The sequence below is a fragment of the Lolium rigidum genome, chromosome 3 (genome assembly GCF_022539505.1).
Source record: "Lolium rigidum isolate FL_2022 chromosome 3, APGP_CSIRO_Lrig_0.1, whole genome shotgun sequence".
In the NCBI taxonomy this organism is placed as follows: domain Eukaryota; kingdom Viridiplantae; phylum Streptophyta; class Magnoliopsida; order Poales; family Poaceae; genus Lolium; species Lolium rigidum.
Genome location: NC_061510.1, coordinates 234,344,510 through 234,416,598, shown reverse-complemented (window position 1 = coordinate 234,416,598; position 72,089 = coordinate 234,344,510). Strand labels below are relative to the sequence as shown.

General features: G+C 45.2%; 2 protein-coding genes and 1 long non-coding RNA gene across 5 annotated transcripts; all 3 read right to left on the bottom strand.

The window, feature by feature from the left end:
• Window positions 1–505: 505 nt before the first annotated feature.
• Window positions 506–3,811, bottom strand: LOC124699124 (nuclear transport factor 2-like). Its single transcript, XM_047231481.1, has 10 exons — window positions 3,772–3,811; window positions 3,103–3,140; window positions 2,882–3,019; window positions 2,508–2,787; window positions 2,125–2,429; window positions 1,813–1,975; window positions 1,617–1,738; window positions 1,477–1,542; window positions 1,337–1,400; window positions 506–1,059 (listed from the first exon to the last, which is right to left on the bottom strand). The coding sequence occupies exons 2-10, from the start codon at window positions 3,136–3,138 to the stop codon at window positions 596–598; spliced, it is 1,638 nt and encodes a 545-aa protein (XP_047087437.1). The 5' UTR covers window positions 3,139–3,140; window positions 3,772–3,811; the 3' UTR covers window positions 506–595.
• A 34,908-nt stretch (window positions 3,812–38,719) lies between these two features.
• On the bottom strand, window positions 38,720–43,343 carry LOC124696189 (protein LONGIFOLIA 1-like). Its single transcript, XM_047228952.1, has 5 exons — window positions 43,175–43,343; window positions 42,334–42,401; window positions 40,557–42,191; window positions 40,317–40,458; window positions 38,720–39,474 (listed from the first exon to the last, which is right to left on the bottom strand). Exons 1-5 carry the CDS (start codon window positions 43,341–43,343, stop codon window positions 38,720–38,722), a joined length of 2,769 nt encoding a protein of 922 aa, XP_047084908.1.
• A 6,368-nt stretch (window positions 43,344–49,711) lies between these two features.
• On the bottom strand, window positions 49,712–60,134 carry LOC124703145. 3 transcript variants are annotated; one of them, XR_007002964.1, is made up of 6 exons: window positions 59,693–60,134; window positions 58,527–58,593; window positions 57,983–58,390; window positions 50,927–51,040; window positions 50,167–50,260; window positions 49,712–49,990 (listed from the first exon to the last, which is right to left on the bottom strand). It is a non-coding gene; the product is annotated as an uncharacterized LOC124703145 (long non-coding RNA). The 3 variants fall into 3 exon arrangements; XR_007002965.1 differs by lacking the exon at window positions 58,527–58,593 and having other exon boundaries at window positions 49,714–49,990; window positions 57,983–58,077; window positions 58,176–58,390; window positions 59,693–60,133; XR_007002963.1 differs by lacking the exon at window positions 58,527–58,593 and having other exon boundaries at window positions 49,713–49,990; window positions 59,693–60,133.
• Between the last annotated feature and the right edge of the window lie 11,955 nt (window positions 60,135–72,089).

Here is a 72,089-nt window from a genome sequence, read left to right as displayed (position 1 = left end):
TTCTAATGGAAAATTTGTACATCAATTTACGCATGCTGATAATTGTTGCACACTTTTTGTTGCAACACAATTATAATGGAAAATTTGATACTCCCTCCGGACCCGCACGTAGTTCAAAAAATTACTTTGACCATTATTTTGGTCAATAAAATATAGAATATATGTTACAAAAATTATATCATTGGAAACCTTGTTTAAATACGAATCTGATGGTATAAATTTTATAGATATATAATTTATATTTCATTGACCAATTCAACGGTCAAACTTTACCTTAAATTGCGTGCGCGCCTGTTAAACCGATCCGGAGGAAGTACTTCCATTTGCGCATGCTGATAATTGCACACTTTTTGTTGCAACACAATTGACAGCAGAGCGACGGCTTTGCGGACTGCTGTTGCGACACAATTAAGTGACACAGATAACGTGGTGACACACCTCGGAAACATCAAAAGATATGTGATGCATTTTCGCAGTTCCGATTGACGCATTTAATTTCCACATCACCACCAACCAATTGACACTAACAAAACACACTTGCACAGCAAAAAAAAAAACTCTCCTATTCCTAAGCTACCCTGGAAACTGGATTTCCCTACTTTTCAGCAACCGGTGTTTGCTTAGGACCAGCGTTGACAGGGGCAGGTTCCTTGGGACCGTTGTTGCCGCGGGCAGCAACTGGTGCTTCCTTGGGAACGTTGTTGACGCAGGCAGCAGCCGGTGCTTCCTTGGGACCGTTGTTGACGCGGGCAGCAGCCGGTGCTTCCTTGGGACCGTTGTTGACGCGGGCAGCAACCGGTGCTTCCTTGGGACCGTTGTTGACGCGGACATATTTCTCGTTCCCTTTCTGATGGAAGCCATTCCCATATTGGTGATAACCATTCCCATGGGGCGACCCTCTCCCACGACCTGAGAACTCGTTCTGATGTCGGTAGCCCTCATCGTTCTCCCACCTGCGATAGTTTGCATCGTTGGCATAGCCGCCGCCCTGTCCTCTGAAATTTTGTGCACCACGAGCATACTGAAAGCGGCCACCATTCATGACGACACCATTCACAACTGAAGAAAGAATTCATGTTAGATATCGCATAATAAATGCTCAGCAAACAAACCTCCAGAGAGGATCTGGAGAATGAATAAATAAATCTCTTAAGCAGTGAAGCAACCAATGAGTGTAAGTGAGACTAAAATTGCAAGAGTAAACATAGATGAGCACCAGAATACTCCAACCTCATGCCATAAGCCACTATTACAGAGGGAAATCCAAGATTCCTATAGCATAGTACCAAAACAGAATAACCCACACATCAACAAGGGCAAAAATCAGGAAGGTTACCTCGCGTAGTGGTTCGCTTCTTCTCAATGATTACCTCTTTCTCAGCAATAAAAATCGGAGATGCCTATATCACAATAAAACGTAAGGATTAAATCTTCTCTATCAACAACCTAGGAAGATAACCTTAAGAAAGGGCAAACCTCAATTGCTGCTTGCATAGATTGCTGAGATTCAAACTCAACAAAGCCAAAACAGAATTCATCAAACTGCAGCAGCAAGGTAAAGAGTTTCAGAAAAAATAGCACAGCTGGAACAAAAAAAACAACTGTTACTAACTAACCTTATTGTTCCTAACTTGGATGCCACCTGCTTTGATAGCACCAAATTTCTTAAAATCTTCTGCAACCATTTTAACAGTTGAACGTGAAGGCAAACCTCTTACGAAAACCGAAAAGCCTTGCTCTGCAGTGTAAAACAATGTTACCAGAGCTATTTAATGTCAATAAGGGACTGCATATACTAAATCAATAACCAACCATCATGAGGAGAGTTGCTTTTGGTAGCACTCGTGCTAGCTGGAGTGGTTTCAGCAGCCTGAGGAGGTTTTGCACTTTCTTGAACAACCTTTGTCGGAGGCTTGGACACAGGTTTAGCAATCTTAGGCTTGACAGCTGGTGAGACCTCCTTATTGTCCTTCACCTACACGTCAGTAATGAGTAAGAACCAACTACGAAATTTACAAAAGTATGGTTAAGCTCACAAAGCTATAAGCCAATCACTTAGATTAGAATTGAATTAAGAGCCTGGCATCAAGAAACTACATCAAAAAAAAAAAACAGAGAACTTACAATTGATGCATAGGTTTTCTTCACGGCATCATTCTGAGCAGGAGGAGCGGGAGAAGCAGTAACAGGATGCTTTTTGGGAACATCTTTCTGAGCTGGAGGAGGAGAAGCAGCAACAGGGGTCTTTTTAACATCCCCTTTGGTAACTTCTACAGGTGACTTGACATTGTTTTCAACAGTTGTGCCATTAGCAGTGGGGTTATTTTCAACAGTTGTACTGTCAACAGTGGGGTTCAGAAGTTCCCCGGAAGCAACAGTAACCACAGGGTCAGTGGTCAGAGGCTCCTCCACCGCAGCCGGAGTAGTATCTGCTACAGTTGAAAAAGTCAGCGCACATAAGATTACAGATATATTTTATATAATAACAAATACAAAAGATAATCAACCTGATAGAGCAGCAGGCTCATCCTTGTGATTTTCTCCATCTTCTTGGTTACTTTCTGACAAGAACCTTAATATATCATTGAGAACAAAATAGCCACCAGTTTCTTGTGGCGCAAGGAGGAAGGTCTGCGTAAATCTTTGGCAGACATCATCAGATACGGACGTGAAGGATCCAGTAACGACAACGAGGGCACTGCCATTGATAGACAGCACTGAATCTGCATTGTCTATCTTGGTCAAGTAGTTGGTGAAGTCCATGGACATGATTTTCTTGTTGATCTCCTGTTCAAACACACAAGAGGTGGAAATAAGGACATGTAGCCGAGGTTAAAGCTGGACGAGTTGCAGCAACCAATTGCCGTGGTAGAGAACTTACAGGCATTGTGGTTGCATATTCCATGACCCCATCAGAACCTGCCCAGCCAATCGTGCTGGCGTCCTGATAAAACTTGTGCACCTGATCTGGCGACCCGTTCAGAAGATTGTAATATTGGTTGACAAATACAGAGCCGACCTGCACGAGAAAATATGTCAATCGACACTGGTATTGTTATTGTTACGTGTGATATAGACTGTTTGCAGGAGAGAGAGAAATACCACTTGGGCACTGTGTGCTGTTGCCTGCATCGCCATTGCTGCAAGGAAATCTATATATGTTAATAATGGATAAATTGAAAGGAATATTAGATGAACATGAAAGGTAGCAATTTATTTTTATTGGTAAAGGCAGACGAGGAAAACCTAAAAGTGTAATGACTGAAAATTCGATCTGGCATAAATCTGACTCCTCACAAGAAGTAGAAATCCAAATGCAGCTTTCAGAAATTATACAGTGTCCATGGCAATAACAAAGAAAAGGAGAAGTAGAATTTCAATCCAGTCTAAGAATCGTAGCCAAAAAGGCCGGTGGCATGAAACAGGCATCTAAATCTAAACGATTGTAATAGTGCAAATCCATGACACGCCGAGGCAGGTAAGTTTTCGACAGTAATAGGAAACTCCCCAAATTACGGCTGGCCTGGGCTCTAGAGGAGTAGAGGTCTAGAAGTGAGTATCGAAATCTTGCAGCAACAGAAAACCTAAAATCCGTGCAGAGGCAGCAACCCGCGCCGCCGCAAGGAGAGGCGGCGAATCCCAAGACAAATCTACCCGCTGTACGGATCAGCAGCGAAACCAGTACCGGAGGAGATCGACGCCGCAATCGCGCACGAAGATATATAGATTGAAGGGAGGAGACAGAAAAAGGACGGCGGGGGGCGACGGTACCTTGCGATCGGGAATCTAGATTCGCCGGCGCCGCCGCGAGACGACGTCACCGGCGGGGGGCGGAAACCGAGGCGGCGGCGAAATAGTTTAGTTTAGTTTCTGCGAGGAACAGGGGATCGATTTGTGTGCGGGACAGGGGACGGCCTCCCTGGAGGGGTTTAAATTGGCCCACGCCCACGCCCGCCAGGGTTTTGTTGTATCCGACCTCTGCTCTGTTTTCTCTTCGCTTTCCGTCCGTCGTGTTCAGCCACGTGCCGCTGACGGGCGGGCCCGCCCGTGGGCCCTACCGGACGTGTGGGTGACTTGGGATGTGTTTGGTTAGGTGCCTATCCCTCAAGTGGCTATGGGTAGTCATTTTTTATGTGGCTAGCACCTGTTTGCTTAGTGGTGTAGGGTGGTTGAGGGTAGCCAAATTTTCCTCAAAAGCTGGTTGAGGCCAACGCAGCGAAAGTGGTGGTTGAGGCTAACCACCCGTGGGCGAGCCACTCGAGTAACCCGCGAAACGTTTTCTCCTTGCTCACCTCCCCCTCCCCTACCACGAAGTTCTTCGTGGCGGCGACCAGATCAAACTCAATCTCACCGTGCGAGACGGGTTTTGAGAACTTCGGCGGCCGGTGAAGACCTGACCGAGGTAATCCCACACCCTCCCTTTTCTGGTGGTCATCCTCGTCTCTATCGTCGTGCTCGTGGCGGAAGGTCGCGTGCAGTGCCGGGCGGCTGGGTACGCGGCGGCAAGTCACACGCGGCCGTGAGCAGCAGGGCGCGTGGGGGCAGGTCGCACGTGGCCATGAGCGGCAGTGCGCGTGGGAGCAGGCGACAAGGGGCTAATCGATTGGTTACCCACAGAGCTAGCTAGGTAGTCATACTCATTGTTGTGCGCTGCTGGTCAGATGCTAATGGATTGGTTACCCACAGAGCTAGCTAGCTGGATTATGTACGTAATCTTGTACTACATACAAATCTGCTAGTTGTTGTTATGATTAGAAGTTATATATTGTGGAATTTTGCATTGTAGATGGATAACAAGACAAAGTTTTAAATTTATACTGTAAACATGGTGATGAGTGTGATTGCTTATGTTTTGTTTGACTCATGGTTATGATGTCAACCAAAACATTGAACTCATATTATGAGGTATTCTCACCATCTTAAATAAGAGGTGATCATATCATCCCAGCCATGTTTCACACCCGAAACCAAACACAAATATAGTTGTGGTTAACCACTTTCCCAACCAACTCAACCAAACATAAAAAGTGGTTAACCCTAGCCACGTGGTTGGGGGTACCCATAGCCACTTTTTTATGCCCACAAACCAAACACATCCTTGGACTCGGCGGAGGGCCGGGTTGGAGTCCATCTCTGTGTACGAGGAAAGACTTTTCTAGTACGGCTGTGTGGTGGGTCCTAGCCGTGTGGTTGACTGCTGGGCGGAGCCTCGCTTGGTAACTTGGGGTTGGGTTGGGCTTTGGGCCCTGCCGGGCTGGTGGTATTGCTGGCGATGAGTCACCCGGAAACCGGACAGGTAATTAAAATTCCTACAAATTTGCATTGCGCACAGGATCCGCCTCCCACAAAAACCGGAACTTCGTTCGCCAAAACCATCTCAATTGGAAAGTTCAGAAATACTGCTTCTACCTCCGTTCCGAATTGCCAACTAAAGCCTTCACCAAATTTATTTCTGAATTTTTCTTTGCCGCCCCAATTACCTTTTGGACTATGAATATGTGAAACTTGTCTAAACGCCAAATTTTTCTAGATCCCACCTTTTTCCCTTTGCAAGTAGTGAAGTCCTATATATTATTTTGCTTACCACAGAAGGTCTCCCACAGTACAGTCCGCGAGACCCTTGAAAAGTTTGAGTATGACTTTAGTCACAATTTTGACTACTAATGAATTTTAGCAAAGAGTAAATTACATGGTAGATCACTGAACTTGACCGGATACTTCAGTTTGATCCCTGTATTCATTGAAGTGAGATTTACGGTCACCGAAGACGCACAACTGTGTCACGTACGGTCACCACATACTCTACAGCTACGTATTGGCTGCCGTGACGGTGTGGGCCCCCTCTAGCAGTGGGTGCATGCTGGAGTTTTTACAGAAAAGTACCTTAAAGCTTATTTGTTTCATTAGTCGGAAATCAGTCTGCGTGCTAAACTCGTGCAATAACCGCGCTATCAGTGGACGCTGATGCGAGGCTGCCGCGCTTTGTGACCACCGCCTATTGGGCTCCTGGCCTTCGCGGAGCTGGCCGCCGCGACGGAGCTCGTCGAGCAGCCTGGTGTGCACAGGACGAGCTCACCGGATCCCGTGTACGCAACGTTAGATCCATACACACGACAGGATCAACATTGCAACCCAGTACGTGAAGCTGGATGGGTTCTTGAGGCTGATCGATCTGGTACTAGTACAATACGAACGAGCCACATGAACGTAACTGTCTTCTTCTCACATTCGTGTGTCTCAAGTGCCCGTATAGCGGTGTGCAGTGACCGTGTCCGTGTGCACGATCCGCCACACTTAGGTCCTTGCCGGCGGGCATGCTCGGGTGCCGCCGGCGTGTGTGCCGAAGGCATCGAGAAAGACGGGCTCCCCCGGTACAACTGCACGTTCCAGGAGAACGAGGACGGTGAGCGCGGCGGGATAGTGGCGAGGCGGCGCTCCTCCCCTTCCGCGACGACTTCCCCAAGTCGCCGCCATCCAGAGCCATGTCCAGCGCGAGAACGCGCGCCGGGTGGGCGCTGGCCCGTCGTGCGACTACACCATCAGCGACGACATCGCCAAGAAGTAGCTAATCGACAATGTGCCGGCGTACGGAAAGGTGCTCACAGGGCGGTGGTGGACACCACATTCACCACACCTGCAGACGATGAACCTGAGGCGGATATACCTCGTGCACGGCGCCGCATCGAGGCTTCTGAGGCTAGGTGCGCGAGCTCGACGGCCATGCCCCGGTGGCCAGAGGCGCTCGCTTGGCGCCGAGGAAGAAGACGCCCACCACGCTGAGAACATGGCCAACGCGGCGGGGTGGCTTGGAGAGGTGCAGGTGCTCGAGGAGGCCTTCGGCTCACTCCTTTGAACTCCTCAGAACAGAGGAAGACGAGCAAGCGATCGGGGATGGAGCATTACGGGAGATCGATATGTCGGCGGCGAACATCGGAGACGGGAACATGGATTAAGCAACGACAACATAGGGCCTCCCTCATCGATTAATTTGGTAGGAAGGACCACCGGCACAAGATAGAGCTAAATGGCAAGGTCTACTGCGGCCATACTCGGCCAACCTGCGGGGCCTGTTCTTTGAGCCGTGTGACAACGGCGGCACTAACATGAACAGACGAGGAACGTTCAAGAAAAGAAAAAAAAAAAGAAACATAGGAGGAGGAGACGAATGAATGAATGAATAGATATTCTCTATGTGTTTATCTGTAAAAACTTCAGCTGGTTGGCGCGTAGCCACTAGCCACTGCCAAGAGGTCCCATGCTGCCACGTCAACAAATACGTAGCTGCAATGTCTGCGGTGACCGTACGTGATACAACTGCGCGTCTTCGATGACCGTAAATGCCACTTCTCTGAATATAGTGATCAAAGCGAAGTCTACGGACAATATTAGTGACCTACCATGCATTTTACTCTTTAGCAAATGTGGCGCATAAAAGTTTCAGAGCCACAAAGTGTGGCAAAAGTTTGTAAAGATTTCACTCTCTGACAAATGCAACATATGGATAGTAAAGTGTAGCAGACACATACCAAGCTATCAAACTTTGCCTTGCCAATTTGACGAATACTCTGTATAGCGGTAGCTTGTGTCCACAGCTGGGCGTTGGGGTGAACCTCGGCCTCGGAGGGCGCCATGGGAGGGAGAGGAGAAGTCGGTGGCTAGGGTTTAGGTTGGTGAAAGGATCGTATGCCGCACCTAGAGGGGGGGGTGAATAGGTGCTAACCAATTTTTAGTTCTTTTTTAATTTAGGCTTGACACAAAGGTAAATTCTTTAGATATGCAACTAAGTGAATTTACCTATATGACAAGGTTATCAACTAAGCAAGATATAGTTGCGCAATATATAGGCGATAGAATGGGATAGAGGTAACCGAGAGTGGAGCACGCGATGACACGGAGATGATTCCCGTAGTTCCCTTCCTTTGCAAGAAGGTACGTCTACGTTTGGAGGAGTGTGGTTGCTACGCAAGCCAAACCAACGACCACGAAGGCTTCCCTCAGATCTCCTGTGAGCAACGCCACGAAGGCCTAGCCCACTTCCACTAAGGGATTTTCTCGAGGCGGAAACCGGGCCTTTACAAGGTTCTTGGGGCACACATCCACAACTGAATTGGAGGCTCTCAAATCTGTAACAATACAACAATCAAAAACAACACATCAACAACAAATCAACTAGGGAACCAAATAGGAACACTAGCATGAGATCCCTCAAACAAATGAGGGGGAAATGAAAAACGCTTCGGTGAGGATGTAGATCGGTGGCTTCTCCTTCGAATCTCCAAAGATCAAGAGATTTGGTTGGGGGAGGAAGGAGATCTTGCAAATCTTGTGTTTTCTTGAGGTGGCTCTAATGGAGGTGAAGCTTGGCAGATTTCTTGTGCAATGATTGAGCAAAGTGGTAAGGAAGAAGAAGAGGGGTATAAATACCCCTCCCCAAAATCCAGCCGTTGAGCATTTCGGGGGGGCGGATAATCCGCCCTAAGTAAGGGCCAGATAATCCCCCCCCGGATAATCCGGCCTCCAGGTACAAAACCATGACAATGTCCGGGCAAATGTCCGGCCCCTAGTCAGAGAAGCAATTCTTCAGGTCCTTAGCCATTTTCGAGGGGGCCGGATATTCTTGAAATATCCGGCCCAGATAATCCGGCCCTGGTACAAAACCGGGACAATATCCGGGCAAATGTCCGGCCCCTATACTGAGCTGCATCTCCTCAAGTCCTGTAATATCCCAGGTAATGGGGTTACAAAAATAGAGGAAACAGATGTGTGCATTGCATTCATGCATAGAAAATCTGGGGAATTTTCGCGCTTTAAAGTAAAACAGTCACGATGAATCGAAGTTTCACTTGACCTTGGTGGAATTGAAGTAGCTACCAAAGTCAAGCGCTATAAACCTCAAAGTGACTTTGCTAAAACCTTGTTTTGGGTAGAGATGATTTGATCTAAGGGGTTAGATCAAATGGAACTAATAATCAACTCAACAACACTTTACTCATTGATCAATTGCTTGATCTGATAAAAGATTATAATATGGTAATCCTTGTCATAACATATGAACACCTATTCAATTATAAATCAAGTAACAATAAATGGAGAAGCCATTCTTGACTTATCTTCTCCATGTCTTAAACTAATCCATGCTCTTACCATAAACCCTATGATACCCATTCTACTTTAATTTTGAAAACATGACAAGGAGATCAACTCTAAAAATATATATTCTTACCTATTCCAAATTATTATACATCAAACCCAGAGAGGTGAGAGTTCCATATTATTTATTAGAGAAGTATTAACAAACCTGGAGCTAAACCTTGGATATACATCCAAGTATTCAAATCATCATCTTTAAGAGGAACATTAGGATATTATTCAAGACAATTCCTAGAGAGAGAACCTAATTATGTTAAACCTAGATATTGATGATCACATCAACCTCTATGGAGCCTAACCTTAGGTTAGTATTAAAGACATTCCCAAATGAGAGAGCCCAACTATACTAATTCTAGCTTGACCTATTTAAGAATCAAGGACAACCTTTGAACTAAAGTATTAGGAACAACCATTTCATCTTGGAGTGGTGAGATAACCTAATATCACATGGAATAATACCATATCCATGAATTGATAAAGAGAGGAGGAGATCAATCCAACTAAGTTAACCAAGTGGAATCTTAGCCTAGATACTTAAGTAAATATTAGAAGTACTATACCCTAGTTGATCAAGACCATGCTTGATCATGGAAGTGAGAAACCTAATTAATGAGAGATACCTTAGGAAGCCAAACCTTGATCATTATAAATTGGATAATGATCATAAACCCTAAGAACTTGAGGTAGATATATTAAGAACAAGTTGATCATGCCTAATCCATGATCATGTTCTTGAGGTATTAAGTTAGACCCTACTAGAATAAGTAGATCTCATTCCCACATGAAATTATAGGGAGATCACTAGTAATCAAATCCAGGCTTATATCTCAATCCTCAATTGGGAATCACTTGGTGATCATGAGTACAATTCTACCACATCTACACTCCACCTATTCTTCACTTAAGAACCACAAGAAAACCTTTAGAGTCAAACTCTATACTTTATATGGTGAGAAACCATCCATCTATATGACCAAAGTTAACTATAAAAAGAACTATAACCACTGTAGTTACTTTAATAATAGATTAAGGATATAAAAGAAGTCTATAGGAATCAGATAGAATCAATTCTCAAATCCTTAACAACTAAATGAGAACAATAATAATTAAAGTAAGTAACCATCCTATTTTGGTTGGAGGAGATTAAGCCCTAGCAATTGCAATATAATGTCATCTCAACTCTACAGACTAGACTTATATCTCAACCCTAGTTATGTATCACTATGGTGATCATAAGATAAACCTAGGCCATAACTGAGATTCAAACAAATTGCCATTAGGTAAATATCATTAGAAACCTAGTATGGCACATTAATAAAATCTTAAGCTATAATTATTAAACCTGGGAAAACTTTTGTGATACATCCTATAATTAGAACCATAAGTGTGATTAACAACCACTTATCTTTATAACCAAATTCCAACCATGAGGAGAGTAGTATCTACTCTAAGTATTTCAAGGTGTTATCAAAATAATAGTACCAGTATTAAAATTGAATTAGAATTTAGATAAACCTCAAAAGACCTTAATAAATGAGTGTTCACATAAACTCATGTGAAAGTGACCAACATTCTCCAATGAGATTAAGTCCTTAGAAATATTCAGGGATATGAAATCATGCCACTAGATCATCTCCTTGACTTATAAAATTTAGGGCACATGAAATCACACCTTTGCAATCCTATGTCAAAATAAGAAACTAAGTCTCAAGATCATAGTGCATTAATAAATTCTTGCTAGGTAAAGCAAAGTAAATATAGCACCAACTATTAAAAAGTAATATCAGTATTATAAAAGAATATTTGGAAATTTTAAAAAGAAAAAAATGGAAGATTATAATTATTAACATACCTTCCTGAAATATTGGGTATATTGAAACTATCATTATACTAGAAATCAAAATAATATGTATCAAGTAGAATTAGTACTTTAGAGGTAATTGCCAAGTTAATTGTATTTACAAATACACGCAAAACAGATTTGAATTCAAAACTGAATTCAAAAATAGAATTGAAAACCAGAAAATTAAAGGAGAAAAAGAAAACACAAAAGAAAATAAGGGAGAAGAGAGGATTACCTGAGAGGCCACCGTAGCCCACCACCACAGCCCAGTAGACAGCCCACCACCACGGCCCAGTCCACTGCCAGAGAACAGCCCAGTACCCTTTCGTAAAAAATACGATGAGGAGGTCATCCTCATCCTCGTCTCCCGCATGGAGGCCACCTCGATGCCGTGGCCAGCTCCTTCTCTCGCTGGCGAGTTCCCAGCGATCGGCGTCGTGACGAGGCATCATTCAACGCCCTATAAAAGCTCCAGCACGAACAATTGCGTCGAGTTCTTCGTCATCGTCTCAATTTTTCCCCATTCCCGAAACCCTAACTAGCCGGCCATCTTCAATCGCCGCCGGTGGAGACCTCCCTAGCCAAGCCGTAGCCACCATCGTCTCCGCCGTCCTCGACATGTTCACGGTGCAAAAGGAATTGATCCGAAGCCTTCTGCAACGTCCTCACCGAGCTCGCCATTCCCGTCGGCCGGAGGTGTCGATTCCGGCGACTCCGGCCATCCCCGACCATGCCGTCAAGCTCTGCGCAACCCTGGTGAGCCGCCAAAGCTCATCGCATGCCCGCCTCATCCGATTATGCACCGTATAGACGCCGCGTCGTTCACCCGTGCCCTCCACCGCAGAACCACGCCGTCGATCTTGCTCCGGCGACCTAATAGGGGCGGCGCTGGTATCATTTTACTCACCCTGTCGTGCTCGTTCTGGTGGTATGAGAGTCCCGTCCGCTCGAGCCCAGGAGCGGCGGCGCCGTCGCCGGCAAACCGCCGGCAGGGAGCTTCCCTAGCCACGTCATAGCCACGTGGCTGCTAACGTGGTCTAGACCCCACTAGCCAGTGGCTGTGGGTAGCCCTGGCCGGGTACACTTAGTCAATTTCTGTTTTAAACTTTAATTGAATAATTACTGCAACTTCAAATAATTATATAAAAATCATATTAACTCGAGAAAAATAAAAATAAGACATCAAAATTCTTATAAAAGAAAATTCTATTTAATAAAAGTATAATATGAAATTTTTATTTTTAATAAAAATTTAATTGTTTAATACTTGTTATTGAAAGCCTTTAATTTTAATTCTAAATTCAGTTAAAATTCAATAATTAGGAAAAAGGTAGAAAATAAATAAAAACCAGAAAGTAAATAAGGAAAACATTAAAATTAATTTTTCCTTTACTATTAACTTATTAAATTATTATCAGAAGGATTTAAACCCTAATTAATAATTATCTTAATTAAACATTATTTTAATTTCAAAGATTATTAATAACTTCAATTTACTTAATGAAGTTAACTCCAAGAATTATAGGGTAGTTAGGAAACCCTAGATCCATTAGAAACCAAGTGATAACCCATAATTTCATGGGGGATCCTAAAACCCTAATACCATTTAGAACCTAGCTCCATTATTTTATGTGTGAAACCTCAATGGTTTCCAAACCCAAACCCCAAATAACATATGATCATGTCACTTCATTAGTTATCATAGATCCATATCTAACAACTAAATACTAGTTCAAATCCACATAAAATATGGGAACCCTATCACTACCAAATAGCATCCCATGTGTTCATCAAACCTAAATGATCAATTAGGGTCAACCAAGTATAAACCCTAGATTTTATTACCAAAGCCATCATTATTATTTATCCCTATTTAGCATCACACCATTGTGATGAACCCAAATAGCAATCATGCTTATTATTTATCATTACATCACCATACTCCACTAAACCCTAGTAGTGTTGGATACTTATCAACCATCCTATTTAGGAGCCAATTACTCCTGACTTAATAGAACCAACAGTAAAACCTAGACCACTTCCACCCTAATTGATATACTTCTTATTAATTAAGAAGTATGTTCTTCAAAAGTTATTCTTTTGAAGAAAATATGGAATCATCATCAACCCTGCTTATAAGGACCTATAAACCCTAGCCGACTATCACTAGCAAGATAAACCAACCTTGACAACAACCATGTATAATGAATTGCTTAGGATGCCTAGGCTTATCTTAACCTTACAAGCCCTAGGTGTTGATGAATCCAACTTTGTTGGGATCCATCTAATACTTACTCCGAAAACTAAATGAAACCATAGTCAACCATAAAACCCCCTCAACCTAATTATCATACTTGTTCTTTATTAAATAACATGTTCTTCCAAAGTTATTCTTTTAAAGTATATGATAATTAATCATCAACCATGCCATATAGTACTAAAACTGACTCACTTGTTCTTTACTTGTTAACATTATGCCAATTATCATTCTTTGTCTGCTCAATTGATTATTATGCTCTATTAACTACCTGTTTATAATACCAAGTAATCACACCTGAATAAGAACCTTGTATGTGAATCACTCTAAAAGTGCAACACACCCTGAACCAATCATTACAACTTACTGATCCTAAATCATCGGGGTTAGGCCACGCTTAGAGCGATTGCATCTCATTCTTATGCATTATTGCATCCTCGCCAATCTTTTAAACATCGTCCTTACCGGACGATGATGCTATTTCAGAATTGGAATTATTGCGTATCGAAGACCTTGCTCGCATAATCTTGCGGTCAAGAAAGGCAAGTTCATCGCTTGCTCATGTCATTTGAGTATTTCTATCAAATTACTTGCAAAGTATTATGGTTATCACTATTGCATAAAAATCAAAACCACTACTTTCATAACTATGAATATGACTATGTGGTGGGCAATGGAACCATGGATTGTGCTGATATGGTGGAGGTTCCATTGCACGGGTTTATATCCATCTAGGATTAAACAACAAATGTCGCCAGTGATTCTTGTGCCGTAATACCCGTGTTAACCATAAGATCCGGAGTGGGACGAAGTAGTCAAAAGTGTTTCCACCTCTCGTTCATCAACGGATGCGCTTTACCGTAGACACTTGTATCTGTCAGGGCAAGCGGTAGGCTGGGGAAGCCTTAAGTCCCCACGGCATAGTCCGTAGACACTTGTCGCTCGAAGAACAAGCGGTAGGCTGGGGAAGCCTTAAGTCCCCACGGTATTGCGGTCTATGATGGGTTGCGGCTACCGGCGAAGGAGTTTGGTTCGATCCCGGATCGTCGTCGTGGTCGGGGTCCACCCTGAAATCTATGGGAATAATGGGACCGGCGAGGACCCGGGGTCGGGGCATGCAACAAAGGGTGGGTGTTCGAGGTAGCGGAGGAACATGATTGGCTAGACCTTATACCGGGCCTCACACCATAGGAAGTGTGGACGGGTTGCGCGCCGGTTGGCACCAAGGTTAAGATCTCTTATGGGTAAAGCAACACACCTCTGCGAGTGTAAAGAACCGTGACCTGTCACTCCCTGTTCGGGATATGGAAGCTGCGAACGCGGCCGGAAAGGAGCTCCATGAAGTTCTAGTAAACCGGTGAAGGCTGACGGACATAGTTCTTCGGAATAAAAGCAACCTTTTGAAGAAATGATTATGAAAACCTGCATTGGTATTAGACTTTACGGTCTAATGCTGTAGCTAGTGCATTAAACACCTCTTTCCTATAATGAACTTGTTGAGTACGCTCGTACTCATCCCACTCTTAAATCCCCTGCTTAGATATGGAGGCATGGAAGGAGGATCTACAGTACAACTCGAAGGCCGAGGAGTCAACAACTACTTCACGAGACAAGACCTTGTCAGAAGAGTCAGATACCTCATCCAACAAAGAGAAAACCTAGTTTAGCCATAGAAGGGAACTAGCTTCCTAAACCTAGCTCCTATTTAGCTAGAATCTATTCTTAGCCTCTATAGCTACTTAAATAATCTACAAATAGAGTTCGTGATAGAATCAGACTACGAGTCGTTCTTCTGGAGTTTATTTGCAGTTTTACCTCATTGTAAAGTAGGAGGCTATGATGATCTTTTGTAACAGAGTCAACGTTGTAATTCTATAGACATGCCTTGGACCCGCATATGTTTACGTTGTACCACTCGAGCGATATAATACTAGTGGAACGGTGTTTCATTGGTGTTATATCAGACTTGCATACTACACCATGCAGTGGTATGCCAGGTCACCACAGTTGGTATCAGAGCCAATGCTTTGACCCTAGGATTAAAACCCTTTAAATGAGACCTATAGGATTGGTAGTGTCTATAGGAAGTTGTCCTAAGTAAACCAAATATTCTTATGACTTGAGATGGATATTCACTTGAGAATAATCCTGACACACTCGAGTCAACATTTCTTACCTAGCTTACCAAGATAAAGTAAAGTTAGATAGCCAATCCCAAGTATGTAGAACATCAATAAGTCCTTAACACAATAGATGAGTAGATCACAGTTGGTATACAATACATGGTAGTCCAAAGAGAGGATACAACCATAAGGAAGCTATCCTATTGGAAGATGTGTACCAACATATGTTATGATTAAATAAGAGTTATCCAGACCTGTAATAGGAGTAATATCAAAGGATATAGATAATTAAGATATTCTAATAGAAGATGTAGACCAGGTTAAGTAAGGAGTAAGTAAAATTTATCCAAACTTGTGAAACATTTGATAGTAAGTGATCAATCTAAGTTAGATGAAGTAGTATAGACCATGATGAGTCAATCATGGGAGGTAAGGAAGAGAGATATGAATAACATATGCTTATTTACAAGGTAGAGTTGTTAATCATATATGATTCACACGAGAATCGTTATGTGATGGACTAGAACATTATAAATACTTAGAGGAAGAACAATAAGAAGCCAGTTGTTCCACAATAGTGCAAGAATTGTGTTCCAAAAACATGGGAAGTGTGCCAAGCACATCATGACCATAGTCTTATGGTAGAAATACTTGGAAATATAGCAACTATATTCCCATAGTTATGTGTTTAGAGTAGCCATGTTACAACCTAGACATATCATGTGAGATAGTCCTCAACAAAATGGAAGTTAAGTAGTACTTCCAGAGAAAATTAGGTTAACCTTAACCATCCCAAACCACTTTGTTTCAAGTTTATCTCATTGCAAATGTGCAAATAAGGTAAAGGTTGAGACAAATAGTAGAATTCCCTATATTCGTGCTAAGTATCACGATATAAACCTTTATTATGTGGTGTTCTATACTACACATCAGAGCATGATGTTTAGAGATGTATTACTCAACTAGTATATTCAGGCTTATGATGGTGTGTATTATATACACAAAGCTGAATCTTCTTGGATTTTTATTGGATTTTCATTGTTTGACTAGATCCATACATGAAGTTTGACTTTGATATGCAAATGCATGTTGCAAAATCAAGTCATTACTTGATGCTATAGATCTAGAGGGTAATAGTATTCGTGTGAGGAAGCGACGAACTCTGGAAGATTCCGAAGACAAGATGAAGGTTCATCAGAAAAAGGAAGCAAAATTGTGGGAAGCAACCACAATATTCAGAAGGAAGTACCAATCAAAATTCATGCTTTACCTCAACAGAGGAGTACTTTAGTACATAAGAAGCATGAAGGTGAGAAATCTGGTGATTATGGTGAAGCTCAAGCAGATCCATAATTATTATAGAAGAGGGAATGCATGGGAAATCACTTAGGATACTATATTCATAGTGTCAGCTAGTGGTTTTCTTGCAAAGTAAAGCCTGAAGAAAGGAAGATGACCTATGAAACCATAGCAGATATAAGAAGACCTTAGTTGATATCAGAAGACCACAGTTGTGGTATAGGATCAATACTGCGAGATTAAGTAGAAGATGTCTCGTTCAGTTGATCCAAACCTATAATAGAATCCATTTTTAAATAACAAATAGCCATGATTGGTATCAAGTAATCCACCATTGGATTATTTGTACCAAGAAATTGTGAACAAATAAAACTTTGTTAGCTAAATAACACTGATCTATAAACAGTTTGTCGAAGGATTCACATTGGATGTCCACAATTGAGTGGATACACCACAAACATTATTCACGAGACCTAAGAAGAAATACAAACCATAAGCTACACCTAGACCAATATTCTAATCATAAGTCCAATAGTTGGAAGAAAAGGAGTTGAAGACCATAAGAAAACTCTAAGGGGTAGAGTAAAGATTGAGTTGGATGTGTAATAACTCAATATTTTGAGCAAGATAGTTGATGAAGGTCTGAACTGAGAGGAAATTCGATCCTATTTTCATAAGATTGTTGAACATTACTTTCAGAAGGATGTCAGACCAGAAGCCGAGATTTACACCTCGGGGAAGTAAGAAGTGGACTATAACTGGAGAAAGTGAGTAATATTTACTCAGAAGTACGGAAGCTCAAGTAAGCTAAGTATAATGAAGTTGGACGAAGGAAATACCGTAGACCAATAAAGCCCAAGATGGCCAAAGAATGAAGACAATTTAACATACTAATATCAAAGACTAATAGAATGATTCCTTTCATGGAACCTAAATAAACCAAAATAGTTATAGGTATCAACTATAAACCATGATTGGATGAACTTAATGAGCCTAATCCATTCTTAGAGGAATAATCCAGTATGATCATTTCCATAGTTAGTACCTTACCAAGTACCATTATTGCACTTTTGGTAGTAAGGTAAAATAAGGACCTATTTATCAATTAGGAGTTTATTATCAAATTAGTCTTCGAATAAGACTAGCAGCACCAGAAGAAGTCTCAATCATTGAATCTTCAATGAGAAAGGAAACAAGCATATAGAGTTGGAAGAAATCAAAGAATCAAAGTAAGAACCATGGTTCCAGAGACAAACCATAATGGATTCCAGGAAGAATCTGGACAAGGGATATATTCAATTATATCTAGTGAGATCAATATGGAGTTCGAGAAAAGTTTTAGTCTATACAAGTCAGATCCACACTTCGGAAACATGAGAGAGTTCAAACTTCGAGGACGAAGTTTAGTTTAAGGGGTAGAGACTGTAATATCCCAGGTAATGGGGTTACAAAAATAGAGGAAACAGATGTGTGCATTGCATTCATGCATAGAAAATCTGGGGAATTTTCGCGCTTTAAAGTAAAACAGTCACAGTAACTGAAGTTTCACTTGACCTTGGTGGAATTGAAGTAGCTACCAAAGTCAAGCGCTATAAACCTCAAAGTGACTTTGCTAAAACCTTGTTTTGGGTAGAGATGATTTGATCTAAGGGGTTAGATCAAATAGAACTAATAATCAACGCAACAACACTTTACTCATTGATCAATTGCTTGATCTGATAAAAGATTATAATATGGTAATCCTTGTCATAACATATGGACACCTATTCAACTATAAATCAAGTAACAATAAATGGAGAAGCCATTCTTGACTTATCTTCTCCATGTCTTAAACTAATCCATGCTCTTACCATAAACCCTATGATACCCATTCTACTTTAATTTTGAAAACATGACAAGGAGATCAACTCTAAAAATATATATTCTTACCTATTCCAAATTATTATACATCAAACCCAGAGAGGTGAGAGTTCCATATTATTTATTAGAGAAGTAATAACAAACCTGGAGCTAAACCTTGGATATACATCCAAGTATTCAAATCATCATCTTTAAGAGGAACATTAGGATATTATTCAAGACAATTCCTAGAGAGAGAACCTAATTATGTTAAACCTAGATATTGATGATCACATCAACCTCTATGGAGCCTAACCTTAGGTTAGTATTAAAGACATTCCCAAATGAGAGAGCCCAACTATACTAATTCTAGCTTGACCTATTTAAGAATCAAGGACAACCTTTGAACTAAAGTATTAGGAACAACCATTTCATCTTGGAGTGGTGAGATAACCTAATATCACATGGAATAATACCATATCCATGAATTGATAAAGAGAGGAGGAGATCAATCCAACTAAGTTAACCAAGTGGAATCTTAGCCTAGATACTTAAGTAAATATTAGAAGTACTATACCCTAGTTGATCAAGACCATGCTTGATCATGGAAGTGAGAAACCTAATTAATGAGAGATACCTTAGGAAGCCAAACCTTGATCATTATAAATTGGATAATGATCATAAACCCTAAGAACTTGAGGTAGATATATTAAGAACAAGTTGATCATGCCTAATCCATGATCATGTTCTTGAGGTATTAAGTTAGACCCTACTAGAATAAGTAGATCTCATTCCCACATGAAATTATAGGGAGATCACTAGTAATCAAATCCAGGCTTATATCTCAATCCTCAATTGGGAATCACTTGGTGATCATGAGTACAATTCTACCACATCTACACTCCACCTATTCTTCACTTAAGAACCACAAGAAAACCTTTAGAGTCAAACTCTATACTTTATATGGTGAGAAACCATCCATCTATATGACCAAAGTTAACTATAAAAAGAACTATAACCACTTGTAGTTACTTTAATAATAGATTAAGGATATAAAAGAAGTCTATAGGAATCAGATAGAATCAATTCTCAAATCCTTAACAACTAAATGAGAACAATAATAATTAAAGTAAGTAACCATCCTATTTTGGTTGGAGGAGATTAAGCCCTAGCAATTGCAATATAATGTCATCTCAACTCTACAGACTAGACTTATATCTCAACCCTAGTTATGTATCACTATGGTGATCATAAGATAAACTTAGGCCATAACTGAGATTCAAACAAATTGCCATTAGGTAAATATCATTAGAAACCTAGTATGGCACATTAATAAAATCTTAAGCTATAATTATTAAACCTGGGAAAACTTTTGTGATACATCCTATAATTAGAACCATAAGTGTGATTAACAACCACTTATCTTTATAACCAAAGTCCAACCATGAGGAGAGTAGTATCTACTCTAAGTATTTCAAGGTGTTATCAAAATAATAGTACCAGTATTAAAATTGAATTAGAATTTAGATAAACCTCAAAAGACCTTAATAAATGAGTGTTCACATAAACTCATGTGAAAGTGAACAACATTCTCCAATGAGATTAAGTCCTTAGAAATATTCAGGGATATGAAATCATGCCACTAGATCATCTCCTTGACTTATAAAATTTAGGGCACATGAAATCACACCTTTGCAATCCTATGTCAAAATAAGAAACTAAGTCTCAAGATCATAGTGCATTAATAAATTCTTGCTAGGTAAAGCAAAGTAAATATATCACCAACTATTAAAAAGTAATATCAGTATTATAAAAGAATATTTGGAAATTTTAAAAGAAAAAAATGGAAGATTATAATTATTAACATACCTTCCGAAATATTGGGTATATTGAAACTATCATTATACTAGAAATCAAAATAATATGTATCAAGTAGAATTAGTACTTTAGAGGTAATTGCCAAGTTAATTGTATTTACAAATACTCATGAAATGATTTGAATTCAAAACTGAATTCAAAAATAGAATTGAAAACCAGAAAATTAAAGGAGAAAAAGAAAACACAAAAGAAAATAAGGGAGAAGAGAGGATTACCTGAGAGGCCACCGTAGCCCACCACCACAGCCCAATGAGACGGCCCACCACCACGGCCCGGTCCACCGCCGGAGAACAGACCCAGCACCCTTTCGTAAAAAATACGATGAGGAGGTCATCCTCATCCTCGTCTCCCGCATGGAGGCCACCTCGATGCCGTGGCCAGCTCCTTCTCTCGCCGGCGAGTTCCCAGCCGATCGGCGTCGTGACGAGGCATCATTCAACGCCCTATAAAAGCTCCAGCACGAACAATTGCGTCGAGTTCTTCGTCATCGTCTCAATTTTTCCCCATTCCCGAAACCCTAACTAGCCGGCCATCTTCAATCGCCGCCGGTGGAGACCTCCCTAGCCAAGCCGTAGCCACCATCGTCTCCGCCGTCCTCGACATGTTCACGGTGCAAAAGGAATTGATCCGAAGCCTTCTGCAACGTCCTCACCGAGCTCGCCATTCCCGTCGGCCGGAGGTGTCGATTCCGGCGACTCCGGCCATCCCCGACCATGCCGTCAAGCTCTGCGCAACCCTGGTGAGCCGCCAAAGCTCATCGCATGCCCGCCTCATCCGATTATGCACCGTATAGACGCTGCGTCGTTCACCCGTGCCCTCCACCGCAGAACCACGCCGCCGGCCTTGCTCCGGCGACCTAATAGGGGCGGCGCTGGTATCATTTTACTCACCCTGTCGTGCTCGTTCTGGTGGTATGAGAGTCCCGTCCGCTCGAGCCCAGGAGCGGCGGCGCCGTCGCCGCAAACCGCCGGCAGGAGCTTCCCTAGCCACGTCATAGCCACGTGGCTGCTAACGTGGTCTAGACCCCACTAGCCAGTGGCTGTGGGTAGCCCTGGCCGGGTACACTTAGTCAATTTCTGTTTTAAACTTTAATTGAATAATTACTGCAACTTCAAATAATTATATAAAAATCATATTAACTCAGAAAAATAAAAATAAGACATCAAAATTCTTATAAAAGAAAATTCTATTTAATAAAAGTATAATATGAAATTTTTATTTTTAATAAAAATTTAATTGTTTAATACTTGTTATTGAAAGCCTTTAATTTTAATTCTAAATTCAGCTTAAAATTCAATAATTAGGAAAAAGGTAAAAAATAAATAAAAACCAGAAAGTAAATAAGGAAAACATTAAAATTAATTTTTCCTTTACTATTAACTTATTAAATTATTATCAGAAGGATTTAAACCCTAATTAATAATTATCTTAATTATTAATTATTTAAAAATAGTAAAATGCCATATCTAACATTATTTTAATTTCAAAGATTATTAATAACTTCAATTTACTTAATGAAGTTAACTCCAAGAATTATAGGGTAGTTAGGAAACCCTAGATCCATTAGAAACCAAGTGATAACCCATAATTTCATGGGGGATCCTAAAACCCTAATACCATTTAGAACCTAGCTCCATTATTTTATGTGTGAAACCTCAATGGTTTCCAAACCCAAACCCCAAATAACATATGATCATGTCACTTCATTAGTTATCATAGATCCATATCTAACAACTAAATACTAGTTCAAATCCACATAAAATATGGGAACCCTATCACTACCAAATAGCATCCCATGTGTTCATCAAACCTAAATGATCAATTAGGGTCAACCAAGTATAAACCCTAGATTTTATTACCAAAGCCATCATTATTAATTATCCCTATTTAGCATCACACCATTGTGATGAACCCAAATAGCAATCATGCTTATTATTTATCATTACATCACCATACTCCACTAAACCCTAGTAGTGTTGGATACTTATCAACCATCCTATTTAGGAGCCAATTACTCCTGACTTAATAGAACCAACAAGTAAAACCTAGACCACTTCCACCCTAATTGATATACTTCTTATTAATTAAGAAGTATGTTCTTCAAAAGTTATTCTTTTGAAGAAAATATGGAATCATCATCAACCCCGCTTATAAGGACCTATAAACCCTAGCCGCCTATCACTAGCAAGATAAACCAACCTTGACAACAACCATGTATAATGAATTGCTTAGGATGCCTAGGCTTATCTTAACCTTACAAGCCCTAGGTGTTGATGAATCCAACTTTGTTGGGATCCATCTAATACTTACTCCAGAAACTAAATGAAACCATAGTCAACCATAAAACCCCCTCAACCTAATTATCATACTTGTTCTTTATTAAATAACATGTTCTTCCAAAGTTATTCTTTTAAAGTATATGATAATTAATCATCAACCATGCCATATAGTACTAAAACTGACCACTGTTCTTTACTTGTTAACATTATGCCAATTATCATTCTTTGTCCGCTTCAATTGATTATTATGCTCTATTAACTACCTGTTTATAATACCAAGTAATCACACCCGAATAAGAACCTTGTATGTGAATCACTCTAAAAGTGCAACACACCCTGAACCAATCATTACAACTTACTGATCCTAAATCATCGGGGTTAGGCCACGCTTAGAGCGATTGCATCTCATTCTTATGCATTATTGCATCCTCGCCAATCTTTTAAACATCGTCCTTACCGGACGATGATGCTATTTCAGAAATTGGAATTATTGCGTATCGAAGACCTTGCCTGCATAATCTTGCAGTCAAGAAAGGCAAGTTCATCGCTTGCTCATGTCATTTGAGTATTTCTATCAAATTACTTGCAAAGTATTATGGTTATCACTATTGCATAAAAATCAAAACCACTACTTTCATAACTATGAATATGACTATGTGGTGGGCAATGGAACCATGGATTGTGCTGATATGGTGGAGGTTCCATTGCACGGGTTTATATCCATCTAGGATTAAACAACAAATGTCGCCAGTGATTCTTGTGCCGTAATACCCGTGTTAACCATAAGATCCGGAGTGGGACGAAGTAGTCAAAAGTGTTTCCACCTCTCGTTCATCAACGGATGCGCTTACCGTAGACACTTGTATCTGTCGGAGGCAAGCGGTAGGTCGGGGAAGCCTTAAGTCCCCACGGCATAGTCCGTAGACACTTGTCGCTCGAAGAACAAGCGGTAGGTCGGGAAGCCTTAAGTCCCCACGGTATTGCGGTCTATGATGGGTTGCAGCTACCGACGAAGGAGTTTGGTTCGATCCCGGCATCGTCGTCGTGGTCGGGGTCCACCCCTGAAATCTATGGGAATAATGGGACCGGCGAGGACCCAGGGTCGGGGCATGCAACAAAGGGTGGGTGTTCGAGGTAGCGGAGGAACATGATTGGCTAGACCTTATACCGGGCCTCACACCATAGGAAGTGTGGACGGGTTGCGCGCCCGGTTGGCACCAAGGTTAAGATCTCTTATGGGTAAAGCAACACACCTCTCGCGAGTGTAAAGAACCGTGACCTGTCACTCCCCGTTCCGGATATGGAACTGCGAATGCGGCCGGAAAGGAGCTCCATGAAGTTCTAGTAAACCGGTGAAGGCCGACGGACATAGTTCTTCGGAATAAAAGCAACCTTTTGAAGAAATGATTATGAAAACCTGCATTGGTATTAGACTTTCTCGGTCTAATGCTCGTAGCTAGTGCATTAAACACCTCTTTCCTATAATGAACTTGTTGAGTACGCTCGTACTCATCCCACTCTTAAATCCTCGCTTAGATATGGAGGCATGGAAGGAGGATCTACAAGTACAACTCGAAGGCCGAGGAGTCAACAACTACTTCACGAGACAAGACCTTGTCAGAAGAGTCAGATACCTCATCCAACAAAGAGAAAACCTAGTTTAGCCATAGAAGGGAACTAGCTTCCTAAACCTAGCTCCTATTTAGCTAGAATCTATTCTTAGCCTCTATAGTTAGTTAAATAATCTACAAATAGAGTTCGTAATAGAATCAGACTACGAGTCGTTCTTCTGGAGTTTATTTGCAGTTTTACCTCATTGTAAAGTAGGAGGCTATGATGATCTTTTGTAACAGAGTCAATGTTGTAATTCTATAGACATGCCTTGGACCTGCATATGTTTCTGTTGTACCACTCTGAGCGATATAATACTAGTGGAACGGTGTTTCATTGATGTTATATCAAACTTGCATACTACACCATGCAGTGGTATGCCAGGTCACCACAAGTCCTTAGCCGAAATTCTGGGGGCCGGATATTTTGGAAATATCCGGCCCGGATTATCCGGCCTGATGAACATTTTTGCAAATGCTTTTTGACAACACTGACCACATCCAACACACATACAAATGTATCTATGTAATCCCTGTACCACTTAAACAACCATTAGTGTATCACATACATTGACATCAAACACACAAAACATAATATGAGAGATGTTCTTTCAATCTCCCCTTTTTGGTGTTTGATGACAATATACTGGATTTGCAAGAGAATAACTATAGAGGCAAGCATGATGGCAAAAACATAGAGGCACTCCCCCTACATGTGTGCATATAAGTAATTTGCATTTGAATACAAATACACAACACATAGGATTGAGGTGCCTCAACACTAGAGGTATCCAACATGAGCTCTAACAAGAGACATATACATATATGAAGTTGAGATAGGATGCTAGAAGTCATACCCATGTGTAGATATATGATACGGAGATATAGCATCACACATGATATAATAGTCTTGATCTCAACATATAGAAATCCGAAAACCATAACAATGTCTCACACCACATAGCACATAGTTTTAAACGGAACAAAACCAAAGCAAATAGTTCAAATAAGAGGGAACACAAGCAATAAAGGAATGATAAACGCATATGCTTGTGCCCAAACCATGCAAATCCCCGAGAGAGTTCCTAATAGAACGCTTCTCCCCCTTTGGCATCGAGACGCCAAAAAGGGGACAAGCGCGATGCTACTCGCCCCATGGGGATCACTCGGAGGCATCATCATCATCATCGGAATCTTTCGCCTCTTCTTCTTCTTCTTCTTCTTCTTCTTCATCAGTGTCAGGTGCATCTGGAGAGCGGCGAGTGAGGCTGGACCTTTGGATGCAACTATCAAGATCACTCCACGGAACCTGTGCAGAATGCCACCCACTGTAACCTGGGTGAACCGGAGGCCGAGGAGGGGTCCTTGCTCACCACCGAGCTTGTGCGTAATAACCGCCCGAGTATGCTTAATCTCGTAACGCTCCCGGCTGGCCGCATAGTTCTCCTTATGGATCTCAATGTTCATGCAAAGGATGTAACGCTGAAACCAACTGAGCCTGTTCACTTGTTTCTTCATAGCAGGGAGGTCAGAATGGCGAGCATGAGCAAATCCACTAGAACGAGCATCACCCATGAAGGAGTCGGTGGAGGTACAACGAAGAGACAGAGCTTAAGCTTGTAGGCCTTCTTGACAGTGTGCTTCAAATAAGAGTACCCGCTCAAGTCTTCACCACGCACGCCCGCAGTGTTGTTGATGAGGAGCTGGATGTAAGGCGCATAAGGTATAGTGGTCCGGGAGATCATGGCATCACGAATCTCATGGAAGATGTAGTCCATGATATCAATAGTGAAGTTATGTTCCTCATTCTCATCACGAGCACACCTAAAGCTGAGGTACATGAGGTCCACAAGAGTTCCCCGGAGTGCATCATTGTTACCACCACTAGGAGCGATGGTGGCCCGAAAGAACCTAAGCAACTGACCATAGATGGTAAGCAGCCCCTTGGTCTCTCCCACTTTTCCAGCAGATGTATAGAGATCATGCAGTGCATTTTTATCTGCCCTCTGAGGTCCATGGAGACGACGGCCTTCTTCTGCAGGAACTCCAAGAATAGCAGCAAAACGGTGCAAGGTGGCACTACAGTGAGTGGAGCCAGACATCCATTCCATAGTACGGTCCTCATCTTTCTTGATGGCCAACGTAGCAAAGAACTGCTTCAACAACTCGGACTATAGTCACATTGAATCTTCATCAAGTCCTTCAAGCCCAACCTTCCAGACCACCCAAATGGCATCCTCAAAGTGATTGTTGACCGCGAACGTCCACATCGATAGCTTGCATGGGACGAACTTTCCTCATGGGCTCATAGATATCTTTATAGATGAACTCCTCGCTCCATGCACCAATATTTTCTGCCCTCTGTCTCTTCATCCCTTGGGATGTCTTCATACCAGTTCTTCATACGGATTGCTTGATAAGAGACAATGTCCATAGTCTTGTAGTTTTCCCTTGAAGCCTTGTTCTTGTGCCTAGATGAGGTTGACTTGCGAGGAGCGTTGGACACGAACTCATCACTTGACCGATCAGCTCTTGCGCGTAACCGAGAGGTACCCCGAGAAGAACGACCTGTGAATAGCAAAGATGGATAGCAAAGAGAAGATAATGCTCATGAGTCATGTATGATACAGTAATGCACTCTAGAAACATACTATAAGTTGGTACAAGTCTAAAACAAGATAGATTGAATCAAAACTGCAGTGGCGATGAAGCTCCAGGCCGGATAATCCGGTGCCCCAAGGGGCGGATAATCCGGCCGGACCGGATAATCCGGTCCTCGCGGGGGCCGGATAATCCGGCCTCGCGAAACTAACAGATTTTGCAATCAACAACTTGTCTTGGAACAGATCGGCCTTATAGCATGCAAGAGGAGTACACTACAAGCGATTTGGAACAACTAGACACCAAATCCACCAAGAAAATAGCACGTATAAAACACAACACCTAGGGTTAGGGATTGTGAGTCATACCCGCATCCATTGCGAAAGCCGCTTGGAGGAGAAGGTAGCTAGGAGGGAGGAGCACCCGATCCACCCAAAAACTCCGGGAGGGAGTGGACGGGGCAACTCCGGCGAGGAGGAGAGTCTCCGGCGATCTTGATAGGAGAGAGAGGCGCGTGGGGGGTGGACTGAACCGTTCCCCCCCCCCGCGGAATCGTCCTCAGCCCTTTCAAGATCAGCCCAGGCCAGATAATCCGGCCCTAGTTTGGGGCGGATAATCCGGCCGGGCCGGATTTTCTGGGTCGCCAGGGGGGCGGATTATCCGGTGTTCTGGAAAATTTCAGAACACCGTCAATCCCGCCTATCTTTAGTTGGTTATTTGCGTACCCATATGTGGTGCAATAAACTATCACCTCACATATAAGATGCATATTTACCAATAAGATGGGGCAACCTAGATCATCCGACCGAGAAACCTCAAACTCCAAGTTTTTACCAAACATGACAAATGAGCAAGATGGAAATGGCTTATAGATGAGTGTAGGCTTGGGTTTAGAAGACACAAACTCGTTAATGGTACATGATCACTCAAGTTTGCAAGATATGAGCAAATAAGGCCAAACTAGAGTGATTTCCCATAAGAACATGGAGTTGTCAAATAAAAAGCGATAAGATCCAAATAACTCCAACTCTTCACAAAGAAGAGTGTGGTGGCCTAGGCCACCATATATGAGTATTGTGGCATGGCACCGCGAAGATATATCTTGGGTCCAAGCCACTACTCATCATTGACGCTCACATATCAACATGATATTAAGAGAATGATTTCTTAATGTTGGCATTATGGGGGAGGGATAGCTCAATAATTTAAACCGCACTCCCCCTATTTCCATGCCCACATCTAAACCAAATAAAGTTTTGAGACAAAGGTGTGTTTGCAAGATGGTCAAGCTATACTCCTTGAATCAATGATATTTAGCTCATTCCTCAAATAAGTGAACCTTGCTTCATCAAGAGGCTTCGTGAATATATCGGCAAGTTGATCTTTGGTTGGAACATAGATAAGCTCAATATCACCACGGGCAACATGATCCCTAATGAAATGATTCCGGATCTCAATATGCTTCGTTCTTGAATGTTGCACCGGATTATAGGCAATCTTGATGGCACTTTCATTGTCACATAATAGAGGCACTTTGTCACAAATGACACCGTATTCCTTTAAAGTTTGCCTCATCCATAACAATTGAGTGCATCCACTTGCGGCGGCAACATATTCGGCTTCGGCGGTGGAGAGAGATATACAATTTTGCTTCTTAGAAGACCAACACACCAAGGACCTACCAAGGAATTGGCAAGCTCCGGAAGTTGATTTCCTATCATCCTTGTCACCCGCCCAATCCGCATCGGTATAACCATTGAGAATGAAACTTGAGCCTTTGGGGTACCAAATACCATATCTTGGGGTATCAACCAAATATCGAAAGATTCTTTTGAGAGCCATCATGTGGCTCTCCTTAGGAGAAGCTTGATACCTTGCACACACACCAACACTCAACACTATGTCCTGGTCTAGATGCACAAAGGTAAAGCAAGGATCCAATCATGGAGCGATATACCTTTTGATCCACCTCTTTACCATTGGGATCTAGAGCAAGATGACATTTGGTAACCATAGGAGTGGCCACACCTTTCATCTCGGTCATCTTGAACCTCTTGAGCATGTCTTGGAGATATTTTGCTTGGTTGATGAAGGTTCCTTCCCTCAATTGCTTGATCTCAAAACCAAGGAAGAACTTCATCTCTCCCATCATAGACATCTCAAACCTATCGGTCATAAGCTTTGAGAATTCATCATTGAAAGCTTTGTTAGTAGAGCCAAATATAATATCATCAACATATAATTGGCAAACGAAAAGCTCCCCATTGACCCTCTTAGTAAAAAGAGTGGGGTCGATTAGCCCAACATCAAACCCATGGTCTACCAACAATTCCTTAAGGTGCTCGTACCAAGCTCTAGGAGCTTGTTTGAGACCATAAAGTGCTTTATCAAGCTTGTAGACATGGTTAGGAAAGTTGAGATCCTCGAACCCCGGGGGTTGCTTAACATAAACCTCTTCATGCAAAGGACCATTAAGAAAAGCACTTTTCACATCCATTTGTTGTAACTTAAAGTTATGATGCGAAGCATAAGCAAGAAGGATACTGATGGACTCAAGGCGAGCCACGGGAGCATAGGTTTCTCCAAAGTCAATTCCCTCAACTTGAGAGAACCCTTGAGCCACCAATCTTGCCTTGTTCCTCACAACATTTCCAAACTCATCTTGCTTGTTCTTGAAAATCCATTTAGTGCCTATAACATTGCGGCACTCCTTTGGCTTATTTACTAAAGTCCACACTTTGTTGCGCTTGAAGTTGTTGAGTTCTTCATGCATAGCTTCCAACCAATCCGAATCTTCAAGGGCTTCAAATACTTTCTTGGGTTCCACTAAGGAGATATAAGCATGATGATGGCTAAAGTTCGCCAATTGCCTTCTTGTGGAAACCTTTGCCCTTACATCACCAAGAACCTTGTCATGAGTGTGTCCACGAAGTTCAAGGTCCTTTCTCTTCTTGTTAGACGACGGGCCTCGATCTCCTCTTTGGTCTTTCTAGGCCTTGGAGGTGTCACTTGATCAACTTGATCATTTGGGTCCCCGTCTTGACCTTGAACTTGAGCTTCCTCAATTGCTTGGGTTTGCTCAATCTCATGTGCTTGATCTTGAACAATATTCGGAGAAGGGCAAGAGTTGATAGGGTCCTCATTGGAGCCATTATGAATGCTTGGTTGATCTTGACCTTGATCTTGTCCTTGATCTTGCACAGAAGAGGGAGGGTCTTGTTCTTGTTCTTGGGTTGGTGCATCATTTGCTTCACTAGGTTGGGTTTGTTGATGTTGAGAAGATGAGGGCTCCACCGTGGTAGAGCATAGTTCTTCCCGAGACGCCACACCGTGTCCCTCAATGGGGCGGAAAAATCCCACACCCATTCTTACTATGGCATCTTGAGGTATTTCATCACCTGCACAAACATCAATTTGCCCCACTTGGGAGCCATCATTTTCTTCGAACTTCACACTACAAGATTCAATGATAATCCCGGAGGATACATCAAAGATTCTATAAGTGTGAGATTCGGCGTCGTAACCAACAAATATACCCTCCAAAGCTTTAGGAGCAAATTTAGACAAACGAACTCCTTTGATTTTGTAGAAACACTTACACCCGAACACCTTGAAGTATGAGATATTAGGCTTGTTCCCGGTGAGTATTTCATATGGAGTCTTGTTCAAGCCCTTGCGGAGATAGAGCCGGTTAGAGGAGTGGCAAGCGGTGGAGATGGCTTCCGCCCAAAAGTTATAGCGGGATTTATACTCCGCCATCATAGATCTTGCCATATCCATAAGAGTCCGATTCTTCCTCTCCGCAACACCATTTTATTGAGGGGTGTAAGCAGCGGAATATTGATGTCGAATCCCCTCATCACTAAGAAAATCATTGAGTGTATAGTTCTTGAACTCGGAGCCGTTGTCACTTCTTATTGCCATAATGAGGAGGTTGTGTTGGCGTTGCACCTCGGTAGCAAAGTCAATGAATATTTGTTGAGTCTCATCTTTCGTCTTGAGAAAGTAGACCCAAGTGTATCTTGAGTAATCATCAACAATCACCAAGCAATGTTTCTTCGCACCAAGACTTGCATGAGTAACGGGACCAAAGAGATCCACATGAAGGAGCTCCAAGATCCTCTTGGAAGAGATGATAGTCTTGCTTGGATGCGGAGAGTCATGCATTTTGCCTTCAACACAAGCCCTACAAACACGATCTTTGGCAAAAGACACATTTTCCATTAGTCCCACAATATGGTTCCCCTTGTGAAGACTTTGCAAAGTTCTCATGTTGACATGGGCTAGGCGGCGATGCCACAACCAACCCACGTCCGCCTTTCCGAATAGGCACATTGCACTTGTCGTGGTGGTCCCCGAAAAGTCCACCACATACAAGTTGTGTTCGCGATACCCAACGAAAGCGACTTTTAGAGTCTTGCTCCACAAGAGGACCACAATATCATTATCAATAAAGACGGCGAAACCCATCTTGCCAAGGACGGAAACGGAAAGCAAATTGTAACCAACGGTTTTGACAAGCATGACATCCACAAGAGTAATGTTGTGAGCAACCACAACCTTGCCAAAACCCAATACCTCGGATGTAGAATTATCGCCAAAGGAGACGGTGATATCATTTATGTTAGGCCTCAACTCCTTGACGAGGTTCTTGCCGCCGGTCATATGACTTGTACATCCACTATCAAGTACCCATTTTGAACCTCCAGCGGCATAGTCCTGCATGAGATCAATTCTTGGATTTAGGTACCCATTTATCAATGGGTCCTCTTTTGTTAGCAACAAGGGTCTTTGGGACCCAAATAGACCAAGCAACATAACCATCATATGGGCCAACATATTTAGCATAAACATCACCATAATAATATTTAAATAAAACATAGTGAGGGTTAGCATTTCCCGCATCATCATCATTAATGGTTTTGCCCTTAGGGGCTTCACCATTAGTGATATCTTTCTTCTTCTCTTGTGCGGGCTTGGCCTTTTGCTTGTTTGCCTTCTTTGCCTTGGCCCCATAACCAGGGCCCTCCTTCCCATTGTTTGATCTTTGCTTACTCAAAAGATCATCCAACGAAAGTTTACTTTGGGGAGAGGAGGCCTTAGCAAGTTCATCCTTCAACCTAGCATTTTCCTCAATAACATTTGCATGATCACATGAAGGAGTAGAGGAACTAGGTACATCATATGAAGCAAGCCTAATTTGAAGTTGCTCATACGACTTGGATAGGTGAGTGTATTCACTCTTCAAAGCTTTGTGAGCTTTGTCTAGTTCATCTAGATCCTTCACAAGTTTCTCATGATCAACCTCAAATTGGGCATTTTCCTTTTTAAGCACTTTAGACTTAGCCCTAGCAAGATCTCTAGCTTTTGTGAGCTTGTTAATTTTATCTTGAGGCTCTTCAAGAGTTTCTAGCCTCTCCTCAAGAGAAGCTATAGTTTCTTGACTCTCCTCAAGAGCATTTTTAAGAGCATGGATTTCGAGAGAGTCTTCTCTCTCTATTTGACCCTTTTTCTCAAGAATATCACTTTGTTGAGCTATACGAACCATGAGATTTGAAACATGCTTTTTAGTGTTACCTTGTAGGTTGAGAATGAAATCATCAAAATCTACCATTTCTTGTTTCACTTTTAGACTAGCTTCATCAACCCCTAGATCACTAGATATGTTAGGCATAGAGGGGTTAGGGGATGATACCTCGGAGGATTTAGCCATGAGGCAACTTTCTTCCTCCACATGAATGACCTCATTGGGGGATTCACTTGGTGATGAAGAGTTAGTGGAGAGGGAGGCAAGAGCGACCAATCCATTAGAGGTTGCATCTTCTTCATCATCAACATCATCATCTCCGGAGGTATACTCTTCTTGAGTTGATAGCACAATAGATGTGTCCAAGGAGGACCTTGCCATGAAGAAATGTGCATTCTTGATATGAGGATTCTCATTCGGAGAGTCAAAGAGAGATGAAGAGGGAATGTTGGTGGTGACGATGGCGGCCAATTCCTTTGAGCTTTCTTCATCTTCCTCACTACTAGAGCTTCCCACTTCATCGGAAGAATATTCTTCCCTTGTTACTAGCACAACTCTTGAGGGCCTCTTGCCCTTCTTGGTCTTGTTGTTGTAGAATTTCTTGTTGGGGGCTTTTGAATATTTGCCCTTTGTGTCTTTGCTCTTGTCCTTGGGAATGAGCCTCCCATTATGAAGCTCTCTATTCTCATAGGGGCATTCGGCAATGAAGTGGCGCTTGTCATCACAATTGTAGCAAGATCTTGTCTTTGGACCAAAGCTAGTGAACCCATTTTTGTTGTTTCTCTTGATGTTGTCTTCCTTGGCCTTGGAGGGATCAATCCAAAAGGACTTTGCATGGAAGGCCATGTGATCATGGTAGTGGCATTGCAAATCTTCCGGATAGGACATACTCCAAGATGCCCTATAAGATTCTTGAGGAATCACTTCTTCAACGTAGTTGACCGCCAAGGCTAGGTTCGAATCTTTTGTCATCCCAAGAGCTCGATTGCGAGAATCATGAGAGGTTTCCTCAAGCACCTTGAGAGCTTGCATCTCGTGCACGACTTGTTGAGACGTGAGAGAAAAATAGCATTCCCTCCCCACAAGAGTCTTGACATCAATGGGTACAAATGGCATCATGCATTCAATGTACTTCTCCTTGATCCAAGAGTCATTGATGTGGGTGGCACCAATAAGCCGGAAGGCATCGGCAACGGTGAGAAGTCTTCCATACATGACTTCATGATCTTCATCCGGTAGCCTCATGAACCCTTCGGCTTTATTCTTAAGAGCATTATACTTGTTCCTTCTTGTGCTCTCACTTCCAATGCAACTAGCGGCCAAACCATCCCAAGATTCCTTGGCGGTGGTGTAGTTCCGAACACGATGCAAGTCCTTTGTCCCCACACTAGTTTGAATCATGTGCAAGGCGGTGTTGTTGAGTTGACTATCAACCGCTTCTCTTCTAGTCAACTTGTCGGGGTTGAATGGCTTGAAGCCTTCCAAGATGATTCTCCAAAGTTCATTGGAGGCACTGCAAACATGAGAGCGGAACTCAAATTGCCAAGTATCGAAATTATCAATAGAAAACTTAGGTGGGTTGCCCCGAATGTTCAAATGGGGATGGGGAACCGGTATATCGGGAGATCGAAAAGGTGGAGGTACTCGATTGTAGCTCTCACCCCCACTAGTTCCCCTAGGAGATGCAATGGGAGATTTGATAGTGTTTAAGTTATCACCTTCCACGGGTTTGGTAGATGAGGGTAAGTCCGAAGCATCTCCCTCATCTAACGCACTCGTGTCCTTTACCTCTACACTAGGAGCCTTGGGAAGGGCCGGAGCCAAAAGCTCGGCAATCATCTTTTTCATGCTTTCCATTTGGGCTTCCATGGAGGACTTCAACGAATTGAAGTCTTCCATGGAGACCGTCTTGGCGGCCCCTTCCGAGGACTCCTCGTTCGGCATACTCTTAGGCGGTTAAGCCCGAAATAAGAGCCGAGGCTCTGATACCAATTGAAAGGATCGTATGCCGCACCTAGAGGGGGGGTGAATAGGTGCTAACCAATTTTTAGTTCTTTTTCAATTTAGGCTTGACACAAAGGTAAATTCTCTAGATATGCAACTAAGTGAATTTACCTATATGACAAGGTTATCAACTAAGCAAGATATAGCTACGCAATATATAGGCGATAGAATGGGATAGAGGTAACCGAGAGTGGAACACGCGATGACACGGAGATGATTCTCGTAGTTCCCTTCCTTTGCAAGAAGGTACGTCTACGTTTGGAGGAGTGTGGTTGCTACGCAAGCCAAACCAACAGCCACGAAGGCTTCACTCAGATCTCCTGTGAGCAATGCCACGAAGGCCTAGCCCACTTCCACTAAGGGATTTCCTCGAGGCGGAAACCGGGCCATTACAAGGTTCTTGGGGCACACATCCACAACCGAATTGGAGGCTCCCAAATCTGTAACAATACAACAATCAACAACAACACATCAACAACAAATCAACTAGGGAACCAAATAGGAACACTAGCATGAGATCCCTCAAACAAATGAGGGGGAAATGAAAAACGCTTCGGTGAGGATGTAGATCGGTGGCTTCTCCTTCGAATCTCCAAAGATCAAGAGATTTGGTTGGGGGAGGAAGAAGATCTTGCAAATCTTGTGTTTTCTTGAGGTGGCTCTAATGGAGGTGAAGCTTGGCAGATTTCTTGTGCAATGATTGAGCAAAGGGGTAAGGAAGAAGAAGAGGGGTATAAATACCCCTCCCCAAAATCTAGCCGTTGAGCATTTCGGGGGGCCGGATAATCCGCCCTAAGTAAGGGCCGGATAATCCCCCCCCCGGATAGTCCGGCCTCCAGGTACAAAACCATGACAATGTCCGGGCAAATGTCCGGCCCCTAGTCAGAGAAGCAATTCTTCAGGTCCTTAGCCATTTTCGAGGGGGCCGGATATTCTTGAAATATCCGGCCCTGGTACAAAACCGGGACAATATCCGGGCAAATGTCCGACCCCTATACTGAGCTGCATCTCCTCAAGTCCTTAGCCGAAATTCTGGGGGCCGGATATTTTGGAAATATCCGGCCCGGATTATCCGGCCTGATGAACATTTTTGCAAATACTTTTTGACAACACTGACCACATCCAACACACATACAAATGTATCTATGTAATCCCTGTACCACTTAAACAACCATTAGTGTATCACATACATTGACATCAAACACACAAAACATAATATGAGAGATGTTCTTTCAGTTGGGCGCTGGCTGGGGAGAGAGGAGGGTGAGTGGAAGCGATTAGGAGCGATCGTAGGCTGATACCATGGAAGTTTTGGGAGAATAGACCATGAATTAGGCTTTTCATTGCATGTTAATATATAGACAAACATTACAATCCTAACCATAAATGAGAGATCACAATAATATCGATTCTCCTCAATTTAGAGGATTAGGAGATATGGCGTGACATATTGGTAGTCTAACAGAACCAAACACCCCTTAAATTACCTAGTCGCTTTTCTATGGCCCATGTTGATTACCGAGAAATATCTTATGGCAAAATCATCATGACTATTAGTTTTCTTGGTTCTATGTACATAATGTTGTCCTTTTGCTTTATTATTTTCCGGAAACGCACATACACTAATGTTATGACATCACAAAGCCAGGGAAGATGTAACATTATGTTGTCCTAGCATGTAATTCTACAAAATTACACTTCCTAAAAATTAAATTGCAGAAATAGAAGAAAAGCGTTGAAGGGATCGTAGGATGTAGCCGTGGAATCGAGGTTTGGATAGTTGACGCCATCTTATGTCCTTGGTTGGACATGTTTTATACACAAAAGTCCCAAGGTTACGAAAACCTCGGCCACAAAGGTCAACTTATGTCTCCTTGAGCCAGGACACCAAATCCATGCTAATTCAAACACTACCTCTACGTTGGAAGTGAGGCAAAACAAACTCACATTTTTTCTCTCTCCTCTCCTAAAGATTTTCTTTTGTTGAGATACTATAAAGGTGTTGTAGGGAGTCAAAATTTAAGTACTGTACCCACTGTTGGACAAGGTGATGCCTAGGCAATGCTTAAACACACTTAGGCAGTACGCGATGGACAAACATCTCGTCTAGGGCATAAGAGGAAGTCTAGGTAGAGCAACCAACAAATTGTCCTCCACGATAAGAAATCATATCATATTTAATTAATGAGCTAGACGGATATTATTCTAAAGTTAGTTGCTAGAAATTTAAACATTTACATGCTCTAAATTAATATGTATTTACATATAATAATCCATATACACACTTAATGGTATAAATTATGCTCGCCTAGGCAGCACCTAGGGCGCTAAAGCATCGCCTAACCACTAGGCGAATGCCAACTGCTCCATTTACGCCTAGCGCTTTTTCCAACCTTATGTACCGGACAATCTCTTTCGAAGGTTCCAAGAATTTTAGTTTTGAGGCCAAGTGTAGGAATTGGTTTTAAGGAGTTTTGTTGAAGTAGGTTTTAGCCATTTTTAGGGACTGACGGTTTCCTCCCTTGTGGCCCAGTAGTGGTCTGGCCATACAAGATCTTGTTGTGCATTGGCCCGGTGTTCCCATCTCACGTGTCAAGATCCCTAAAAAATTCTCACCTGGTATCTTCTCCAGGTAGCCGCTTTACACCGACTTGGTTGGCGCTTGCAGAGAGCTGCACACCCAAGTGACCAGGTCGGGTTGGCTCGGCCGTGGCCCATTGATCAGGTACGATTCTTTTATTTTTTATTTTTATTTTTCTATTTTTGGTTAATATTTTCCGTTTTTTAAAAACTAACATTTTTCAGATTCACAAGTTTTTTAAAATATGAACATTTCTAAATTTGAACAAAATTTTAAAAATATAAACAGTAATATACTTTAAATAATGTTCAAAATGATTTTTTATAATTTTAAAATTTTATAAAATCGAATTTTTAAATTTAAACAAATTTAGAATTATGTATTATTTTCGAATTTAAATATTTTTAAAATTTTAACATTTCTAAAGTTAAACATTTTCAAAAAATATAATTTTTCATGTTTAAACATTTTAAAAATATCTAAAATTTGAAACCTTAGCATTTTTCGAATCTTACAAAAAGAAAAGAAAAGAATCAGAAAAAAACAAAGAAACAGAAAAATGCAAAAGCCTAGCGCCTAACCAGGCCGGCCCACGCCGCGCGCGGGTGTATGTTGGCACATGGGATTCTCCTCTTCCCCAGGCTTCGTCGCTGCAGCCTGTAGACTTTGTAGTAGATGAGTAGGATGTTCTCCAGGTTTCCGGCCATGGACGGCCTGTCGGCTGTCTGACTCGCAGATCGCGTCGGCCACTTCGCGGGAGCATGGAGACGAGCGCCGTCCGCGAAACCAAAGGACACAGGTCTGCATTTCAATTCCGCCCCTGCTCGGTTTCATTCCCAATATTTTGGATTCATTTGGTGGTGTTGAGAACTGTTCTACATTCGAACCAGAGAGTGTTTTTTGTGTTTTCGACTTGAAGATGAAAGGAACGCTAGGCGTGCTGATGGGTAATTTCTCAAAGAAAGGTCGGGCCTCCCGGCAGACAGCTTATGTTGTCATGCCTCCCATTTTTGGGGAATTTTCTTAATGATATTTAATTGAGGTTACCAACGCAATTTGTAACCTGTGGTATGCGGGGAATTAAATTTATGAGCATGTCCACCTCCAGGTGCCCGATGAATAGTATCTCGCCTTGAAGTTCTGGGAGGATACAAGGGCCATATGAAAACTGTGGGGAGCTGCAGCACAGAACAAGTCATGATATAGAGGCTAGAAGTTGATGGTCATTCGACAAGTATTTATGGCCGGAGGGAATAGTTAAATCCAATTCGCTTTAGCATCTTATAATGATGAAATGGAGGATGGGGCAAACTTTGGCCCCAGCCAAACTCATTATTAATCCACTATGGCAGCGAAATCACATGTTATCCGCAATAGTGTGAGATGCTTGTATCGATGACAAATTGCCAATGCCAGGTGGTTTCAATTATCGTTCCATTATCATTCTTATCTAACTAGACAGAGGCTTCTACTGATCATATTCTGAAACAAGCAGTAACGGATAGTATGGTGAAAAATGATGTCTTCACCTGACGAGAGAAACATTAATGATAAAACTTTTTTGTTCAGTTATGTGCCTTCTTTTGTCGAGATTGCAGAGTTATTGATAGTTTGTTCAGGAACAATTTATACAAACTCCTGCAGCCTATTTATTCTTTGGCAAGCTTTACAGCATTACAAAGTTAGCTATACTTCTTCAAAAACAGCAAGGTTACAAGATTATTCAGCCTATATGCTAATGAAAGGCAGATGCCTCCTTAGCTTCCGTTGCCTATGTTGCACTTTTCCACTGGCTCCCTCACTTATCACCTCATCAATAAGATCCTTAAAGATGGATCTTTCAATATCCAAAACAATCTCTAGTAGCTCACTGTCAAAAGTCTTCCATTCTTTCATTCCAGATGATGCATCCGCAGCTAGCAAGCTCCCATCTTCTTCCTCCTCAGAGCATCTTATCATGGAGGCCGTGGACAGCAGACCATCGATCTCTGCACACAAGTCCTTAAAAATTTGCCACCCACTTAACTTCTTGGTTGGAAGAAACTGTGCTGATCGACTCGTTTGGTTGATATCCATTTTCTTGGTGATGAGTTCATTTGCAAGGTCGAAAATGAACATACGGTGAAGCTTTCCGGTGTCTGGCTTTGCTTGCTCAAGGATAAGGAAAAGCTCTGGATGAATTGAGTAACTGGCTGCCCACAGCTGACGGGGCATAGTCTTCAAACTTAGTTCGTTGTGCAGGAGACCCGATGCATAAATTATATCATATATGTACTGGTGATCCTTGTTGGGAGTAACTGATGACACAATTTTATTAGTCTTCAGAGTTTCATCACTCAAAAATTGTAGGAGCTCAAGCTTTTGGATGAGAGCTTTCATGTTTTCTGGCTTTATCTGCTTGTCCTCACTGCTTGTCTTCGACGATGGTGTGTCAGGGAGGCTTGTTAAATTCAAACACTCATCTGAAGTATGTGTCTCACCATCTGAAGAAGTGAAGAAATAAGGATCCAAGTTAGGGCCATCTAGTTCAGCTTTAAGAAAGCAACGTAGGTATATGTGTGAGCATATCCTGTGAAAATAAGCTATAAGTTCTTATATACTATCTATTTTTCTTGTTGCAAATTTCATGCAAATGAAAATCACATGTTGGTGTTGTCGAAACATTCTAATTAAACCTTCCAAAAAAGGATCCAAGTTAGGGCCATATAGGGCATTGTATATATCCTTTTCTGTATCTCACAAACATGGTTGAGTTGGTTCTTGATTTTTTTTGCATGCATAACACCTTAGCTATAGCTGAGAATTTCTACAAAGTACAAACTTCTAAGTGTGATTTAATTATTCGACATAATTTTCAAATATCATATATATACCAAAACTTAGCCTATTTTCACATAATATGTGCCCGTATCTCGCAGGCTCATCCACATAAGTAGCATCCACAATAAATAAAAACATGTACCATGTTCGAGCATAGAATGTGCAACATGTTTGGGACTTCATAAAGATGTTAGTAGCAGGCATGGGCAACAACTGTAGGCTCATGTACTCTTGAATTATTTGGCACAAGCAAACACTAGGATGTGTCTCTGCAACTGTCAAATTACTGTGATCCTTCCCAGCTCAAGGACCACAATATCTTGGTCGCATTGATTCCTGGTTGCCTGTCACTATGATTGGGAGATGTGCTTACAGCTAAGTATGTTTGCCCTATAAGGCTATAACTAGCAGCATGGGCTTCCTGAGTTGATGGAAACCAAACAAGTACAACTAACAAACAGTTGCAAATGTATGTGGAAGAATGTTCGTCAGCTCAAGTGCTTACCTTTGAAGGAATCTGAGATCCTCCTCAGTGAAGGGGAAGACCCGTCATGATATAACGAGACATCAAGAACTGATACAGGACTCTTGATGTTCTCAAGTGGATGGATCTTCTTCTTGTTCCTAGACTGAACTGTAGAAGTTTTCTGGAAAAAAGGTTACCACTCAGTTATTAGTGAAGTAGCATTTAAATGAAAGAATGAATGATAGGTTCTTCACAGGTTCTAATATATTTAATCTGTACCTCATGATTCAGTGCTGAAGTTGAATTGCTTTGACGGAGAAATGATGATTTGGGATCCATTGTATTTGGATAACCAATTACACCAAGATCAACCTGCTTTGCCAACCTGATTTTGCTTTCAGGAATCCGCAACACCTCATCGTCACTGCAGATATTTTTTGCTGGTACAAGCTTTGATCTTTGTCTGCCCCTTGGGGACACTGCTTCATTGGATTTCTTGCTTGGAGACACTAGAGGAACCGGGCGAGGCATCCTTTCAAGGTCAGCCTTCTTCAGCACCACCGTGGGGCTCAATGAACTGGAATGCCTCGGTGAGATTGTGCCTTTTATAGGTTCCTTGCCCCTGGAATGCAGGCTGTCGTTACCAGAATGGATCTTCTTCCTGTCCATGTTCCCACTTTTTCTGGTAAAAGATGGCTCCTCGTGCTGCAGTTTACCAAAGCCTTTTGGCTCGGAAGGGGGAGTATCAAGTTTTGTGATGCCTCTTGCTGGCTTCATGATCACAATGGGTGACTGAAAATTTTCAGAATTAGCGGCCAGTTCAGCTTCTGCTTTGTGAATGGGCAAGGAGACGCCATCAGTTTCACTCTGGCATGGGGTGTCCTCTGCGTGCAATGCACCCAGTATCCTTAGAGCCCTCAAATCCTTATTGCATTCAGACAGGTTAAGATCTCTGAGCCTTGTTTGTATGTTGGCATAGAAGGATGCACTCGGTGGCTTCTCTTCAGCATTATAGCCTGTTGCACCTCTCTCCTGCAGCTTCCAAGGGGCAGCTTTAGGGAGAGTTCTTGAAGAATGCTTGGTTTTCAGTACTGGAGACTGTTTCTTCAGCTGAGATACAGTGGGATCTGGGGACACCATCCTGTGGGATTGTGAGTGACCATCATTTTGTGCGTCATGGACTATTCTTGGTGACCTTGCAGGCTCGTAGGCACGAGGAGTTTCTTCCAAACCCATGAGCTTGGCAACGACGCTGCTAGCCCTCCGATGGCTCGGCGAATCTTGGGGCTTCAAAGCATCAATGAGATTGTCATCGGTTCTTGTGTAAGCAACATTCTTCGGACGTGAACTTGGATTAATATACTCTTTCCTACTGTCCAAGGACAGCCTAGGGAGCTCCCGAGACCTTGCTGAAGGCTTCTTTCTGCCCTGAGCTTCAACTGACCGCAGGAGTTGCCGATCATCACATGAGAAGCGTGACGGTCTGCTGGATTCGCGGCCATAGGCTGGAACCGAGGTACTCCTATCTACCCCAATCACATAAGTTCCATTTTTTAATTTGGAGATCAGCAATGGCCTTGGCGAATCTTTGTGCAACTCATTTGTCACCTCCTTCGCCGAGGTCCTTACAGTCAGGTCATGGGAGTCCTGGCTCTCGGAGCCCTGCATGGTGTCTCCAGAACCGGTTTTCGCGCTTCTGGGTCCAGCCTCTATCTTCAGTAACTTCAAGCTTGGTGAGTTCCTTGTTGGCCTCTCAACAGAGGGCTCCTCACTGATGTCGAGGAGCTCCTGTTTTACTGGTTTATTGCTATCCCGGGATGAGAGCGAAGAGCATGCTGAGGAAGAAGAGGATGCTTTTGATGATTCCACTGAAAGATAACTGTTATCAGTCATACTTTTGCTGAAGGTTTTGTCCTGCATATGTATTTAATATCATGTTAAAACTAGTTTGCTTTCAGCAGCCAAACTGCATACTAAAAATGTATGCATGAGTCACCTCCTTCCTGGAGAAAGAAGCTAGCTTTAGTTCTATGTCATGGTACAATTAGCAAATTACCAGAGTGATATCTGAAGTAGATGACTTTTGCACCGAGTCGTTGCCACTGCTTCGTAGATGATCGTGGCCTAGACAAAGAAACGAGAGAGTAAAAGTTATTGTAAAATTATTTTGGGGTGTAAAAAAAGACCAAAAACGCACTGGCAATGATCTGATTTTGTTGAGACACAAAAGTAGAATGTCACCTAAAAATTTACTGATACTGCCCTGTTACTTTTTGTGATGAAATTTTGACACGGATGCAGTATGCATCTTTGACCATTAGTTTTTGTAAGCACATGTTAATAGGATATACTTTTCGTTACAAATGAAAGCGTACTATTTTAACCTTATATGAATTAGTAGTCAAAGTTTGATCGCATGATTTCTCCACTCCCTACGTCCCATAATATAAGATGTTATTACAACCAATATACAAGTATAATGACTTATGCAAATGTTTGGTACTAGTATTATTTGCTTCTGCATAAACGGTACATCACTGTGGGGCTTCATGTAAAAATATTTCTAGAAAGTCATCTACTCCTTACCTTTCTAATAATGCATATATTATTTGCTTCTACTTTATATCATTCCGGCCTTCAGCTTTTATGCTATGCTATTTGGCTTCCTTGTGACAGTTTATTGATCTGTTGATCATGTAACTCCCAAGAATGGTACTACATCTTTGATCCCATTTTACTATAGCATCTGCTACCTGCTAATACTGCTCAGAATTCCATTGGCGCAGTTCTGTTAGTCCCGGAGTCCTAACAGCCTGTTCGACTTTAACAGGAGCATCCATCTTTTGGAGTCGAGAAGAAACACCAGGAGAAGCAGAATTGCAAAGAGCAATGCGTACCTGGACCTGGAGGCGCCGTGCCCCGGGCTCCCCGACAGCCACCGCGTCGTCTCGCCGTGAGAAGGCCATGGCGGCGGTCGAAGATCTGGAACACACCGGCCATGCACCCCATCCTCTGGTTGAACTCCGTCGCCTCCTGGGGTACAGTCCGCAGCATTCTCGCTGGCATTACCGAACCCTGACAGTACAGGAATTAAAGGGAAGCTCCGGTTTAAGGCATCACCACCACCACCACCTCGAACTTGGACGACAGAACCGTGAGCACGTCGGAATGGCAAGAACTCTGAAACACTAGGAGCGAGTTACGTAGGTGATGATCACCGCAGAGCTTGCTTTTTTTTTCAGTTGTGCTCTGTACTTGCGTGGGCTGTGGCTGGATGGATCGAGTTCCAGAGGAATGTTTGCTGGTGGTGGTTTTATGTATCGTGAAGAGAGAGGGGAGGGAGAGAGGCCATGTGGGGGCGGATCATTGTGGGCATGGGCATGTGATGCATGTCAGCGTCAGGCATCCGTCGATCCATATGTCCTTCCGGCCGTCAGATTCAGCATGTATCCGTCTGGACGCACGTTCCTGCCCCATCTATGGAGGCAGTTCGAACATTTGACTTTTTTGGATTCGAAGCATTTTTCAAAGGATTCTGTAAGAGAAACTCTTTCATGTAGACTCCTTAGATTGTACTAGTAGGAATTATATGAAGGAATTCTAGGAGTCTGGTTAAAGGGATTTCCCTTTCTGAGAACTTCTATATGTTGGTTGTTTTGGCTTGTGACGTTTTATTGGATAAGTTTTTGTTTAGCATGTCTGTGTTAGCGCCACAAATATATTTGTTGTAACAACCTTGTCACGTGTGGGAGATATATTAGGATAGATTGATAAGGACTCTGTAACCGATCTGATCTGATGTATAAAGATCAGATCGTTGCCTAGCTTCTCCCTCACGTGACTAACAACCATGTATCAGATCTTGCCGATGTTGGCCTATATAAACACGTACCCGAGCCCGAGACAAAGGGCATCGTTCCACCCAAAACTATTGAGGAAATCTCACATGGTATCAGAGCCACTCTTCCACAAAACCAATCTATGAGCCTTCCATCCTCATCCATCACCATGGCCAACCCTCTCGCCAAGCCGGGGAACGGCCGAGAAACTCACGAGGGACAACTTCCTTCTATGGGAGACACAAGCACTCCCGGCGATCCGCGGTGCTCGCCTGATGGGATACCTAGATGGAACCACCAAAGCACCGCCGGCCACCCTCTCCGTCAACAAGGATGGCGAGAAGAGCGAGGTGGCCAATCCCGCCTATGAAGCGTGGATGCAGACGGATCAGAACGTCCTCTCCTACCTGGTGAACTCTCTGTCCAGGGAGATCATGCTGTCCGTGATCGGCATGAAGACGTCGTCTCGCCGTGTGGACTGCAATCAGATCCATGTTCGCCACCCAGTCAAGGACCCGCATCGCCAACCTCCGGGTCAAGCTCGCCAACACCAAGAAGGAAGGGAAAACCACCTCCCAATACTTCGCCCAGATGAAGGCAATTGCTGATGAGCTAGCAGCTGCGGGGCGGAGGATAGAGGAGGACGAGCTGGTTGAGTATCTGCTCGCTGGTCTCGATGATTCCTATAATCCGCTCTTTGCAGCCATTGGAGCCAACCCCGACATCAAGCTAACCGTGGGAGAGCTGTACTCCCAGGTGACCTCCTACGACAACCACATGGAGATGCTCGGTGTCCCCACTCACGGGGGCTCTGCCAACGCTGTCGCGCGAGGACGCGGTGGACCACGCCGAGGTGGCCAAGGAGCGCCTCGTGGACGTGGTGGAGGAGGCCGCGGCTATGGCCGTGGTCGAGGCTGTCATCAAGGAGGCGGCAATGGCGGACGCCGCGGTGGCGGCGGTGGACGTCATCAAGGCAGTGGAGGCGGCAACGACCGCGAACTCATCGTCTGCCAAATCTGCGGCAAGGCAGGCCATCCTGCCTGGAAATGCTGGCACCGTTACTCTGATGATGAAGAAGAAGATCAGGAGAAGGGCGTCAACACCGCCTACGGTGTCGACACGAACTGGTACTCCGACACCGGCGCCACCGACCACATCACCGGGGAGCTTGACAAGCTCACCATGAAGGAGAAGTACAACGGCCACGACAAGATTCAAGCGGCCAATGGAACAGGTATGAACATCAGTCATGTTGGTCATGCATTTGTTGAATCCCCATAAAAAAAATCCATCTACATAATGTTCTTCATATTCCATGTGCTTCTAAAAATCTCGTTTCTGTCCATCGCTTTACTTTGGATAACGGTGTCTTTGTTGAATTTCATCCATGGTTCTTCTATGTCAAGGATCAGGTCACGAAGAAAATTCTGCTTAAGGGCCGATGCATTCGAGGTCTCTATCCACTGGTGTCATCATCATCAAGCATGAATAAACAAGCTCTTAGCGCCACCAAGCCTTCAGCTACCCGGTGGCATGATCGTTTAGGACATCCTTCGTTCAAAGTCGTTCAAAAGATTCTTAGGAAATATGATCTTCCTTTTTCTAGCAATTCTAGTATTGAGTCGGTTTGTGATTCATGTCAACGAGCAAAAAGTCATCAACTACCTTACACAAGGTCCACTAGTGTGTCAACCTCCCCTCTAGAACTTGTATTCTCAGATGTTTGGGGACCTGCACCATCCTCTCGTCGGACGGTTTTCATACTATGTAAGCTTTATAGATGACTTTAGTAAATTTTCATGGATATTTCTTCTCAAGAAAAAATCAGAAGTATTTCAAATTTTCAAGAATTTCCAGAATCTTGTTGAACGCCAATTCGGTAAAAAGATCATTGCCATACAAACTGACGGGGTGGTGAATATGAAAAACTAACCCCCTTCTTTCAAAGCATTGGCATTTCTCATCATCTTTCATGTCCTCATACCCACCAACAAAATGGTTCCACAGAACGGAAACATCGTCACATTGTAGAAGTTGGGCTTGCTCTTCTTGCCAATGCATCCATGCCTTTAAAATTTTGGGATGAAGCCTTTTCTACCGCCACTCATCTCATTAATATGCTCCCCTCCAAAGTCATAAATGATGAAACACCTATGGAACGTCTACTTCACCAAAAACCTGACTATACATCTCTTCGTGTTTTTGGTTGTGCCTGTTGGCCAAACCTTCGACCCTATAACCAACGCAAGTTAGCCTTCCGATCCAAGCAATGTGTATTTCTTGGATATAGCGACATGCACAAAGGTGTGAAGTGTTTAGACGTCGCCTCTGGCCGAGTATATATCTCCCGAGACGTTGTATTTGATGAGACCGTTTTCCCATTCTCCAAACTTCATCCCAACGCTGGAGCTCTCCTTCGCCAAGCAATTCTTCTACTTCCAGAATCTCTTCAAAACTCATCGAAACAACCTTTTGGGGAGCAACAATGTACTGATCTAACACCTGATGTTTCACCATTTTTTGTTCCTATAGTATCTCCGCAGGTACACCAACAGGATGCAGGAGAAAATTTGGAGCAAAACGGCTCAGATTCGAGCTCAAACGGTGCTAATAGCGACCTGGGGGAAAACGACAGCTCGGGCACTGATCTCGATGCTGATTCGTCAGAGATCTTCGAAGAATCTGCCCCGGGATCAGCTCTTGCGTCGCGATCTGCGCGTCAGCCAGGCAATCCGCCTCGATCCCGCGCAAGCGAACCCGCGCCGTCCACGTCGGTGCCTTCTGGGGCGTTTCAAGGGGCAACTCCCGTGCGTGTCTACACGCGTCGTGCTCCTGCTCCACCACATGGGCCCACGGGGCCCACTTCAGCATCCGGTCGACCCAGTGGCACAGCTCATATGGAGGGCGGGCCAATCAGCGGCTCTCCCGCTCGTGCCAGGCCAATCATTGGCACATCACGTCGCCAGGAGGGGCACGGGCCTCCACCCGGATTCCCTGCACCGGCGCAGCAGCAGCAGGGGGAGCTGGGATCCTCTGCGAATAATGCTCCTGCAGCTGAGCCTGTGTACCGCACCAGACAACAAACTGGAAAGCGCAAGCCGACGGTACAGTTCGCTACGGTCTTTCTTGCATTTCTGAAGAACCTGCTACATTACAAATTGCACTAGCTGACAAAAATTGGAAAAATGCTATGGATGATGAATATCATGCACTTGTAGACAATAAAACTTGGCATCTAGTACCACATAAGCAGGGCATAAATCTTATAGATTGTAAATGGGTATATAGGGTCAAAAGAAATGCTGATGGAACAATAGATAGATATAAGGCTAGATTAGTAGCTAAAGGTTTTAAACAACGATATGGCTTAGATTATGAGGACACTTTTAGCCCTGTTGTTAAAGCTGATACCATTAGACTTGTTCTAGCTATTTCAGTGTCAAGAGGATGGAGTCTCAGGCAATTGGATGTAAAGAACGCGTTTCTTCACGGTGTTCTGGAAGAGGAAGTGTATATGAAGCAGCCACCAGGCTATGAAAATCCCCATGCACCATCTTATGTGTGCAAACTTGACAAATCTCTGTATGGTCTCAAGCAAGCTCCAAGAACATGGTTTGCCAAGCTAAGTTCAAAGTTGCAAGAGCTTGGCTTTCTAGCATCTAAGGCTGACACATCATTATTCATTTACAATAAGTTAGGTATCACCATCTTTGTGCTAGTATATGTTGATGACATTATTGTCACAAGCTCCTCAAACAAAGCAATTGCTTCACTTCTCAAGGATTTGAGTTCAGCTTTTGCACTCAAAGATTTAGGTGATCTACATTATTTTCTTGGCATTGAAGTTAGAAAATTAAATGATGGTATTGTACTAACCCAAGAAAAGTATGCATCTGATTTGTTGACTAGAGTGGGAATGAAGGATGCTAAGATAGCAGCCACGCCTCTTTCATCATCAGAAAAATTGTCAGCCTTTGAAGGTGATGCGCTTGGATCGGATGATGGCACAAGGTACAGAAGCATAGTTGGAGGACTCCAGTACCTAACTCTTACCCGGCCAGATATTGCATTTTCAGTCAACAAGGTATGCCAGTATTTACATGCACCAACCACTGTTCATTGGACAGCTGTGAAAAGAATACTGAGATACATCAAAGGGACAACAAGTCTTGGTTTGACATTTAGAAAGTCTCCTTCTACATTAGTAAGTGCTTTCTCAGATGCTGATTGGGCAGGATGTGTAGATGACAGAAGATCTACAGGTGGTTTTGCTGTTTATTTTGGTCCTAACTTAATCTATTGGAGTGCAAGAAAACAGGCCACAGTTTCAAGGTCAAGTACAGAAGCAGAGTATAAAGCTTTGGCAAATGCTACAGCTGAAGTAATTTGGATTGAGTCTCTACTTGGAGAACTGGGTGTTCAAAGGAAACGAGTACCTTGTTTATGGTGTGATAATATGGGAGCAACTTATCTTTCTGCTAATCCTGTTTTTCATGCAAGGACAAAGCACATTGAAATTGACTTCCATTTTGTAAGGGAGAGAGTAGCAAACAAATTGCTTGAGATCAGATTTATTCCTTCGAGGGATCAGGTGGCAGACGGTTTTACAAAGGCCTTACCAATACGGCAACTTGAAGAATTCAAGCACAATCTCAACCTTAAAAAAGGTTGTGATTGAGGAGGGGTGTTAGCGCCACAAATATATTTGTTGTAACAACCTTGTCACGTGTGGGAGATATATTAGGATAGATTGATAAGGACTCTGTAACCGATCTGATCTGATGTATAAAGATCAGATCGTTGCCTAGCTTCTCCCTCACGTGACTAACAACCATATATCAGATCTTGCCGATGTTGGCCTATATAAACACGTACCCGAGCCCGAGACAAAGGGCATCGTTCCACCCAAAACTATTGAGGAAATCTCACGGTCTGTAGGGCTAAGGCGGGTGTTGAAGAAGAGCCTAGAAGGCGCGAAGCCATGTGGAAGGAGGCGTGCACATCAGCCTGCACGTGCATTTGGGAGCCAGAGGTTGGAGAAGCCAAGAGAAAGAAGAGAAATAGGGTTTTTTGCAAGGACGTGGCTAGCGAGCCTCCGGGGGCTCGTTGGTGTAAACCAGCCCTCGACCCCAAAAGGGAAAGTTTTTCCCGATCGAATCCCGCACGACCGAAAAGGAAATTTTAGCCAGCACGGGAATCACGCTACCCTTTTAGCCTTCAGGAAACCGAGCCCACCTTTTTTTTTGCGAAACAACCAAGCCCACCTTTACCTGGTGCGCATCCTCCGCCTCTCTGTCTCTCTTCTCCCCTCCTCGAGATCTTCTGCTGCAAGTAATACGCACAAAAGGTCCCCTCCCCCTCCCTCCTCCCTCCTCCAGATATGCATGGATCCAAGCATATGAATCAAGGGGGCAACTCCTTCCAGACAAGAAAGAAACGACCCTCGGTAAATCCCCTTTGTTCTGCATGTCACAACCTTTCCAGCACCTAACTTCATGAGAAATCCCCTCTAGGTTAACAAAAACAGTACTTATGTTGTAGATTGTTCCTTACCTGAACTAGATCTGGGCAAGACATAAGTTGCATCCTCACAGATACAAATATAGTGCAGTTTATTCAGACATAAAAGTGGGTTTCACAGAGAATCCTGGAGGGAGTACCAGTTGTCTATGCATCAACACTCAACAGTACACTAGTAACAAAATACCAAAAAAACGATGCATCTTTTCTTGAGCCGAGTACACTAGTAGATGCAGATAGGGTATCCCATAGTTTCTGTTTGCTTTGTACATTAGTGGTGTCTAGTGGATGTTGGGGAGGCATGGACACAACTTTCCTTCCATGACAATGCTACCACCGTCGCGAACCGAATGTCTGAAAACAAGGGAAAAGAAATGGGACCATGTAAGAAAAGGCATGGGTTGTGCCATGAAAAATGCACAAGTTACTTTGCAGTTATATTGCATCACCATGGATTGCGAAAAAATGCAAAATCTAATGCTATTTATCATATCACAGATGTCAGATTTGGATCTGAACGTTCCCCTTACTGAAGATGATGATGTCGATGACATGGAACCGCAGTATTGCACTCAAGCTGTCACATCAGAGTTGGTCGGCAAATCTACAGACCAACTGTTCTATCTGCCCATAGCAGCAACTTAGTTTGAATTAACGGATGACAGATGCATACAATGAAAAACAAAACATCCTAGGTGTAACTTATCATGATATAGCAGACGCAATCAAACAGAAAATGCAGTTGAAAAAGAAGAGGTAATATAAACTCCAGGCTCTCAGGTTTCCAACTTCCTAAAGTAGTTCAGTGATATGGTTTGCACGACAAAAATTAAAATGGTACTAGACTTCAACTTAGGCTAACCATAAGACAATTTAGGCTTTAGTGAAAACAACTAAAGAAGGAAACTTAGGCTATAGTGAAAACAACTTGGGCTAATCTTTGCTGCAACTTAGGCTACAGGAAAAAGACAACTTAGGAGTTAGGATGGAAGGACAAAAACATAGAAGATTATCTTACTGTTAGAATATGCAGGACCAGAGACCATCAACACCAATGGTTTTTTATCATAAAAAGATAACGACCACAACAAAGAACATGGATATATAGAGAAAAATGCACCGCTTGAACCTTCCTTCGTGCGCGAGGAGCCTTTACTGCTCCAGGTGCATTTGGCGTAGCCATAAAATGTGCAATTGTGCCTACATTACTTTTAGGTGCAACCATGCTAGGCTTGGATGCAGCATTTGGACGCCCAACCAAAAACAAACTGTGTCCTCCCTGTTACATACCCGCTGACTGACTTGTAGTTGGGGTGCACGGTGGCTCCCTCCGCCTTCTTCGCGCTCTGGTAAATGCAGGTTGCACTAGCCCATATCGATTGTAAGTAGATATGAGTGAAAAACCTAAAAAAGGTAGGAGGAAAATATCATCTTGAGTGCAACATGAAAACATTTTAAACAAAGTAAAGTTTAAGTATGTCGTTAATCCCAACTAAGTTTAGAAACAAAGAGGGTAGTGTAGCAGAACACACCATCATACAACTCTACATGATCTTTGGTACAACTTAGGCTAGAGTGGAAAAACAACTTAGGCTAGAGTGAAAACAACTAGATTAAAAAACAAATCTTAGGATATATAAAAAATGTGTGATTTCCCTGCTACATCTTAGGTTACGAAACAAATGCAACTTAGGCTAAACTAAAAGACAAGTTAGGCTATAGTGAAAACACTAAAGAACACAACTTAGGATATAGTGAAAACAACTTGGGCTAGTCTTGGCTGCAACAGGTTTATAGTAAAAACAAACTAAGGCTATAGTTAAAACAACTAAAGAAGCATGAATGAACAATGTCATCCTCAGAGCGCAGTCCTACCAGGAAGCACCCAGATAATAATAGCTTCCTGACCAATGACCAATAAACAGAAACGAACAACCATAATGCTTATTCATCTCAAATTTTAGTGCCAGAAAAATCAGAAAAACAACACATTTGAGCTTAGTTACTTTCAGAAGCCAACTTATGCATGTTGACCAAGGCAAGTTAATTAATCCAGTAGCCAACTTCGAAAGGAAAAAATCATAATTAAAGCAACATGATAAAAGGAAATTAGAGCTTGTTGAGCCAAAAAAAAACTTAGTTACTTTCGAAAGCCAACTTAGGCATGTTGACCAAGGCTTCTTAACAATCCAATAGCCAATTTCAAAAGGAAAAAAATGTACTTAAAAAGCAACATGATAAAATGCAATTTGAGCAGGGTGGCTGGTAGGGGCTAGGGTTCTACCGGGTCTAGGGCGGAGATTGTAAGGGTGGAAGTGAGGGCGAAGAGGCTGGAGAGCTCGGCGCCGGCGGCTGGACGCCGTCGCGGAGGAAGGAGGCGGCGGCTAGGGTTGGTGCGGCGGGGGCGCAGGGGTCTCCCGTCTCCCTTCAGGAGACGAGACAGTAATGATACTGAATATTGTGTGATTATCTCGAAGGGGTACAAGTGTTTATATAGGAGGACTCCTCTAAACCCTAATTTACTTGAGCTAACCCCCTAATTTACTTGGGCTAAGCCCACAACTAGCCACTAGTGGGCTTCCTGCGTGTATAGGTCAGACTGACCATAACATCTCTCCCCGCCTTCTCAAACAGCTCGTCCTCGAGGCTGAACCTCGAAGCTGGCCGGCGGAGATCTTCAAGCTTCTCCCAAGTCGCCTCGTCCTCCGGCGGGCCTGTCCAATGCACCAAGACGTGCCAAACACCACGGCGCTGCCGGGCCTTCAACACGCGAGCCACGCTCGCCGGGGTAGGCTCGAGACGCCCATCCGAAGTAGGTGGAAGAGCTGGTGGTGCGAAGGAGGGTCGCCCTCGTAGGCCTTCGGAAGGCCGACGTTGAAGGCGTCGTGGAGGCGCGAGCCCGCGAGCAACTCAAGGCGGTAGGCGAGCTTGCCGATGCGCTCCGGCACACGGAAAGGACCGGCGTAACGAGGTCCCAACTTGCGCCTGGAGCGCGGGTCCAAGGACCGGGTCGTCGAGTGAAGAAGGCGTAGCCGGACCCGGTCGCCACCGCAAACTCCGCCTCGCGATGATGTGCATCATAGTACCTCCTAGCCAGTCGCGAGCACGAAGAAGTCGGCCGGCGCGCCTCGGCCAGTATCTCGTCGCGGGTACGCATCAGGTCATCCGCTGTCTCAGTACGGGCCGTGCTAGACGCATAGGGAAGCATCGCCGGTGGTGGCCTCCCATAGACCACCTCAAAGGGAGTAGCGTGCAGCGCGGAGTGGTAGGACGTGTTGTAGCAGTACTCGGCCCACGCCGGCCCGATCCACCCAAGCTCGTGGACGATCCCCGGTGATGCAGCGCAGGTACATGGCGATGATCTTGTTGACGACCTCGTACTGACCGTCCGTCTGAGGATGAAACGCCGTGCTCATGCGGAGCTTCACGCCCGCCAACTCAAAGAGGTCCCTCCATACGTGACCCGTGAACACAGGATCACGATCACTGACGATGGAAGACGGAAACCCGTGGAGGCGAACGATGTCGTCGAAGAAGGCGCTTGCCACGGACGCCGCCGTATAGGGATGGCCGAGGGCGATGAAGTGCGCGTACTTGGAGAAGTGGTCAACCACCGTGAGGATGACAGACTTGCCGCCAACCTTCGGCAGCCCCTCGATGAAGTCCATGGAGATGTCCGCCCGCACTGGGACGGCACGTCCGGCGAGCTGCGGCAAGCCCGCCGGACGGAGCGTCTCCGTCTTGTTCGGCTGGCATGTGTCACACGCCCGCGCCGATCTCGCACCGGGGCTCCATCCACGGAATGTAAAAGTCGGCGCGGAGACGGTGCGGGGTCTTACGGACGCCCTCGTGACTGCGAGAATGCGCCAAGGACAAGGCACGGTGGCGCGGGTCTCCATGATCCGGCACGAAGATGCGGCGTCCATGGAGGAGTAGTCCCTCGTCCGGGCGCCATGGCGCGGCCAGCTCGCCGTCGGCCGGGCGGCGCGCGGCTCGCTGCGCATCCGTAGCCGTGGCGATGGCGCGGCGAACCTCGTCGATGAAGGCGAAATATGGCCCGGAGTGGATGCGAAGGGCTGCACCGGCGTGGGCGCGTCCGCGGTGTCGTCAACGTCTCGGCGGGACGGGCGTCGGCGGCTCGTGTTGAGGCGGCCGGGCGGTACTCGACGGTGAAGTCGAAGCCGAAGAGCTGGCTGATCCACGCGGTGTTGCGGCACGGTGGAGAGGCGCTGATCCAGCAAGAACTTCAGGCTGTAGTGGTCCGTGCGCACACGGAATGTCCGGCCCCAAAGATACGCCCGCCAGTGGCGTACCGCCTGGACCAGCCCGATCAGCTCGCGCTCATATGCGGCAAGCTTGTGGTGGCTTGTGGTGGCGCGCGGTGAAGGGGCGACTGAAGAAGGCGAGTGGACCCTCGCCCTGGTGAAGTACGGCGCCGAAGCCAATGCCGGAGGCGTCGCAGTCCACCACGAATGGCTCGTCGAAGTCCGGCATCTGAAGAACGGGACCCGTCGTGAGGGCCCGCTGCAGGGCGGCGAAGGCCGTGGCCGCTTCCTCGTCCTAGGAGAAGGCGTCGCGGCGAAGCAGGCGCTTGAGGGGCGCGGCGATGAGGCCGAAGTCCTGGATGTATCGCCGGTAGTATCCTGCGAGGCCCAAAAATCCGCGAAGAGCTTGCGGCGACTGGGGCGTCGGCCAGGCGGCGACGGCAGCGACCTTGTCCGCGTCCATCGCGACACCGTCGGCGGAGATGACGTGGCCCAAGTATGCGACGGAGGTTGTGCCAAACGAGCACTTCAAGCGCTTGAGATGAAGACGATGCGCTCGAAGCTCGTTGAAGATGATGGCCACGTGCTGCAGGTGCTCCGCCCAGGATGCGCTGTAGATCAAAATATCATCAAAGAAAACAAGCACAAAGCGGCGTAAGTAGGGGCTAAGCACGTCGTTCATCAGGGCCTGGAAGGTCGCCGGTGCGTTAGAGAGGCCGAACGGCATCACCAAAAACTCGTAGTGGCCATGGTGAGTGCGGAACGCCGTCTTGGCGATGTCGTCCGGGTGCATGCGCACCTGATGATAGCCCGAGCGCAAGTCGAGCTTGGTGAAGAAGTGCACGCCATGCGGCTCGTCCGGGAGCTCATCCACGACGGGGATGGGAACTTGTCCTTGGACGTGACGGTGTTGAGGGCGCGGAAGTCGATGCGAAACGCCACGTGCGCGTCGGTCTTACGCACAAGGAGCACGGGGGCGCGAACGGTGACGTCGAGATCCGAATGATGCCTGTGCTAGCATGACCGCCACACTGGCGCTCGAGCTCGTCCTTCGCAGGCTGGGGGTACCGGTACGGCCGCACGGCCTACGGGTGCCGTGTTTGGCGACGGGTGGATGCGGTGGTCACACGGTCGCGAGGAGGAGGCCACTGCGGCTCGTCGAAGAGGTCGCCGTCTTGCTTGCGATAAGTCGGCCAAGAGCGGATGCGCCTCGTCCAGCGCGGCGGCCATCAGGTGGAGCTGCGGGGATGTGCCAGTGCTGCCCACGCCCGTCCAGTGAACACGGCGGTCGCCCTCGCGCCAGAAGATGAGGGACAGCATGTCCAGGTCCCACAGGATGGGGCCTAAGGTGCTCAGGAAGTCGAGGCCGAGGATGAAGTCGTAGCATCCCAAGTCGATGCCGACGCAGTCGATGGAGAACGGCTCGTCGCCCACGAGCACGGGAACTGTCGCGCCACGCCACGGCACGTAAGACGATCCCCGTTGGCGACGGTGGCCTGTACTTCTCCGATCCCGCCGGCTGGAGAGCGAGGCGGCGCATGGCGGTGTTGGACAGGAAGTTGTGCGTGGAGCCCGTGTCCACCAGCGCAGTGAGATGCTCCCCATTGATCGTCACCGGAAGTACCATCGTCTTTGCCGTCTTGATGCCCGCCATAGCATGAAGAGAGACGACGAAGGCGGACGCGTCGACTGGCGCGTAGGTCGTGACACTAGACTCGGTGACGGTGGCGGCCGCGAGCTTGGCGGTGAGGGCCTCAACGTCGGCATCGTCGACGGTCTCCAGGTAGAAGAGGCGGGCGCACGTGTGGCCCGGTGCGTACTTCTCGTCGCAGTTGAAGCACAGCCCCTGGCGGCGCTGCTCAAGCTGCTCCGCAGCCGTCAGCCGCTTGAAGGGGTGAGTCGGCGCAGGAGGGCCTGCGGGCGCAGCGGCGGGGCGGTGGGCGTCGGGGCGCGGGACGAGCGCTGCCACGTTGCGCGTAGACCTGCTGCATGGCGAGGGCGCGCTGCTCGTAGGCTCGTGCGTAGTACATGGCCGTCTGCAGGTCCGCTGGCTCGCGCATCTCGACGTCGACGCGGATGTAGTCGGGGAGGCCGCCGACGAAGAGATCGGCGCGGCTGCCGCGCCGGAGACGCCGGGGGCATGGCACGCGAGCGCTGACAGCGGTCGGCGAAGTCTCGGACCGTGGTGGTGAAGGCGAGGCTTCCCGGCTCGGCGAGGCGGCTGCCGCGTAGGTTCGGCCCAAACCGGCCGGAGGCACACGTCGCGGAAACGCTCCCGGGCGGCATCCCGCCCTCGTCTGCTCGAGGGCGTAGTACCAAGTACGCGCGGCGCCCGTAGGTGATAGGAGGCGACCCACGTGCGGTCGGCGGCGAGCGTCCGCTGCCGCCGAAACACTTGCTCGCAATGGTTCGGCCGGTTCGGGGGATCGGTGGCGCCGTCGTAGGTGGCGAACTCCGGCTTGGTGAAGCGGGGCGGGCTGCTGTGCCGGAGGCGGGACCTCGGGGGCGCCTCGCGGCGGCCGGGTTGAAGGACATGCTCGCGGCGGAAGGGGCGCAAACCCGCCGGGACCGCGAAAGGGGTGGGCGGGCTGCTGAGCCGTCGTCCGCGCCGCGGTCCCGAGTGTAGACGGGCGACGCGTCGATCCATGTGGGAATTGGTGAGGGCGATGGCGGCCACCACGCGGGGCGGCCGTTGCTAGCGGTGGAGGCGGGCGGTGGGGGCAGCGGTGGAACGGCGGCCGGTGGGGGCGGCGGCGGAACGGCGGCCGGTGGGGGCGGCGGGTGCTGGCCGGCCTTGATCTCCGCGAGCTCGAAGCGGATGGCGCGAGAGCGTCGGCGAGGTCCGCCAAAGTGGCGGGCAGGAGGTCGAGGCCCGTGGGGGCGGCGGCGGCCTGGTCTCCGTTGGCGGCGGCGGCGGCCCCCTGCAGCGCGTGGGCGCCTGTCATGGCGGCGGGGGTAGTGTTGGTGGCGACGGCGGACGTGGCGGCGATGGGGTTGACGGGGGGGCTGTTGGAGCCCATGAGACCTAGGCAATCTGATACCAAAGTGGTAGGGGCTAGGGTTCTACCGGGTCTAGGGCGGAGATTGTAAGGGTGGAAGTGAGGGCGGAGAGGCTGGAGAGCTCGGCGCCGGCGGCTGGGCGCCGTCGCGGGAGGAAGGAGGCGGCGGCTAGGGTTGGTGCGGCGGGGCGCGGGGGTCTCCGTCTCCCTTCGAGGAGACGAGACGATAGTGATACCGAATATTGTACGATTAATCTCGAAGGGGTACAAGTGTTTATATAGGAGGACGGCCTCCTCTAAACCCTAATTTACTTGGGCTAAGCCCACAACTAGCCACTAGTGGGCTTCCTGCGTGTATAGGTCAGACCGACCATAACAGTGGCGGAACCAACTTAGTTACTTTCAGAAGCCAACATAGGCATGTTGACCAAGATAACCAAGACAATTTATGTTCTACCCCATTGGATTAGAACTAGTACCACTCGTGAGGGTGACCATCATGGTCCTACCACACAGAGGAACACCTAAATAGATTGTACCAATACCCAAAAAATTAAGAATACTAGAGGAATCAAGTTAACTAATTTCAGTACTCAACTTAAGCATGTTGAGAAGGCAACTAATTAAACAAGTGGGCACGCTATGCATATTGCTCAAAAGGAATGCCTCGATAGATTGTACCAATTCCCAAGCATGCTGGAAGAATCAACTTAATTTATTTCAAACTTAAGATTACTGATATAACAACTTAATTAATCCCACTATCCACAGTACTCCTAAAAAATTAGCATCCGGATTTTCGCTTGCCACTCCTCGTTTACTAGATAGATAGATAAACTACTACCATTCATCAAGCATCAGCCTAAGTAGCAACAATTCGCCCATTCATTTACCAAAAGATAAGAGATTGACAAACTTGAGGTCAGAAAAACAAATACTCAACCTTTTAGGTACAAACACAGGCTAAAAAACTTGTTGTGGTTAGGTCGAAACTAGTTGCAGCCTTGTCTGCACCAAGCAACGATCCCCGTTGCATGACGGGCAGAAACACATTTATCTGGAAAGGCAACAACGAGAGTCACCTGCAGGTCGTCGTCGTCGAAGTTGAGCAAGCAATCAGAGTGGGCGCCCTCCTGGACCATCTTTGCCATCGCCGCGGCCTTGGGCAGCATGTACCCTCACACGCAAGCATCAACAAGGGAAGAGCAGGTGAGGTCGCACGCGCATAACAGAGGAGTGCAAAACTAGCAAAGTAGAAATGGAGTGATGTCTCACCAGCTCACGACGGCGAGGGGTCGGTCAGCAGCAACAACAGTTGGTCGCGGCGCATCTGGAGAACCAGACCAGCGGCAGCTCCTCATGCTTGTCCCAGATGACTGCGGGGCAGGGTCGCGCTGGACCGAACCACCGGCGAGTGCGTGTCAAGGGGAATGTCCTGGAGCAACGGTGCCAAGATCTCCACCCGCACGGCGACGGTGAAGCTAAGGTCTCTGAATCAATGCCAGAAAGAGAGAAGCCACATTTACCATTTAGTAGCAAGAACCAGTAGTATGTTCAGCACCAAATCACACACTGACAATGTTCACATGTATGAACTAAAAGCACATATCACACGGTAAGAATCACCTAATCACACCACTCCCAGGACATATTCCACCTCCAAAAAAAACTATAGCAAGCATCCATACCATCACTGTCAAAAACAACTTAAGCATGGTGTCAAAACAATTCAATTACTTTCAGAAGCCAATTTAAATATAGTTATCAAAACAGCTCAACTACTTTAAAAAGCCAACTTAAGAATGGTATCAAAACAACTCAATTACTTTCGAAAGCCAACTAAGGTATACTTATGAAAACAACTCAATTGTTTTCAAAAGCCAATTTAGGCATAATTATCAAAACAACTCAATTACTTTTAGACGCCAACTTAAACATGGTATCAAAAAATAATTTAATGTAAGAAGCTAAATTAAGCATGATATTAAAACCAACTTAATTACTTTCAGAAGTCAACTTAACCGTAATGATAAAACAACTTGATTAAGCAAGATTACCAACTTATACATAATTTCATGGCATAAAAAAAATGCAGCACAACCAAAGAATTCCCCAATATAGAAACCTTGTTAAACTGTCCAAATTGCCAATTACAGCCAGTGCACTTGATAGTTGTGATTAACATGAAAGTCAGATAAAGAACTCCCGGGTGGTTAACAAGTGACTACCAACTTCAGAACGTTAGCCATTTTGAACTGAAAAAAGCATGATTAGGTAGGTAATTAGGGTATAATTAAAATCCAACTTAATCATGTTGAACAAAACAACTTAAAAGAAAATCATTACACAGCTTAAGGATAGTGCTAAAAATATACCCAAACTAAAAGTTGAAAATCAAACTAAAGTATGCTGATAAAAAGCAGCTTAGTCTGAATTTTAGTGACCCAAATCAGATGAACAACTTGGTAAATCCCCCCAAACATATGAAACACTATGGCTGAGGCTAAAAATCCCCTTCATCAGTCCGCATACATGAGCAAGCATTATTGCAAGAGAGAAAGTACTAGGGATATCTAGTTCACAACGAGATATGCACCGTGAGGATCCACAAAGCATGGCTTGCTAATTCGTACAAAGAAAATCAAATAGCAGATAGGCGTACAAAAAAAAAGCTTCGTATGTGACCTAACGCGAGATGAATCCCCCAGATCCTAAGAACTAGAAATCTCAAACATACACTACACCATTACGAACCACATGTTTCAGGTTGAGATTTGTACATAGAAGATTACCTCAGGTACTCGACCTAGGCATCTCCGTCACGCATCCTCGTCTCCCGAGCACCCTGACCTGGCTCCCAATGCTCGCCCTCCCCCGACTAACTCGCCGCCCTCACGCATGACAAGCTCCCCGCTGGCCCGCTCAGATCTCGCCGCAATTCCGCTTGCCTCGCTCCCGTTGCCGCGGCCGCGCAGCTCGCTCGACGACTCGGATCTCGCCGCACTACCGAGCGGCTCCGTTTGCCGACGAGCTAGTCGCCCTCTTGCTCGCGCTCGCCCTCCGCCTACGAGGTTAGCGCGCTCAACGGCCGACGAACTCTGCACCGACGAAACCCAGGAGAAATCACGGTGGAGAAATGGGGAACGAGCGGAGAGGAACAAGCGAGAGAGGTAGCGGCGCTTCTCCCGGTATTGTCGGGGCCCAGGTGGGAAATTGTTGGGGGCCATGTGCAGGTCTGTCGGGACATCTCTCCGCTGGGCCGCGAGATCGAGCACGACGAAGGGCGTCGGACGGCCAGAAACCGGAGGCTCGAACATGTTCCGTGGCCACCGAGCACCTTTTAGAGCAAGTATAATAGAGTCCAGTCAGCTGACTATAAGACATTAAATAATATATTTTAGATGAGTTAGAGGAGAGATAAGAGGAGAGAGAAGGGAGGTGGGCTACTTATCGATAGCGAAATCTCTTGCACGTGCTCCTAGGCACCTTGTGAGAGTGAAAGGTGGGCCATATATTAGTAAAGTACTACATTCTTATAGCCAACTATTGTACATGTTAGCTATATAATGACTACAAATGATATGACATCTTGTTATAGCCAACAGTTGATTATACTATTGGAATTGCTCTTAGGCTGGTCATAGTGGTAAGTATCATGTAGTAGTATCATGCATATGATACTACTACATGATACTATCTCTATAGTGGGTAGTATCATAAAGTAGTATCATAATTATGCTATATTTATTGTTTTTTAGAATCTCAATGCAAATTTGTGTACAAGATTTGTTTAGCATTAATCTTTCTCGTTATTTGCGCTATGATACGGTATCTACCTATGATACTCTAATCTCATCTCTCCTCCTTAATTAGCTGCCACATCAGCATTTTTGTGGGACCAATATGCATGATACTAGCTATGATACTAGCACTATGGCTAGCCTTAGCATCTGGGTTGTAAAATTGGACATATGTCACCAAACGGCTGAGATCTCGATGGAGAAAATAGCGCATCAACGGTAACCAAATCTCTCAGGGATCGCTAATCTGTTTAACTTTTATATAGTGTATAATAATAATATGGGATCTGCTACAGATGCTCTACTCTTGAGACAGTGGAGTGATGCAGTGAATGAGAGTTCGGACATTCCAAATTTTAATTTCAGAAACAGCAACGCAGATTGCCTAAATTAAAGCACGTGATGGGGAGATGGGTACTCTTCCTATAAAGCATGAATAATCTTGCAGTTTCCTAGTCTCTTCAAGTATACTTGTTTTTTTAAGAGGAATCAAATATCACATGCAAAAACCATCAGCAGATTTTTTCCATCTTATAAGAAAGAATAATAACGGAGATCGTCGGAGCCGGCGAGGCCACCGCCGTTTTGGACAATGCTGGAACAACGATCGCCGCATGATGGCTCCCGCGTCCCAAGGCTCCCGCGACCACACCGCCAACCTCGCCACCACCGCCACCTCTGGTGCGCCTCCCCATACTCCGCGCTCGTCGCCCCCAACCCCAACCTCAACCCCTCCCTTGTCTTGGTTTGCCTCGTTCACCTTGATCTCGCAGGAGGAGTTTTTGATTCGTCGGAGAGGCTTCATCAGCGCAGATTCGGATCAGATTTGGTTAGCAACTGTAAGAGCAAGATCTATATCCCTTGTTTTGTGTGTTTGATAACAACACTCGAATAATTCTAACCGTGCACAAAGATTAACCTTGATAGGTTTGCAAGGTGTACGGTGCTCTCGCTGGACACATTATGATCAGAAGACTGAAGCATAGTTCTTAGGCTTTCTGGTTTCGTGTGTGTGTCGCGAGGTAACATGGTAGGAGAGGAAAAGAGGAAAATTCTGTTTTAGTCATATCGGTACTACCGGTACCAGGAGCAGTAGTACCGCTACCCCTACTGGTACCGCTCTGAGATACCGCTCTGAGGATTTCACACGAGATTGTCCCACAGTACTCGTTACGGTACCTCTGCGGTACCATGAGCGGTAGTACCGCTTGCAAGCGGTAGTACCGCCCACGGTACCGCTCAAGTACCGTAACTCGTTACGGTAGTACCGCTTCGGTACCGCTCCGGTACCGCTTTGGATCTAGTAAGGTCTGGACCCTATTGCGGTACCTCAAGCGGTACCGCGAGCGGTAGTACCGCTCTGTGTCCACGTGGACAAGTTCTGTGGGGATTCGAACTCAGAGCGGTAGTACCGCTTCCCAAAAGCGGTAGTACCGCTTAGGCAAAAACAGCACATAACGGTTGGATTTGGAGGGACCTATATAAAGGTCCCTTCTTCCCCAGCTCGTTTTTAGCTCTTCTCTCTCTCTCTCCTCCATTGTTGCTGAGCTCAAAGTGAGGGGATCTCCCCATCCATCCAACCAATCTTGCTCATACTTTGAGGAGTGGTGGAGGAGACCCCGATCTATCATTCTACCGAGAGAAAGTTCGCCAATTCGTGGTACTCCTTAGTGGATCTTGGTGGTAGGGTTCCTATGGTGGGACATTGGAGATGTGCAGCTATGGAAGCTAGCTTGGTGATGTACTAGCTCCATAGGGTGTTGGGAGCATCCTTGTGTGTGGAGCTCGCCCCAACCTTGTGGAGGAATCACCGCCTCGATCGGTGCCTTAGTGGAGAAGGGGGAGCACCTTCGTGGAGCTCTCTCGAGGAAGAAGGTGAGGCCTTCCTTCGTGGTGTGGCCGTCTAGTCTCTTGTGTGAGACTAGCACCTCCTCAACGCAGACGTACTTCCTATTGTGGAAGGAGCTGCGGGAAACAAACCTCGCCTCGTCTCCGCGCCCCCGGTTGTCTCGCTCCTTACTCTTACTATCTTGTTGATTCCTTTGCTTGTTGCACTTGTCCTAGGATCATTGTAGGAACACCGCTATCGCTAAAGCTCTCACCTTTATCTTCCGTTGCACTAAAAATTGAAAAAGGCTAAAACTTGTCGTAGCGCCATTCAGCCCCCCCCCTCTTGTTCGCTACGATCCATTCAAGTGGTATCAGAGCGAGGTTTTCTTGCTCGGGCTTTACCGCCTAAGAAATGGCCGAACAAGAGGTGGTTGTGAATGGAGTCCTTCCCGGTGAGCAATCATCTCCATCATCAATTTCCGATAATACTCCGGCTACTTTGGATGACCTCAAGAAATTGGAGTCATCCATTGTATCTCAAATGAAGGCTATGATGATGGAGTTGATTACTCCAAAATCAAACCCCATCATAGATACTAAGAGAGGTGTCAATGTTTCCCCACCACAAGTTAACACTTTTCCTTTTGTTGGATTTGTTGAGCAATCGACAAAGCCACCTCGGGAAAAGGATCTTGAGGATATTGACACCTCGTCAAAAGGGAAGGATGAATCTTCGGTTGCGGGACAATTAAGAGATAATCGTGCGGTGTCTCCACCAAGTGATTATGCCGTAAATGTCCCAATACCCATGCCATGCATTTTGCCTCATGGTTCACCACCACTACTTGAATCTAATAGCTTTGGTGATTGGAAATTCTTAATGCGTTCTCATGTGTGCAGCGCTTCTACCGAGCTTTGGCGTATCATTGAAGAGGGATATTCACCACAAGACCCAGTGAACTTGACAAGAAGGGAAGTGCTGGACGACCAACTCAACGCCATCGCCATCAACATGATTCACTTGGCCATTACTCCCAAGGACCGCGCTCATATCCGCTCACTCAAGACCGCCAAGGAAGCTTGGGACGAACTTGACAAGCTCTTCCTTGGAAATGGGAGCATCCAATGCTCTCATTTTAATGAAGTGATGGCCAACGACTTCGTCATGGAAGAGGGAGAATCGCCCGAAGAGATGTACCGGCGCCTTATTGCTCTCGCCGTGCAAATGCGAGATCTTGGAGCAACATTTGTGGATGACCTTTGGATCAATAAAAAGTTCTACAATGCTCTCCTTCCTTGGAGTGGAAACAAGAAACGAAGCTCAAGACCAAGAAGCTCTTGCTACAATTGTGGCGGCAAAAGTCACTTCGTTGCGGATTGTATCTATGAGAGAAGGGAAGTAAATAATGGATACCTCATTTGTAAGAGCAAGTTTAGATCTCTCCCCAAAGGGCTCTCCAAGCTATCCTTCAACAACGACGACACCAAGATCTCCTCCATGAGAAGCCTAGAACTAACATGCTAGGAGATCAAGACCATATGGTGGAAAAGGAAAGGCGTGAAAAGAAGGAGGAATTAGAACTTATCTCTCTCACCCAAGCTTACGAGCAAGAAGCATGCATGCGTATGACTCTTGAAGCTAGTGCTCTTATTCTTGAAGACTTCATCAATTCTCTCATCTCCCAACTAATCAAGGACCGAGATTTTGCTCTTGATTGGGTGGACAAGCCCAAGGCAAAGAAGTGTTATCTTGAAGAAAACCATGAATGGTCGCTTGAGGATGTTGCAACCTTTGCCAAGAAGAAAGAAGATGAAGGTCCTAATTCATGTTGTGACAAGGTCCTTGACGAAGTTTGCTTCTTGAGAAGACACAATGCAAAATTCTTGGAAGTGATCTCAACTCAAGAGAATGCCTTGGATGAATACTATCGCTTGAGTAAAGAGAAGGTGCAATGTTGTGATCACGAAGAAGAGATTGCCACTCTAAAGAAACACAAGGCCAAGCTATTTGAAGTGAATGAGAGGCAAAATGAATCCTTGTTGGAGTGGATCCGTTTGAGCAAAGAAAATGTCACTTGTTGTAACCATGAGGATTAAATTGCGTATCTTAAGAGAAGCAAGGACAAACTTATGGTGATCAAGCTTATGCAAGATGAAGCCTTAAAAGAATACCGACTCTCAAGCAAGGATCACACTTGTTGTAATCATGAAGACAACCTTGCCACTTTGGAGAGACACAAGCGTTTACTCTTGAGAAGAAATTCTCTTCTTGAGGAAGCTCTATCGGATCATGGAGATGAAGTTAACCACTTGAAGTCCGAGATTGAGAGTCTCCAAGTCCAAATCCAATTCTTGGAAGGAGTCATTGAAGCCTATGAGGACTTATGCAATGAAGGAGAAGTGGCAATCATGCCAAAGAAGATCGAGGGAGAAAGAAGGATCAATGAAAAGAAGAATGTGAAGATAGGTGAAAGATCGAGATGTCGCCTAGAGGGGGGGGTGAATAGGCAATTAAAAACTCTTACGGATTTGTCTTGTAATAATGCGGAATTAAACTATCGTTTAGTTTACAAGCACAAACCCTAAATATGCTAAGCTCAACTAAGTGTAACAATAGCAACTAGAGCTAAGCAAGATAGGCACAAGATATATGTAGCACAAGTGATAGCAAGATATATGTACTTCAAGCACGATGGCTATCACAAGGAAAGAGAGCTCGGGTATATAAATAACGAGGCACGCAGAGACGAGGATGTATTCCCGTGTTCCCTTGGTTTGCAACAAGGTACATCACGTTTGGAGGGGTGGAGGTCCCACGAAGGATTCCCCACGCCACGAAGGCTCACCCTATTCTCCGAACCACACCCACGAAGGATAATGGCCCTTTCCTTATGGTTAGCTTTTCCTCCGCTCCGGAGATGGCAAGCTCCACAACCACTTCACAAGCTCCACGAAGGAGAATCCCGGGCCTCTTCACAATCTTCTTGAAGAGATCACCGGAGCACCAATCACCAAGCCAACTAGGAGGTCTCCCTCCAAGAGTAACAAGCTCACGGTCTCTCACTCGAACTAATCGTGGTAGAGAGCTCAACACTATGCAATGATGCAAAGCAAGAACACTAGAGGTGTTCAAGTCCTTCACACTCAAATCCCACCAAAGCAACGAATGCTAGGATGAGATTGAAGAGGAAGAACAAAGGGGAAAGTCAACCAAAGACTCCAAGATCTAGATCCCAAGAGATTCCCTCACTTAGAGAAGAAATGGATTGGTGGAAGTGTAGATCTAGATCTCCTCTCTTAGATCCCTCAAGAATGAGCAAGAATGGTTGGAGGAATCAAAGGGGAGAGCAAGTTCTTCAAATGCAACAATGGAGGAGAGAGAATGGGAAGAACTAACTCAGCCCAAGGTGGAAGAAGGGCTATTTATAGCCCAAGAGCAAATATAACCGTTGGGGAAAAGTTGGGCTGAGTCAACCGTCGAGGAAGCCGGTCAACCGGGCCTGGGGCCGGGCCGTCCGGTCCAGGGCCTGGTTAGACCGGACCACAGACAGGACCAACCGGTCCAAACCGGGCGGCAGACCGGACCTCGACCGGGGTCACTTTGCGTCTTCCAGGAACTCATCCGGTTGGAGCCCGGTTGGCGCCCGGTCGACCAGACGGCACGCCGAGCCCGCCGGTTGGTAGGCCGGCTGACCGGGCGGCAGGCCGGAACTAGTCCGGCGCACAGGCCGGTCCGACCGGGTCCCAGACCGGGTGAGCAGGAAAACATGTTATACAAATATGGAGACTCCTCACAGAACATTTTAGATGATTTTAGAGAGGGAGTCTCCCACCGTCAAGAACCGGTGAAGACGTCCAAACTCGAAAATGCAATAGAAGATGCATGCGGATCCCGTTTTCGATGAACTTGGGCTTGTTGTAAAGCTAGCAACAAGCTCAAGAGCCTCACACAGAGAAACACCAAGAAGCAATAGGGATATGCAAAGTATGCAAAGGATTGAGCTCCCTAAGACGATGCGATCAAGTTACCCAACCGAAAGCCCCTCTTGATAGTGCGGCTATCTATCCTATAATCCGGTCTCCCATCAACCACCTTGAGACCGGTAAAAGGAAAACCTATCAAGGTCATACCTTTTGCCTTGCGCATCCCGCTTGATCTTGATGATAACTCTTCAAGTTCTACACAAGCCGGAATGCCTCACTTGATCATCGTCGCTTCGTGAAGACTCACAAATGCTCCCCCATACACCATGATGGGAAAGCTCTATTGATGCACATCTTCACATGTCCATTATCACCAAATGGACGGCAAGCTTCAAGCATGTGATCACTTGAGATGCTCATCTTGAACTTGCCCGACTTAACCTTGTACCTTCTCATACTCTCATAAGATAGAGCATGGCTAATATTGAGTTCCACATAAGAACTCCATCTTCATTTCTTCTTCTTGATCATATCACATATATGTCTTCAAATCGATGATCTTGATGCCAACACACAAGATGTATCTTTATTTACATGGCATCCATACTTGAATCCAACACATGGAATACAAGTAGAACCTATGGAATATTCCTACATATAAACTCAATGAAAACATTAGTCCATAGGGGTTGTCATTAATTACCAAAACCACACATAGGGGAAATGTACCCTTACAATAGGGCCCATTGAAAAATGGGCTCCTATTTCCAACCCTTGATCCATGAAGGACCTTGCTTTCGGAGGTGCTTATTGGGTGGTTAATCTTGAAGCCACAAGTCTTATGTCCGGAAGCAAGGAATTCGTTGTCGTCATCAAGTCACTTATATCTATCTTTCTCATGACGAAAACACAAGCAAGCTTAAAGGTATTGGAGCCTTGACAAGGTGGTGATCAAGTCCTACCTTGTCAAGACTCTTGCATATGTTCTCTTTGTTTATTGCTTTACACTCTTGGGTCTTTGTACCTACTATTATGAACATGTAGTGGTTCTCTTGTGGAGCTAGTCTCTTCAAGAGGCCACGGCCTAGGACTAATGGAATTTGCTTCTTTGTGTAGAGATTGTGTTTTGTAGGAATTGTGTTGAAGGAAATGAACCATGATGAAGTTTCTCAAACAATTTCAATACAAATTCTATGACATAATCCTTGCAAGAAGAAGCGACAATGGAATGGAGTTTATGCTCAAGATCTTGGATGTCTTCATTGGCAAAGAAGGAATCCACTATATACTCCTAGCCATACTCTTACCCTAACCTCATGGGTTTGCCGGAAGTGAGAAACAAACCTAAGAAGACACTCAAACATGATGATGGAGTATGAGTCTATTGTGTTGTTTGTGGTATTGAGTGATGAGACCTTTCGATGGATATGATAGTTCTTTGGAGGAGGCGAAGTGCTTCTTGTGAGAAAGGAGATGCAATTCCCCCGATTACCATAGGAAGGATGGGTGTTGGCACTCGCCGATCTCAAAAGCTACCTTGTATGTGTGCCGGGGAAGGACGAAGTTCCACCTATGTGGAGCCATCTACACCACAAGGCCAAGTCTCTTCCATTAGACAACCAAGGGCTAGATCATCTCTTCCACAACCTCAAGTTCGGCATCAACAACAATGGGGTCATGGCGAGGACCTAAATCATGTTTAAGATCAAGGGACCGCACAAGAATCTATCCTTTTGGTCCATTCTTGCCGGGGGGTGCTAAAGCGCCAAGACTCTTTCATAACTCAAGCAAGTACAAGACATACTCAAGAGCAAGATATGAGGGGGTCCAACGGTATAGCAACCCCAAGTATCAATTCTTCCCTAATGAGTCCGACAAGACAATGGACACACTCTCTACCGATAATCGTCAAGGTTTGCTTCTCTACCTTTGTGCTTCTCATCCGGACATTGTGTCAAAAGTGGGTACTTATACCACTCTTGCGCTATATGTCTAGAGGTAAAGCACGCATGAACATAGGGGGAGTGCGGTTTAAACTTATTGAGCTATCCCTCCCCCCATAATGCATAAAGAAACCCAAAGCATATGCTATTTGTCAAATTGAGTGACTATGAGCTTCATGTTGAGTTGTAGCCGTGAGTCCTATGTACTTCTACGCGACCTCACACTACCAAACTCTCACACGGTGGCTTCGGCCACCAACCTCCTCCTTGAGGAGCCTTTTGTTCTTTTGTTTTGTTTTGTTTTCTTTTCTCTTTTTGTTTTTGTTTTTTGTTTCTTCTTTTCTCTTTGATTCATCATGGGAGATTCACCCGAGCTTGGCTTATCTTGCTTTGATTCTTGCAAGCTTGGTTGGGTAGTACCTTAACAGTTCCGTCATCTAATCCTAAGCCATTATCTATCTCTCGAGCCAACTCAGTCTAAAAGCACAAGTCTACACCAAAATCTGAGTGTCTTCGAGTTTGGAGGCCGGTACTACCGGATCCCAGGCCGGTACTACCGCTTTGGGGCAGTTATCTGACGAAACTGAACATTATCCCCAGAACGGTACTACCGCCCTAGGTACCGGGTAAGTACCGGTAAGCGGTACTACCGCTTTTACGAGCGGTACTACCGCTTGCTCTTTTGACTTAAGGTACCGGGCAGGTCGTTTCTTCCCCAAAATCACCACAAACCCCTGCCCACCTCGAGCCAAAGGAGCCCCCAAACTCAAGACCTCGAGGAGACCGGCCCCGATCTCCTCCTCCAGCCGCCGCCGGCCAAATCTCCTCCGTGGAGAAGCTTCTCCACCCTCTTCTCCGCCATGTCCTCCGGTATGAACCCTAATCTCTCTCTCTAGGGTGTGTTGAACTCCCTAGATGCATAGGATAGGGTTTGATGGAGGTTTGCGGTGGAGAAGCCCTCTTGGAAGCTCCACATGGGTGGGGATACTAGCTAGCAACAATGTGTGACACTATGAACTACTTTGCCATGTCCTCAATCTCGATCTAGATGTGCTGAGCTTGAGCGGTAGTACCGCTCGTTCACGGGCGGTACTACCGGTCCAAGCGGTACTACCGGTTCGAAATTGCGGTACTACCGCTTTGGCTAGTTTCACCAATGTTGCTTGTTAGTGTCCTCTTTGATCTTTAAATTTGTGGCTTGTGCACTTATCCCCTATTCCCTCCCAAACCTTTGCTGTTCACAGGACCATCTAGGCACCGTGGTGGTGGCAAGGTCAAGCCACCCTCTCGTCGTCATCGAGATGAAGACGAGCAAGAGGAGATCGTCCCAACGAGAACCACCAAGCGACAGAGGGATGCAGCAGCTGGTGCAAGGGGCCCTCAAAGATCGATGATTGACATCAAGAAGGGCCAGTTCATGGAAGTACGAGGGGCCAATCCTTATTTTTTGCTACCAAGAAATGCTCGACAATGCCCCAATCACTATTTCCATCATGTCAACCAAGAGAGGATCTACAATGAGGTCTATGGGGCCAAGGAGTTCAAATGTTGCCCCCAATATTCCATCAGCATGGACAAGCTCAACTCCAACCTCGAGTACTTTGGAGAAGCGCTTGAGATTTGTGATGAACAAGGACTCACACCTCTGATGACCTTCTCTCACAACTTCTCGAAGGAGGTGATATGCCAATTCTACGCCACCGTCGTGTTTATTGAGGATGAAGGAGGTTTCCGTTCCTTGAAGTGGATGACAAGGGAACATGTGATGGAGGCCATGTGGGAGGAGTTTGCTAGAGGCATTGGGTATGAGCTCCCCGGCGATGACTCAAACACCTTCCGGATTCATCTCCAAGCCAAGCCAATGGCCAAGGAGAAAATGGTCGATCTCTACATTCGAGGGAGGATGTTGTGTGGAAGCACCAAAGGCCTCCTACATGTCTACGACATCATGAAACGCATCTACCGCATCACCATCAACCCCAAGCACACCAACCATGATGAGGTGCATGGGTTCCTTGTGAACCTTCTTGTGCGCACTCATGAGATGAGGGGCAGCGGCAGGCAACTGGACGTCATGGACTACATTTGGCATGAGATGCGTGATTGTGCGTTTCTTCGCAAGCTTCCTCAATATGCACCCTACCTCATGAGGCTCATTTGTCTCGGATCGAGAGGGCCGTGGAGATCTTCTTCAGCAATGCCGCCCCAATATCACTATCCACAAGGAGAAGAGTCCTCTTGTCAAGGATCATGACCTTCCAAGGTACGACAAGGGGGATCCCAAGGACAAGGACGAAGAATCCGATAGTGATGACTCCGACTACGTGCCCAACTCCGTCAAGACCAAGGGCCTCTTCGCCAAGCTCACCGCTCGCCTCAAGAAGTCCTTTTGCTTCAAGAGGGACCTTGAAGATAGGATGTATCAAGCTCACCATGACAACAAGAAGATCCGCCAACGCCAAAAGGCGATGATGAGGCATATGCAGCTTCCTGTCTCCGAGGGCTCCGAGGACAACATCACTCCTCCCGGTGAGTGGAAGTCCAAGCTTACTTGGTCGAGTTCCGAGGACTCCATCCCCGAGCACATTGTTCGTCCCTCTCCACCACCTCATGGCAAGGGTCTTGCTCAAGATGAAGACGACGATGATGAAGACGAAGATGAAGAGGAGGAAGATGTTGAGGATGAGGGCAATGAGGATGAAGATGACGACGACGAGGAGGATGATGATGACGAGTGATCCCCTTGGGGCGTTAGTATGCTTCTTCTCCCTTTTTGGTGTCTCGATGCCAAAGGGGGAGAAGATGATCTATTAGGACGGGAATTTGCATGGGGATGCCAAGGGCTTGGTGCTTCTTTTTGGTTCTTCCGGCCTTGGCATCAAACCTTCCCCTAGTTATTTGGAACTTTATTTGTGTGTGCATGCTACTCTATTTGTGGATCTCCCGATCCCACGGTTTGTATTAAGACTTAATCGTTCGTAGCTTAATGGTCTTCACTTTTTATCCTTTGATTGGCTACATCAATCCTATGGAGGCTCTTATTATTATGAGTTTGGGTTTTCTCAAGGCAAAGGTATGAAAAGTTTCACCCAAACTCTCCTATATGCACTTATACTTGCCTCCATAGTGTGCTTGTGCTATATGATCTTGTCATATGTTCTTCTTAGCACTTGTGCTTGGTTTGTAGAATCTAGGGGGAGTTTCTCTCTAGGATGTGTGCATTTGTATACCAATGCATATTCTAAATATGCACACATCTAGGGGGAGCTTCGTCTACTCTTGCAAACCAAATACCTTATCATAATATCCTATGAGTTATTGCAAATTCGTGTGTTGTCATCAAACACCAAAAAGGGGGAGATTGTAAGAGCAAGATCTATATCCCTTGTTTTGTGTGTTTGATAACAACACTCAAATAATTCTATCCGTGCACAAAGATTATCCTTGATAGGTTTGCAAGGTGTACGGTGCCCTCGTTGGACACATTATGATCAGAAGACTGAAGCGTAGTTCTTAGGCTTTCTGGTTTTGTGTGTGTGTCGCGAGGTAACATGGTAGGAGAGGAAAAGAGGAAAACGCTGTTTTAGTCATAGCGGTACTACCGGTACCAGGAGCGGTAGTACCACTACCCCTATTGGTACCGCTCTGAGATACCACTCTGAGGATTTCACACGAGATTGTCCCACAGTACT

Excerpts from the sequence above, each read along its gene's own strand:
- LOC124699124 (XM_047231481.1), bottom strand. The coding sequence starts at position 3,138 with ATGGCGATGCAGGCAACAGCACACAGTGCCCAAGTG. Across the intron at positions 3,020-3,102 it reads CAGCACACAGTGCCCAAGTG|GTCGGCTCTGTATTTGTCAA; the intron begins GTATTTCTCTCT and ends TTTCTCGTGCAG. Across the intron at positions 1,060-1,336 it reads GAAGCGAACCACTACGCGAG|TTGTGAATGGTGTCGTCATG; the intron begins GTAACCTTCCTG and ends TTCTTTCTTCAG.
- LOC124696189 (XM_047228952.1), bottom strand. The coding sequence starts at position 43,343 with ATGCCAGCGAGAATGCTGCGGACTGTACCCCAGGAGGCGACGGAGTTC. Across the intron at positions 42,192-42,333 it reads CTACTTCAGATATCACTCTG|GACAAAACCTTCAGCAAAAG; the intron begins GTAATTTGCTAA and ends ATACATATGCAG. Across the intron at positions 40,459-40,556 it reads CTTCAGCACTGAATCATGAG|AAAACTTCTACAGTTCAGTC; the intron begins GTACAGATTAAA and ends CCTTTTTTCCAG.